This window comes from Lissotriton helveticus, chromosome 6, assembly GCF_964261635.1.
Source record: "Lissotriton helveticus chromosome 6, aLisHel1.1, whole genome shotgun sequence".
Lineage (NCBI taxonomy): Eukaryota > Metazoa > Chordata > Amphibia > Caudata > Salamandridae > Lissotriton > Lissotriton helveticus.
This window is the reverse complement of record NC_136067.1, coordinates 1,013,658,764-1,013,730,852: the sequence shown is the minus strand read 5'-3', so window position 1 is coordinate 1,013,730,852 and position 72,089 is coordinate 1,013,658,764.

The window sequence follows — 72,089 nt, the reverse complement described above, 5'->3', positions numbered from 1 at the left end:
CAAGATTTTTTCTTTTTGGTGAAACGTTTTAGTTGAAAAGGTTAGGAAGCATCATGTCTCAGAAAGCGCTAAGCGTGAATGGAGAAGTGGAAGTGGAATTTGAAATCCAGGAGTTGTTCACCTATAACAAGGAGCAACTGAAAAAATTCTGCAAACAGCTTGAATGCCCAGCGAAGGGCAGCGCAAACAAGGAAGAGCTACAGAAAGTTCTGAGGGCCTGGTGGGAGGCGAAACATGGTGATCCAGAAGCTACTATTGGAGAGGGAGGCACACAGGAGAATGCTTTTTTGCCCAGTGAGTTGCCAGTGAGGAAGGCAGTGTCTAGGACTGGCAGCAACCACTCCAGTAGGATTATTTCTCCAGAGGAGGTGGAGGAGAATCAGAGAGCTAGGGCCCATGAGATTGAGCTTTTTAAGCTCAAAGCACAAGCAGAGGCGGAGGAGAGAAGAAACGCTCTCGCTTTGGAGGAGAGGAAACTCCAACTGGCTCATGAGTTGAGCCTGAGGGAGCTGGACATTAAATTCAAAAAGGCGGAGTCCATTTCTAATGGTGGCAGCGCACAACCAGTACAGGCGGGTAAAGTATACATACCAAAGGATCTGGTACAGAATTATCAGAGGGGTGAGGATATTTATGCGTAGTTCAGAGCGTATGAACTTGCCTTAACGATGAATGAAGTGCCTGAGAAGAATTGGGGGGCAGGATTGTGGAAGCATTTTGAGGCCTCTGGGAGGGATGTTTTGGCACCCTTAGAAGCCGCAGGTACTTTATCCTACCCCGCCATGAAGGAGGCTTTGTGCCTCAGGTATGGGCTCACTGCAGAACAGTACCGCCAGAAGTTTAGGAACTTCAAGAAGCTTGATTCGAGTACGTGGGTGGAGTGTGTGAGTATGTACACGCGTGCACTGGAAGGTTGGATAAAGGGCAGCAAAGTTACTGATTATGTGGGGTTGTGTCACTTGATTAGTTGGGAGCACTTAAGTAGTTTATGTGTTCCAGAGCTGTGCCAGCATCTTTTGGATAGCAAGTTAACTGACCCCAGTGAGCTTGCTGAGGAGGCGGACCGCTGGACTAGCACCAGGGTCCACAAGGGGGTGGTAAGTACCCCAGCCAAAGGTGGACAGGGTCCCCAGCAGAAGAGTGGGGGGGACATGGGTAATCAAAAGGAGTCTTCTAAAGGGCCCCAAAATGGTTCCCAGGAGAAGGGGTCTCAACCCCCCAAGCCTAAGAAGTCCTGGCCCCCTAAGGGCACGCAGGACAGAAGGGCCCCACTTACTTGCTATTCATGTAGGGAGGTGGGGCACATTGCCCCCAAATGTCCAAAGAACAAATCAGCACCCACTGGTGCTCCAGCTCCAGCTCCGGCGTTAGCCAGTGTAGCTTTGGGAGGGGATTTGATTTCTAGTGGGGAGAAGGGGTTAGCATTGATGACCCTTCTAGGAGACCAAGAGATGGCCCAGGAAACTTTGCTGCCCCAAAACACTAAGAAATAAGGGCAGAAGGTGACCATCAATGGACAGGAAATAGAGGCTCTGAGAGACACAGGGGCCAGCGTGACATCTGTCAGGTGTCGGTGGGTGTCTGAAGAGCAAATTGTTCCCAAGGTACTCCGGCCTGTGGTGGCATCTGACAGTTCAGTGCGCTACTGCAAGTTGGCAAATGTTCCATTTGAGTGGGGAGGGGTCTCCGGTATTTTGGAAATTGTTGTAAGTGATGCCTTGCCTGTAGATTGTCTATTAGGTAATGACCTGGAGAGCTCCCCATGGAAAGAGGTGGAGCACAGGACTCACTTGGAGATGTTGGGGTTGCCTGCGTGGATCTGTGTGTCCACCCGTGCAATGACAGCCAGAGAGGGCAGTCTAGCAGAACTGGAGCCTGGAACAATGGCCCAGGAACCTGCCAAGAGAGGAAGGGGTAGAGGGCGCGGGAAACCAGCCCCCACTGTTCCCACGGTCCAGGAGGAAGCAGACCCTGAGGGGGATGCCCTGGAACCTACAGGGGAGCAGGTGGCCGAACTAGGGGAATTGCCTGAGCTGTCCCAGTGGCAGCAAGAGGGTGGTCCCTCCAGGGAGGAATTCTGCCAGGCTCAGAAGGAGTGCCCTTCTCTCATTGGTGTGCGGCAGCAGGCTGCAGACCAGGCCGCAGGCCTGGGGTCCAAGGAGCATTTGATCTACTGGGAGGATGACTTACTTTATAGTGAGCCTAAGTTCGCTGAGCCCGGTGCAGCCCGTGTGCTGGTAGTACCGGAGCGCTTCAGGAACTTCCTACTGGGTCTGGCTCATGACGTGCCTCTCGCAGGACATCTGGGGCAAGACAAGACCTATCACAGGCTTGTCACCCATTTCTACTGGCCCCAGATGAAGAAGCACGTTTCTGCCTTTTGTAAATCTTGCCAAACTTGTCAGGCCAGTGGCAAGAGCGGAGGGAAGTGCGTGACACCCCTCCAACCCTTTCCTGTGGTGAGCACCCCTTTTGAGCGGGTGGGCATTGACATCGTGGGGCCCCTGGATCCCAAGACAGCCCTAGGCAACAGGTTTATCCTGGTCTTGGTGGACCATGCCACTCGGTACCCGGAAGCCATCCCGCTCAGGATGGTCACAGCCCCAGTGGTGGGCCGTGCCCTGATGGGAATCTTTTCCCGGGTGGGATTTCCCAGGGAGGTGGTCTCAGACAGGGGGACAAACTTCATTTCTAGGTATATTAAGTCCCTGTGGAGTGAGTGTGGGGTGACATACAAATTCACCACTCCTTATCACCCTCAAGGAAATGGGTTGGTTGAGAGATTCAACCGCACATTGAAGGGCATGATTATGGGCCTGGAAGAGCCCATGAGGCGGAAATGGGACGTCTTGTTACCATGCCTGTTGTTTGCCTACAGGGAGGTGCCTCAGAAATCCTTAGGGTTCAGTCCCTTTGAGTTGCTGTATGGCCACCCTGTCAGAGGGCCTCTTACTCTGGTGAAGGAGGGGTGGGAGGAATCCCGTGGGAAAACCCCTCAGGATGTGTTCAGCTATGTGCTGGCCATTCGCAACCAGACCAAGCGCTTCAGGAAGCTCGCTCAAGAGAACCTGGAGGCTATCCAGGAGGAAATGAAGAGATGGTATGACCAGAACACTTCTCTGGTTGAGTTCCACCCTGGTCAGAAAGTGTGGGTGATGGCGCCAGTGGAACCTTGTGCGCTCCGTGACAAGTGGTCTGGGCCATATGAGGTGGTGGAGCGCAAGAGCGAGGTTACCTATTTGGTTAACCTGAAGACTCCCAGGCAGCCCCTGAGAGTGCTACATGTGAACCGCCTCAAACCCCACTTTGAGAGGTCTGAAGTGACTATGCTCATGGCTACAGATGCTGGAGGGGAGGAGGATAGTGATCCTCTCCCTGACCTCCTGGCAGTCAAAGAGAAAGATGGGTCAGTGGATGGTGTGGTCCTCTCCCCCACCCTGACCCCAGAGCAGCAAAAGGACTGTCGCCAAGTCTTGGGTCAGTTCGCCCCCCTGTTCTCCCTGACCCCCGGTGTCACCAAATGGTGCGTCCACGATGTGGACACGGGAGACAGTCTGCCTGTGAAACAGAAGTTTTACAGAATGGCTGACAAGGTCAGAGCCAGCATCAAGGAAGAAGTTTCCAAGATGTTGGCGCTAGGGGTTATTGAGCCCTCCAGCAGCCCCTGGGCTAGCCCAGTGGTCTTAGTGCCTAAGAAAGCTGCTACCCCCGGTGGCACCCCAGAACTTCGGTTCTGCGTGGACTACCGTGGGCTCAATGCGGTCACCAAGACTTACGCGCACCCCATCCCCAGAGCTGATGAGCTGGTGGATTGGTTGGGAGCTGCCCAGTACCTGAGCACTTTTGATTTGACTTCAGGGTACTGGCAGATAGCCTTAACTGAGGGGGCCAAGGAGAGGTCAGCATTTTCAACGCCAGAGGGGCACTTCCAGTTCCGTGTCATGCCCTTTGGGTTGAAAAATGCCCCTGCCACATTTCAGAGATTGGTCAACCAGGTACTGGCGGGGCTGGAGCAATTCAGCGCAGCCTACCTGGATGACATTGCTGTGTTCAGCTCCACTTGGGAGGAACACCTGCAACACCTCACTGAAGTGTTGAAGGCTCTGCAGAAGGCAGGCCTCACTATCAAGGCCAGTAAATGCCAGATACGGCAGGGATCTGTGGTATACTTGGGACACCAGGTAGGGAGCGGCCAGGTGGCGCCCCTACAGGCGAAGATTGATACCATTCTGGCTTGGGAGCCCCCCAAGACCCAGACGGAGGTGAGAGCCTTTCTAGGTCTCACCGGGTATTACAGATGGTTTGTCAAAGGTTATGGCACCATTGTGGCCCCTTTGACAGAGCTGACATCTAGAAATCAGCCCAGGAAAGTGAATTGGACTGAGGCTTGTCAAACTGCTTTTGACACCCTCAAAACTGCCATGTGCACAGCACCGGTGCTTAAGGCACCTGACTTTTCCAGTGAGTTCATTGTGCAAACGGACGCTTCAGAGCAAGGCGTGGGAGCAGTACTCTCACAGATCAATGATGAGGGCGGAGACCAACCAGTGGCTTTCATTAGCCGGAGGCTAATCCCCAGGGAACAGAAATGGAGTGCCATTGAAAGGGAAGCTTTTGCTGTGGTCTGGGCTCTGAAGAAGCTGAGGCCCTACCTGTTTGGGACTCACTTCCGTGTTCAGACCGACCACAGGCCCCTCAGATGGCTAATGCAGATGAGGGGTGAGAATCCAAAATTGTTGAGGTGGTCCATTTCCCTACAGGGGATGGACTTTACGGTGGAGCACCGCCCTGGTACAGAACACGCCAATGCTGACGGTCTGTCCAGATTCTTCCACCTTAGTGATGAGGACTCCCAAGAGGTTGGGTAGTTCTCCCCACGTGTTAGACCTGACACCTTTGGCGTGGTTCTTCCCCCATCTTTTTGCCTCTGACTCATGTATTTTTGATGCTGTGCTGGATTTCGTTTTGCTGGTTTAGATGTTTCGGACACTCTGCCACTGCTGATCAGTGCCAGAGTGTAAGTGCCCCCTCTGTAAATTGCCATATTGATTAAATATACCTGATTGGCATATTTGCATCACCATGAAGTCCCTAGTAAAGTGCACTATGTGTGCCAGGGCTGGTGATGACAAATGCTACTAGTGGGCCTGCAGCGCAGATTGCGCCACCCACATGAGTAGCCCTAAAGTGGTGACTCAGGCCTACCAGCGCAGGGCCTGTGTGCAGTCAGTGACTGCCATATCCGCCTGGCCAGTGTCCCCACTGGCTGGGCCTAACCCTTCCCTGTCTGTGCACATCAGTCACCCCTATGGAAGGCTCAAGGTACCCCCCTGGGCAGGGTGCAGTGTATGGATAAGGTAGAGCATGTACTAGTGCAGGTCACATGCTCTGGTAGTGGGCAGCAGCCATTTTGTGCGCTCACCGCTGTAAGGCTATCTTGCTCCATAGAATAACACGGGGGAGGCTGGTCCCAATGGATACCAGCCTATCTCCTCATAGGAACAAGATGGGACATGAGTGAAAGATATCCCTGAACTCAGAATTTAATAACACATCTTTAGTGAAGGTTGTTTTTAAATCCTGTGTGGGAGAATAGCACTTTTAGAAAGTGGCTGTTCTCTTGTCTAAACCTTGCTGTGTGCCTGGGTTTGTGGAATGCCTGTCTGGTCTGGGTGTGACAGGGGGGCTGCAGAGCCCCCGGAGGAGAGGGTCTGAGGCAGCCCGGGGATGAAAGGGCACATCTGCTGCCAGGGAGGTGGGAGGAGAAAGCGCCTGATAGTACCGGGCTGTGCTTGTCTGACCACCATGCTGGCTCCACCTCCTGCCGGCCACCTGACACCTCCGACCCTGAAGCTGACAGGAAGAGGAGAACCAGAGACACCTCAGTGCTCAGCAACCCCCAGAACTGGTTTAGACCGGGCACAGGGCCGACTTGCACAAAGACTTCAAAGGACTTCAAAGACTTTGAGGGGTATAAGGGAAGGACCCCTGACTGCAGAAGATTAGATTCTAAAATTCTACAATCAAGAAGGAACCTCTGCCGGAAGAAGGACGGCTGGAGAACTAAAGGAAGATTGCCTTGCTGTGTGCTCTAAGGGCTGACCTGTTCTGCTGTGCAACTGAAAGCTGAGGAGGAGAAAGGGTCTTTGCTGTGTGCTGTGACCCTACCTGCTTGAAACTACAAGACTTTGCTGTGTGCTGTGTCTGCAACTTGAATCTCCAAGGGCCTGAGAAGAGCTGGCCTCCTGTTGGGAACCCAGGGTTAAAGGTTCCTACAGCTTTGCCAAAAGCAGCTGCAAGATCGGGCTGTGGTGACTTGGGACGTGTGGTACTCGACTGCGGAGCGTGAGGAAGGGATCGGTGTGCTCATCGGCACATTTCCAGCAAGGGTCGGAGGCTTGTGGTGCCTCCCCTCATGAAATCCACTCCAAAGTGGTAGGGAGGCCGAGAGGGGGGTCTAATCGTGGCCTGCGCCATCAAAAACCCTTTGCCACCAAATCACCATCGCGGCCCGGGGCCAGGAACACCCCCTGCAACTTGCCTCGGTGTTCAGGAGCTGCAGCGGCGAAGAACGAAGCCGCCGCGCTCCCATTGGCTGAGGGAGCCGAGCCCCCTCACTAACGCCGCGACGGGATTTGCCCGTGGAGCGTAGCGTCATCGGCGAGGCCGCGCTGCCATTGGTTGGCGGCCTCGCGCTCAGAGGGGCTCGTCAGAAGAGCCGCGACGGGATTGGTTGGCCAAGGTGAGGAGAGAAGGAGGAGAGGAGACGACCCGTCCGTGAGAGTCGACCTCGCCGAGGGAATCTGAGGCGTCCCCGCACCCCTGGCCAGCCGTCCCCCACAAGGTGAGGAGCACCACCTCCCCCGCCGCTCGTTGGATTGTCGAGAGCGGGCGGGAGAGGACAGGGGACCGGCCGGGGCAGAGACGTGTCCGATCTGCACGGCCCGGGGCGCCTGAGGCTTAAGAACGAGTGAGTCTGTCCCGGAGGAAAGAAAGAGTCCCGGGGCCTCGCGAAGGAGCGCATTTGCAGCGCTTGAAGCCCACAAGTAAGAGTACACGTGGGCAGTGGTTCAATACTCAGTTTGAGAGCCCATTAAGCATAAATTAGTGACCATATTTTTGCAGGCTGATTTAAGTGACTTGAGACTATCGTTTTTGATACAGAGACTTCCTGATGGTAACTGCAACCATAAGATAAAGATCAACATATTCTTGAAAAAGTGATTATCGTGCAAATGCTTTATTTACCTTGCTGAAACTAGATAAAGATATATATTTTTATAAAAATATACTTACCTGTGTGGTCTCAGTTTGTGGTGGATTGGGGATTATTGTTGTGTTAAGTGCAAATGTTATCCACATTGCCTCTGTTTAGCCTAGACTGCTCGTGCCAAGCTACCTAGAGGGTGAGCAGGGGTTATCTCAGAGGGTTATTCCTTCACCCTGACTAGAAGCAAGGGTCCCTATTTGGTCTAAGGTACTTACCTCTGCCAACTAGAGACCCCCAGTTCTAACAGTACCTATGACCAAGACATTTTCTTACCTGGGGGTCTTATTTGACGACCAGTTAAAATGGGGACCATTACTTCAGAGGAAAAGGGGAGAAATCATACGGGCGAACACTGCTATCTTTAATTTTGCCAAGAAAATGGGCAAGTGCCCGATTGCTGCTTTACTAAAAAACTACCAGGCAAAAAGTGTCGCAATAGGCAGCTAAGGTAGTGAACTTTGGGGGTACGGGGCTGACGGTATAGGGGTGGTTGAGAATAACTTTTTAAAACAGCTTTTGGGGTACCAAAAGGAACCCCAAAGCAAATAGTCCATGAGGAAACCGGTACTCCGTTCATTAATGATAACATAGCACTCCGGCCATTAGTTTTTTGGCTAAAGTGCTGGCTTAATAACGACCTGGTCCTAAATCACCTGCTCTTAAAAGACGTCCTGACCATGGATTACATGCTCAAAATTCCATGGTTAAAATATTTAAAAGATTGTTTTTATGCATTGGGGCGCCCGTACCTTTTTTTGAATCCAGACTCGATTGCTCTAACCGATGTGGAATTTGTGAAGAAAACTTTTACCTCCCTAAAGCAATTGAATCGTGATGAGGTGGAATTGATTAAACCCAGTGTCCGTAAACATATCATGTTGAAAACTACACCCTCACTGAAGCCTTACCTTACATGGCCCATATCGCGATATGAGCGATTTTTGTTGATAAGGTTTCGGCTGGACTATTACCATCTTTTATTAGCTGTCCCGAGGGGCTGTCACAGAGGCCAAGTGTTACCGTCCTGTGGCTGGGACAATGAGTCTCTGCAGGACCTGGTACACTTTTTATTTGTTTGCCCCCTTTACGAGGTACCACGGAGGTTTTTCCTAAAGCCCCTTTTCAAAGTACAGAATTTTACCGAGGTGCACCCAGCCCTCTGTTATCTACAACTGTTGAAGCCTGAAAGCACTTTATTCTTGATTGGTTTTTTAAAATCAGCTTTAAAATCTAGAAACAGTAGGGTGACTTAATTATATATTAAATTACTGCTATTCCCATATTTGTTTCTTAATGGCTGTTTCTTCTCAACACATTTTGAACTGTTTTATATGGAATGTTTTTAAATGTATAGCTTCTCTTCTTCCTTTTTTTGTTTATATTTCATGTTTTAACTATGTATTATATTGACTGTGGTAATATTGCTTTTATGGTTTTCTATCTCAAAAAAACGAATAAAGTATATATTGAATTGAATTGACTAAGAAGATGGTTAGGTTGAGTAGACAGATGTGGAAAGGGCATGCTGTACTTATGCAGAAATCTCTATCTTTAATTATTTTTAGGCTCTTAAAAAATATGTAATGCCTCAAATTATTAAATACCCAAACCTACCCACACATTTTTAACCCACTGGTTTCATAGCTGCATTATCATCTCAATGTTCATGTACTTCAGCCTGCTCCTCAGGAAAGGTTTTGAGATCAACAACTCCTATTCAAATAAAATGGCTTTCAGGAGTGCCCCACTTTTGTATTGAATAGAAAATGTTAGCACCCCAGTTGTTAATTAGAACTGGGTAGTGAATTACTAAGGAGCTAACTGATTGGCTCCTGATGATGTTGGGAGTACATATTTAACTCTGTGGCACAGATTCTCAAAGGTTTAGCATTGGGTTTGTATTATATTTGTAACACTAAACTGATGCTAAACCTTTTTTGGGATTCACAAACCAACACAAAGTGGTATTTGCACTGGTATGGAAAAGTTACGCAAAGCACTGCTTTGCATTACTTTGCATCAAGGAGGCATTACATGGGTGGTACAAGGGCATACCCATGCTACCACCCATGTTTTTTTATACCAAACCTTATTCTCAAAAATCAATAGAAATGGTTTAGCGCCAACAATTAACACTGCTTAAAAGCAGGCGTTAAACAGAGAAATGTTTTCATTTCTCCATGCTTTTCTGACTTTTCATGTTTGCTGCACTGTGCAGCACACAGACAAAGTAGAAAACGTTTTCACGTGTCTAAGCATAGTATTTTGTATCCTGTACAAACCTATGCTAGACTCATGCACACACCCTTGCGCCAAGGCGCTAAGGTGTGTGGCACTTGGCAGCTGAAATCAGAACTGGCACTAGGTAGAGGGGGGGAGAGAGCCATTTCTATGTTAATATGGCGCTCTCCTGCTCTCTCCATGACACGCAACGCAGTGCATCATCTTTGGCTACTACGCTGCGGTGCCTGTCAGCTTTCAGAATCTGGGATCATATGTCAGAATGTTTTACTAATATGAATGATGGAGATCATTAAAAACTCATAGAAAATGTGTCCTGAATTTAGCTTTCCAGAGCCCTAACCATACTTTTTATGACAAAAAGGAAAAGCATCATTATATTTATTTACTGCGGTATACTCTGTAGGAAATTTTTTCAGTTTTACAGCTTTGATCTAATCCAGATGGTGTTCAGGTGTCCCACACATTTGTCATCAATACAGAATGTTGGCGCTCTAGTTGTTCATCAGACCACTGTAGTGAAGCTGCCGTACAACACTGGGGCATCAACTGACAGGCTATTGCTGCTGTTTTACTTGGAATATAAGACTTTTCTTCTTACATGACAGATGAAGGCCGTGCAAGCTTATAGAAAATATGTTCTCATTTTAGATTTTGGAGCAAATTTCATAACCTCTATGAGAAAATGATGAGAGAAAAGTATTTTCTCTCAAACATGGGTAATCAACTGCATTACAGAGTAAGTTCACATTAGGACATCCCACAATTCCTAAAATTAGTATGGTACCACAAACAAGTGATTTATATTGTGACTAAAATCTGTTATCAAAACACACATTGGTATACCTGGGTCTCCAAGAAGGCTTTTTGGTAATCAAAAGGATTCCGCTGGAAGTTTGTGTGAAAGAGATGCTTATGTTTAAAGATGAAACCCCTTGCCCACCATAAGGTGGCACGCTTCATCATAGGGTTCCTCCTCACTACAACTCCTAAAATTAGGAGGAGCTCTTTCGATATTTTTAAATAGCCCCTTTGTGAGTGAGATGTGTGGGTGAGTGAAACAGAGTGTGAAACTATATAAAGAGAAATTAAAACTATTGCCTAATCATACAGTAAGCTTTATTGTTGTCTGTTAGGGACATAGAAAGACTGATGTAGGGAAAAATCTATAAATCTCAAACTATAATGTGATAGTGGTCAACTGTTTCTGTCCTTAAATTACCCTTGTAATAAGGTGTAGGTGCATTCGTCGGGACCTATAAATAATCACTCTGCTGTGCACTGCCAATGTGGAACTTGGCATAAAAGAAGGGAAAGAAGATACATTACAAACAGTGGTCGCCGCAATTTTAAGGGAATCTACCTCTCAATGACTCGCAATAATCGGATTGTAATGCCTACTCTCGAGATTACAGCTGGCAGGGAGTTTAAGATTCAAGCATTCACCCCCCCCCCCCATCAAGCTTAGCCGTATTTCGCCTGGTCCAAAGGTTCCCCTAAGAGGGTTGGTGATGTTTTACAGTGTGCCATATTAACAAACTGTCCTCCACCTAAATCTTGGGAACTAATCACAGTTCCCTAATTTCTTTTTGCTTAATTTATGTGGTACTCTAAGTCTGAAAGGCTGTAGCCTTGACTTATACTGGGTGCTCCCTTGTATCTGGACAAAGCTATGTCTCTAAGTCCTTCCAGTTTGGCCTCTATAGTATTTTACCAATCGAAAGCTGCAATACAGTGCATGAAGTGGTCAAAGGCTTTTGTGTTTTTTTTTTAGTATTGCGTAGATAGCACTAGCTAATCCTATGATTAAAGACTGTGCTGCAAAAATGGCATAGGACTTTGTTGCTTTCCTAGCTCAGTATGGATCGCAATATGCTAATCCTATGATTAAAAACTGCTAAAAAAACAGACTTTTGAGGTGAGATGTTTTAGAGTATTGGAGATGTTGTAGAGCAATGGTTCTTAACCTTTTGACCTAATCATTACTGTAATACGGGGACCCCACTGAATCATTATTAGAATCCGGGGGCCCATCACTGAGTCATTACTGGAAGCTGGAGACCCCGGTCTAAGTAATTTTGCGCAAAACAATACACAAAAATACAGAAATCAGCATTCATAAAAGAAATACACAAATAATTAAAAAATTCATTCACAAATAAATATAAAAACTTATATGGGAAGGTTGCGGCTTTTCTGAATTTAATTGAGGAAATCCATCGTCCACACTATGTTCTGTTTGATGCTCTTGCACTGCTCCGACAAATCAATCTGAGGATACCATTTGAATTTTTAGACTCTATTTTCAAATTCTTTCTCAATTACAGAATGTTTCCAAATGTTCAATTCACATGTAGCTTCTTTATTTACATACACTTTCTTAATCTGTTAATATTATTTAGTTTTCTAAGCAGTCACAAATAACCCTGGGTGTAGAACTACGCTACGCTCGCGGAGCGTGAATAGTTTGCGCAAATACGCGCTACGCGAATTGCACGTAGCACAGTGCAAAAACCCGTAGCGTAGCGGGCATTTTTTGCTTGCTCGCGGTCACCAAACGTCAAGTTGGCGACCCCGAGCGAGCAAAATAACATCCCAGCAAGACTTTTTCCTCGTGGAAAATGAACCTCCCGGCGAGATTCTCAATACGGGGAGGTCAGGTTTCTCATTGCGAGTTGTTGCGTATGCTCGCGACTGCTCGCAATGAGAAACTACCAGTCCGCGTTGAGAAAGCTGCCGCTCAAGTACAAATCTACTCGAGCAGCAGAAAACGACCGCTTGCAGTGTGCAAGATGCCATTTGCAATGATTGTACAGTGTGGACAAGCATCCGGCACTGTGCAATCAGTGCGAACAGCATTTCCCTACCGCACTACACAGTTTGCGTAGCTACGCGTAGCTTGCGTAGCGCGAAGAGCACTTCGCGTAGCTACACGTAGCGCTACTACGCGAACTATGCCCAGGGTTAGTCACGAACCCCATGTGTACACCAGGGTTCCACGGACTACAGGTGAAGAAACTCTGCTTTAAATGATACAGATAGATCTGTGCTATACAAATTTCTATAATAGCCACAAACTCCTTCAAAGACACTTGGACACATTTTAATGATGTGAATCTCAATAAAGTATTAAGATGTGACACCGTTGAAAACAAATCTATCACCAAAAGGATAGCACTATTCTGAGACTTTGGGAGGTATGTTACAGCATCTGCTGCCAAGATCATTTGGTGTAGGCAAAGGCATCATTAATCAACATGTTATTGAGGTATGCTATATTACCTACACACAGATGCTGTAAAGTTCCACCTATTCATCGAACTTCTACCCACAGCCCCGTTACCAAAGCCTAAAGAATCAATGTTGATAGTATGTCACACACTCCAAAGCTCACTAGGAGTTATATTTTTTTATGTTTATAAATCACATCTTCAGATGTAAACAGCCACTATACAATAAGTAAATCATAAATCATAGTAGAACATGAGTAAAAAAAAAGAGAGATGCAATTGTTCTGCACCCACAAACAAAGCTCTGTGACTCTAAAGACACATAGGGATGTTGTCATACGGGGCTGGTCATAAATGATCTGCGCTGCATTCCAGTCCATCATTTTAACTAGCATATGCAGTTACAGAGAGGAATAAAACATATGCCAATCAGGCTCGGCCACACCTTAAAAGGTACTGTTGAGGGAAAGTCACACCGCTTGGTCACACCTAATCAAACAAGGGACACATATCAAATTCATCCGGGTTGGGCCCTATCAGAGAAGTCACCTTGAGGATTATGGCAGAGTTATTTACAGACTCACGTCTGGCATACTACTCCTTCCTAGGGAGATTCTGTTAGGAAGCACATATGCAAATTAGGCGGAGCCAAACCCCAAAGGAACAGGCCTGCAAACTGTTATGCCACATTCCTTCTAAACATAAACATAAACACAATAAGCCCCAGACCTACGTCTTGCCATATTTCGCTTACCATAAGGAAACTCTGCTATTCCTATTTAAGCAGGGCCACGCCTCATCTGTATAAGGTTGGGTCCAATCAGCAGTGGCAAAGTGAGCATAAAAATGATGAATTGAATATAGTCCAGAGTAATTACCAGTATTCCACCCATCACTATTTTTGCGGTTGTTGAACAGCTACACATGGATACATGCAGCTCCAGGTTTGGCTCTGCACTTGATGTGGCAAGCATTCAATCGAGCTCCATCATGTGGTAAGCAGAGACCTCAATGGATACAACAGCAGAGTGTGCCCAAGTAATATAACACTGAAATAATCTTTACTCTTCTTCATCAACATTTCTCATGTAATGTTGCAAATGCATTATCCACAAGTTGGCAAGAAAATACTTCTTGTGGTCAGAGCTTCCCTAATTATGCTTTGCCATCTCTGCACATTCTAACAAATTATGCTCTTTGCTTCACTTTCCACCAATTCATGTTGCCTTCTTCTTACTTGACAGGGGTGACCAATTACTCCAATGTCCTCATCTGTGGACTCTCGCCTTTACTTTACATTGTCACACCATTTTACAATTCTCTATTCAGATTAGTGATAAATGTGATCTTAGCTTGATAATGTTGGAACCTTCTGAATCTGTAAAAGGTAAACTTACTGGTTCTGAGGGCTTGTCCTAGTCTCCTCTTTAAGCTCTAAGGGTTTCTCCATGGAAATCCTCTATCTTACTGTCCTAAGCATGTTACTGTAGAAAGTGTTTGACATCTTTTTGGGCCAGTTGTATTAGAATTTTTAAGCACTGGTTACCTTCTCTACAGCGTCTTCAGGACACGTACCTCAAGAACTAAATAAATTCATTGCTTCTGTCTGGGTGTACATTGTTAAAGTATCTCCAAACTTTCAAGGCTGAAGCAAGGAGAAGGTGATGGATAACCCATTATATGGCTGGCTTAAACCAGATAAACAAACATGCTGGCGAGACTTTCATTGAGTTTTTGGGGTCTAGGTACCAGAGACAAGAACACTGTTGTTTTCAACCCATCAGTACCACACATACAGTACAAAACATGGATGATTATAACAGAAAACAAACCTGTACCTGCGACCAAATGTGTCCATTGCTTTGGCAATCTATAGCCATTTACCTTCACTGATTTGAACCTATCTGAAGGTAGAATATATCAGCTGCAAAATGAAGTCTTTCAATAAATAACATATTTTCGGCAGCAGAGATTCACCAGACAGACCCTCTCCTCTTCCATCAAATTTCCATGTACTACCCATCAGCCTTAACCCAAACAGCTTATTTGGCTCAATGTGACTGTAATCAAAAGTCCACTATCTACTGGAAGTTAGTTGTTGGTGGTTATTTGCGAATGTGGCTTTTCCTATGTCGGTGCCTCCTTTCTCTCAGCCAGAGGTCCTCAAACTGGGTCCCTAGAGGGGCCTCAAGTGATAGGGGGGGCACCCTCTCTGGCCAAAAGAAGCATTATCCTGACAGCAGTGCTTTGTTTCAAGCAGGGGGAACAACGAGCAGCAGTAATCCACTCTGTAATGGGCCATCACTAACATATTTTGTCATTTTTATCTAGCTGGGAGAACGTGTCAAAAGGGAAGGGACTCCAAATATTCTTTGACACCCCCACCCTTATTTCTTAAAATCACCCTGTGGATACTTTTACACATAAACCCTGCCTGTTCAGAATAGTATGTTTGGCAAACATATATTTGGTTGAATTTTTAAAACAGTAAGAGAATTTAACTGCAATGTTTAAAAATGTCTTGTTTTTGAATTAGTGGAGAAATATTTAAACATTGCCAATCTAATGGAATAATTGTGAAAAATTCTGAGGGGGTCCGATTAATTTAATTTTTTCACTGGGGAAGGGGGGCAGCATTAAAAAAGAAGACCACTGCTCTCAGCCATAGTGGAACCCCAGAACTTATGCACAGCTGTCCACTAGCCTCTGATAAATATTGTGGTGTACATCAAAGCACCACCTTTCCATCACTGCTGAATCCCCATATCCAGCCTCTCGCAGTTGCCCTCAATGCCCAGGTTTCTGTATATTTGATTTCATGGAATGCACCTTCTGTACTCTCTTATGTCCCAGGATGTTATAAACAGCATTATGCTCTACCTACACGGCTTCTCCACCCTCCTCAAATACGTCTTGTGGGGCTGAAGTCATGTGATTCTACCACACTGAACCCTCAACATTGCCTTTTAGCTCCCAAACATACTTTCAAATGCCTCTTTTTGTATGGTCACCCCCATTTTGTCAGGACTGATGCTACTGGTTTTTTTACTCTGTGTACCGGGACCTTGGTAACCAGGCCCCAGTGCATGTGTTCAGACCCTTAAAATGTGTCAACATCGGCTATACTCTTGATGGACATATTAACTTACCTGTAAGTCCCTAGTATATGGTACAAAGGTGTACCTAGGACCTGTAAGTTAGATGTCACTAGTGGAAAGCAGCAAGTATTGTGCGACCACTAAAGTGACAATGCAAAGCATGTCTCCAGGCCTGCCCCTGCAACCTGGGTAAGGTTTTTTTTTAAATATGCCAATACGACCTGTCAAAATAAACCTTTAGCCAAGCTTATGTCTTCCTTTTTCATACTTATAAGTCACCCCTAAGATAGACCTTAAATGCCCATACAGTGAGGGGCATGGGATTTAAAGAAGTAGGACATGTGTATTTTATGTTTTACATGTCCTGGAAGTAAAAACCCTCCAAAGTCGTTTTTAACTGTGGAATTCTGGCTCTCCCACAGGGAAGCACTTGGTTACAATAATACACCCTACAATGCCTAACTTCAGTTTGGTGGTAGCTAGAAAACTGATTCAAGGACTCATTTTATTAGTAATTTAAAATCCAACTTAATGCTCAAGTTGGATTTTATATTACTATTTCATTGCCAGAGCCAAATGCACCCTACTGTCAGTGTTCACTATCACTCAGGAGCTAAAAGAGCTCCTTGATTAGGTGTGAAGTGGCTTCCACTGAGAAGATGGGCTGACCTTCCTCTGACCATATGGCCATCTGGGCTGTGCCTCAGAGCGTAATTAACTTCAACGGATGCCTACCCTGTCACAGGCATATGTTGCCCACACCAGTTCTTGACCCCGCTATTGTCTTCCTGGCCAGCCAAGTACCAATTCCAGTGGGGAGTAATACCCCTAGAACGGCTTTGAGTGACCCCACAGGAGGGTTCATCCGCTATCATAGCCATATCTCCGGGTGGGTACAGGTCGTTCTGCCCAGGGAATGAAAGCTTCTGCCCACTTGGTTTTAGGTAGAGTAGCACACAGTTAGATAGTTTAAAGTAAAACACACAGTCAGTCCTGCCAAAGTGGGTATGGTCACCCTTGGGAACTTTTACCCCACTTGTTAGGGTGTGGCCAGCAGTTTCTCTCACCCACAGGCTGCACTGGACATAAATATGGCATCCCAGTACCCTTTTCAGAACACTACTAGACCTGTGAAAAACAGAAGGGCTGCACCTGCTGTTGTGACCTATGACAACACTAAAGTCTGGACCTGTTCCCACTTGTACCCAGGACCAAGAAGTGGACTCCAGGGCTCAGACCTCCTGTTAAGCTACAGGAATACATACGCTGCAAAAAGTCCACTTTCCTGAGAGTGCCCAGTTGACCAATTTCAACTGCACCTGCTTTGGAACCTACTGGTGGCATATAGTGGAGCGAGCCCTGGCCCCCAAAGTGTTAATCCTGAGGTCCTGGTACCCTTGGTTGGTTTTAGAGTGTACTTCTATTGCATAACCCTAAACCCTGGGACTTAGAAATAATTTTTTCAATGGTTTTTGCCTAGAGACCCGACAGAAAATTCAAACAAACCTGCCCAGCCAATATGACGAAGATGCTTTGGTGATTACATTTTCTCTCACTTTGACCTTTTCTGTAGCAGCATATCCGTTTCAGCAAGATGAAATGGAGAAGGTAACCACCCTGGTGGAGCCCTGTCCAGCTACAGCTTGTAGCCTTGCCCCTCTGGTGAAATCTGTGTGCCAAAAAAGTAACTAAGTCCAAAGGGAAAAATATTCCCCTGACGAAGGCGCAAAATTAATCTGGCCAGCAAGGGACCTTCCATAAGCGTGAATTTTGGATCTACCCCGCTTGAATATTTCCTGCCAAAATTCTGTGAACTCCAAGAAGTGACAAAAAAACTCTGCCATGCTCTGTGGAGTTCCACAAGTGGCGGAGTGAAGTAAGTCACGCGGTTCGTGCTAATTTATAGCACTGGGCATTTGTCCCACGCTGTAAAATCAGCTCAAAGGGCACCCCGTGCAGTGCAAGAGGTCGCAGCTACTTTCTGCTGCTCGAGTAGATATTCTACTCGAGCAGCAGCTTGCTCAATGAGAGCTGCAGGTTTCTCAAAGTGAGCCGTAGTACCCTGCCGGACCTGCCCGTGTTGAGAAATCTTGCTGGGAAGTAGTCTAGCATTGGATTTTCCTCTCACGTGGTCGCCAAATTAACGTTGGCACGCCATGAGCCGAAAAATGGATAGGGAAAAACTCAGCATACTCTGCAAACGCAGCGAAGTTTACCACCCAAGTCCAATCCACACCACCTTTGTGCAAATGTCAACAAGCACTGGCAAAGCCAAATGGTCTCACCTTTTAAAAGCAGTGTATCCTTATTGGCTTTGCTGACATATTTTGCTAATGCTGTTCTGCATCAGCAAAAAGAAAAAAACTGTTTATTTGCCAATGCAGAACAGCATCAGCAAACGTAAATTGTGATGTTTGGCATTCATCATGAATGCACATGTATGAGCCATGACTCTACCATAGCCCAGAGTGATGATGTATATGAGTGCATGCATTCCCACTCATGTGGGTGCATGTGGCATGATGGGACCATCATTTTGTTTTAGTTTGCAAGATAGCAGATGTCTGTTGTGTAGCATTGAATAAAAAAATGAATAAAATGTGTGCAAAAGCATATATTAAGAAAGGAGTAGCACGTTAGCAAATTACAGATTCCAGGCACTCCCCAACAAAATATGTAAGAAAGAGCATGACAAGGAGGTGTGGGGGCAATGGGGGAAGCAGATGCAGGAGAAACTAACTAAAGGGTAGGAGCGGTGTCGGGGTCAGAGTAGAAACAGATGAACAGGGTTGTGGGATAAAACGTAATCAAAAAAGCAATGGAGTAGGTTGGAAGGTGAACAACAAGGAGAGCAGGGGGAATTGTGCAGTGAAGCAACACACAAAGGAGAGAGAGCAATAATACATGCATTCCCATGAAGGGTTCAAGGAAAACAATATTAGTTCCCTGCCTGCAAGCAGTGGACAAAAATAAGACACAATAAGAAAGAATAACTCCACAGATGGGACTGACAAAAAAGGGAGGAATGTCATCAAATAACAAGCAGGCAAATGAGATAGACAAGAAAATCATCCATTGAAGACCAACGGGCTGACCCAAAGCCCCCTTTGTGTATATATTTTAATGTATCAGAGACAATAAGGCTTCAGCAACACAAAGCTAATGCTCTTTAGGCAAGTCCTAAAATGGATCACGAGGTAGATCTCTGTTGTGTCCTTCATTCCTTGACACTGGAAAGGACATTGGAAGACTCCAAGTAGAGGTTGTGACCTGAGTGCATGAGTTGGTGTTCAGACAACTTTCCCAATTATAGAATTATTCAACAGGTGGGCCATGCAGAATTTGTTGCAGCTGGTGAGTAAATGTGACATCTCAGCAAATGATGGAAGCCATTTTGTCACAGCAGAATATTCAATATGTACTGAGACCAGTTCAAACAATGATTAAGTCAAGTGCTGTTTTCTCAGCGGAATTCAATTTTTCTGAAGAAAATCATTTAGTTTGATTTTGAATAAATTACATGCAGCGGTCTCATTGTGTTTTAAAATGCATGCCAAAATATTCAGGTTTGCACAGGGAGGGTTGTTACAGAGGACCATGGAATGTAAAAAAAAGTTTGTTTTAGCAATGTTAACATTCACTCTCTGTTTTTAAGCAGTGTTTCCCGTTGCTGTGATATGCACCCTGACTATCGAACCCACAATATTGGTGGGACATAATATAAAGGGCAAAGTATTGAGGGGAAAAAATATCGACTGGTAGGAAATTCTAGATTTTCAATATCTAACTCCACATGCTGTAATTGTATTTTTACAGTGCATACTATCCCTGATGAGGCGTTGATTGCTTTTCGTCGAGTAGCACACTGCTCCGGAGCCCAAAGGATTAGTGGTGTATTAGTATAGGGACATTTAAATTGTTAATTAGAGTGGTGGACATAGGAGTCTGTTAGTTTGATGAAATAGGATTAAGGAGGGATAGATTAGGGAAGAATCTAGACAGTGTTATTTTGGAGTATATATTAGTCAGATGATGTTTGAGATGAGTCAAAGAAGGGCTAGAGGAGGGAAGAGTCTGGAAATGGTTATTAGGGAGACCATAGTGGTAAAATGAGGTTTGGGATACGCCAAAAGAGAGATACAGGAGGGAAGCATCCAGGAAGTGTCATTTTGGAGATCGTAGTAGTAAAAAGAGTTTCAGAGTGAGTCAAGGAGGAATAGAGGAGGCAAGAGTCTAGAAAGGGTTATATGGGAGATCATACTGGTAGAAAATGAGATTTGGGGTGAGCCAGAGAGTGGAAGCAGAGGATATAATGAGAGAGATGTGCAGGTATGGATAGATATTTAGAAATTCAGACTTTTAGATATTGCTGCACGTAAAAGGTAATTTATGAAAACTTGCTGCCAAAAACGTGTGCTTGAACACATGAGAGCTATTCAGAACAAGGACAAGTTGTCACCGATAGCTAGACGCTTTGAAGAATTTCAGAAGAGCAATCGTGATCTCCTACGCTTTTTTGTAATTGACAGAATATTGCCGTGTGCTAGAGGTGGGAATAGAATTCGGAAACTACGGCAGCTGGAATCTCAATATATCTTAGAGCTTGACTCAAAGATTCCAGGCGGCCTTAACTCAGAAGAAGAAATGACATGGTATCTAGGAGAATAGCTAGAAAAAGTGCAAATGGTGTTTTGTTCTTCTTCTTCGTCTCTTTCTTCTCCTTTTTACTTTTTCTTCTCCTTATCCCGTTTTTTTTCTTTTTCTTTCTCTTCTTTTCTTTTTCCGTCTCTTTTTCTTCAATCAATTTTTTCTCTAATCTTCTTCATGTAATCTGTAGGAATATAAAAGGAATAGAAATATCCCCTGATCCTCTGTGTGGGGGCCATATGTAATCTTGTTTTTAATCCACAGTCACAAAAAAAACTTTTTGGGAGGTTAGTAGTCATATTGTCGGTCCATGTAACTAGGGTTGTTGCCTATTATGTTTCTTGCTTCTTTTGCACAGGTGGCGTATGATTGGGGACATGGAGAATAATTTAGAACTTCGAGGGAATGACGGCCTTACCCCACTGGGGAAGTCATATCAGAACAATGGGGCAATAAACCCCTCCTTACCTTCTGTCGTTTTGGTAACTTTGTGATATTATCAAGTATTACTTATAATGGCAATTTTTGTAGCTTGAAAAGTGACCAGGACTTTAATTTACCCACTTGGGATCGTTTATGATGTGTTATTTTTAATTGCTGCCATTGATTGTGTTATTCTCATGAGTTCATTGTTTTATAGATGAGAATTGTTATATTTGCGAACACTTAAAAGCATTTTTCGAGTTAGTTCCAATCGCTACTATTGATATTGTTATTCTTATGAGTCCATTGACTTACAGATGAAATTGTCCTATTCGCAAGAACTCAAATGAATTTCAATATGTGGCTTCACAGAATGTGTTACCAGTAAGGCAACATACTGAGCATGTGTTGATTAATTTACGGATGGGATTTACTCTGTGCAACTTTGATTAGAGATGTTACGTTCCCCTTAATCTATCGAATATTTTCAAAAAGAATGCCAAATGAATTCTGTGCGTATATTTGTATATATAAGAATTGTATACATACATACAATAAGTTATGGTATTGAGGAACCTTGAAGTTATATTATATTGGGCATTTACTTTTTATTTTGCTCGCATTTACATCTGAGTACACTTTAAGATGGCAAACAGTATTTTGTTGTCACATTAGTCCACTGTCTATGCCTATGACTAATCACATGAACATGTTTTGTTTCCATGTCCGTGAAAAATGTTATGAGGTTACCCGTGAGCAAGGCGGCAATGCCGAAACGTGAAGAATGCTTTTTTGTTTAGCTCATACTTAATAGAGCATATGGCTTTGTAGCAGAGCATTTGAGCTGGACGTAATTTCTGCTAAGAGGAGTGTACGCGTGCTTTTTTGCACGGTGAATCGGATTGATAGCCGGGCTGCCTTTGACCCGGAGGTGCACCGTGGCAAAAAGTGTCCGGCTGCTCTTCAAAGGATGAGGCTTGCATATATATTATCATATATATTATATATTTATATTTAACCATAAGTAATATATATATTTGTTAAGCAAACCTAAAGAATATTTGTATTTTTTAAATTACACGTAGTACATATTTTGTACAAAGAAATGCACACATCTAAATATAAAAAAGTTATAGGATGCTTGTTTCCAGTCCAGGGAGGACCTGACCTGGCAGTTCGGGCTGGACTGTTTCCATTGGGCGCCGGGTCAAGACTGATTTGCATATGGCTGTGTTCAAACTGGAAGGGCATGGTGAGCAAAAAAACGATGGATTTAGGCCCAGATTTCTGTACTGGGGTGAATGTATGACACTGTTCTGCAATCTGTCCATCAATTGTTCTTTTTGCATTTGTCACCCCGAGTGGGACGGGTATGCCCAGACGTGGGTCCTGTGCTTTCCATGCCACTAGAGTAAAGCTATTCTGACTGATGAGGGCTGAAAGCCCGAAACTAATCCTAGGATGCTTGTTTCCAGTCCAGGGAGGACCTGGCCTGGCAGTTCGGGCTGGACTGTTCCCATTGGGTGCTGGGTCAAAACTGATTTGCATATGGCTGGGTCCAAACTGGAAAGGCATGGTGAGCAAAAAAAAATTATGCGTTTAGGCCCAGATCGCTGTACTAGGGTGAATGTATGACACTGTTCTGCATTCTGTCCATCAATTGTTCTTTTTGCATTTGACACCCCGAGTTGGACAGGTATGCCCAGTTGTGGGTCCCGTGCTCTCCATGCCACTGGAGTCAAGCTATCCTGGCTGATGAGGGCTGAAAGCCCAAAACCGGTCTTAGGATGCTTGTTTCCAGTCCAGAGAAGACCTGGCCTGGCAGTTCGGCCTGGCCTGTTCCCATTGGGCGCAGGGTCAAGACTGATTTGCATATGGTTGGGTTCAAACTGGAAAGGCGTGGTGAGGAAAAAAACGATGGATTTAGGCCCAGATCTCTGTATTGGGGTGAATGTATGACATTGTTCTGCATTCTGTCCATCAATGGTTCTTTTTGCATATCTAAATACATACATAAAATCTAAGCATACATATTTATATGCACAGGCATATGCTGTATATTTGTGTTTGAGTGTCGAGGTTATGTAGGAAAGAGCCAACTCTTGAATAGTCTTCAGAAGATAAAATAGTTATCCGAGGTGCGTATGTCTGGGGGTAATGAATTGCATAGTTTGCCTACTTGAACATAGAAAGATGTTTTTATCCTACATACTGGGGTTTTGAGGCGAGGTGCCAATCATGACCAGAGCTTTCTTTGTTGGATGTATTTTGTGATTTAATTCCTGATAGAAAGTGGTCCTGTTCCATGTATTGCTTAGTGGGTGATATAAAGCAGCTTGAAGGTGGATCTTCTGGCAACTGGTAACCAATGTTGGGCCCTCAAGGAAGGGGACATTTGGGCTTGTGGTTTTACATGTAGGAGTAGACTGGCAGCAAAGTTCTGAATTCATTGTAGTGTTTTCATAGTTTATAAAGATGATTTGTGGTAAAGGACATTGGGAAAATCAAGTGTAAACAGTAGAAAGAGAGATAATAGTTTGGACTTCCTGCAGAAATCCTAGGTGGGGGTAGATGTGTTGCAGGTTTCTCATAGTAAAGAAGCTTGCTCTTGCTCACTTGTCCGCTTGGGCAATTAGTAAGGCCCCGCAGCCGTGCACAGCATGGGTTTGGCCGCAGGGCCTTGCCTGTGGCCAAGCCCTGCGTCCAACCCCCTGCGGTCAACCAGCTCCCTGCTGGGATAGGGGGTCATACGCCCCCCCTTCCCAAGTCACTATTGTATACACCTATATGGTACACATATTTTCAAGGTATACTTCACTATGTGTACTTACCTTTCTATATTTTGTCCCTCAATATTTTTGTACCAGGATATTGTTGGTGTCGATATTCAGCAGTACAACCACTGGCCTAGACACACTAGGAATACAGTGCGAAAGAGAGACTTACATGTCCCTCAACTCAGAGATGCACCTTTTTTGTAATCTAAGCAAATCCTTGAAGGCTAGGTGTATGCGGCTCTTCCTTTACTCACCACTGTACAATCAAGTACATCAATCCTTAGCATGTACATGGAAATTTCTATACAGCTGTGCCATGCTGTCCTTCTGTCTCAAATGTCACTTATTCTCATACTTACTGCCAATAATTTAGAGGATTTTTCCACCACTGTGCTTTCGTGACTACAGGCACAAATAGAAGGAACTGAAGGTTAAAAAGAGGATCTCCCTTTCCACCAATATTTATGCAACCCTAGTCAATTTTGGGGTATTACATAATTTGTATTGCATGACCATAATCTTGCATAAATCCCAATTACTGGTTTGCATGTTGTGTGTAATGTATGTGTTTCTAATGCTGTTTGCATAATTTATGATCATAGGAAACTCGGTTTGAACTACCAATGTCTACTGTAAACTGCGAAATGGGGGCCTATATTTACAAAGCTCTTGCATTGGGTTTGAGTCAACTTTTTGGCGCAGACCAACTCAAAGTCTATTTTGGTATTTACCACCCAACACAAATGTTGATTTTCATTTCTTCGTGAAATAGTTTCACGTTGGGTGGTGGGCATTCCCGTGCATCCACTCATGGATTTGGACGGAAACCCATATTTACAAAGAGATGTAGACATGGGTTTGTTTTCAAAATGGTGCCCCTGACTGAGTCTGCTGTAATAAAGAGAAATATCTTCATTTCCCCTCATTACTTCTTTGCATGTGTGCATTCTGCAGTACATATACGAAGAGGAAATAGCCTCCAAAGAGAGTTTTTGTGTGGAAGGTACTCCTTCTTGCAGAGAAGCTATCCTGGCCATAAAAATACCTGCTTTGGTACTCGGCAACCCAAAGTGAGACGCAAGAGGGAGAGAGCAGAGCCATTTCTTTAAATACGTTCTCTACTGATGAGGGAAGATATCCCGAAACCCGGGCCATGTCTCGGGTCTAGAGATCTTCACAACAACAAGTACTCACTTGCACCTACTGAGGTGAACCACTCATGAACTACACGTACCAGAATCCTTAAGGGCGATCCGGAGGAGGGGCTAGCGGTGTGCGATCCATTGCGGTTGATTCTACAAATGGGCTCCCCATAGCCTTTAAGCTGACGAGCTTCTGGATGACGCACCTGCGTGCCGGTTAGGCATCAAGGCCTGTGACGGTTGCTTGGCGGCCTTCTTTTCCACCCCAAATACGTTCTCTACTGATGAGGGAAGATATCCCGAAACCCGGGCCATGTCTCGGGTCTAGAGATCTTCACAACAACAAGTACTCACTTGCACCTACTGAGGTGAACCACTCATGAACTATACGTACCAGAATCCTTAGGGGCGATCCGGAGGAGGGGCTAGCGGTGTGCGATCAATTGCGGTTGATTCCATTTCTTTAAATGTATGTTGAAGTTCTGTTCTCTCCCTTTCATTTGACTTGCTGCACTGCTCTGTGCTCCATGAAATGTTTGTAAATCCGGGCCTGGGTGTGTGCCATGGATACATATGCTGCTACAGCAACTTTTACTGTGTCACATTAGAAACTATATGGACCTTTTGTGCTTTTTGTACATTAAAGTGGACATTGCATGCAATTGTTCCATAGTAACACTTCTCATGCCACACCCCATCTCCTTCATCCCAAGTTAAGTTCCTAGCAGATGGTGTTCTCCTGTATTGCTAGACTAAGGACACTACTATCTACATTTCAAAGTCTTTCACTTGCGAAAGGTTGTATTCATTTTAGGGCTGGACAGATTAAGAGTAAAGTAAAAACATTCACACACTGCACAAATCTGAGTGGATAAATCAGCCTATGGCCACATTTAAACATGTCCAAATACTAAAAATAAGCAGGAAATTATGATTTGCATTTTTATTTAGCATTTGCCACTACAGTAAAAAGACCTTCCTATTACCCAAAGCAATGGCATGAAAATATGTACTGGATTTTTGTTTAGCAAATTCCATGCAACAAGGGAGTGTTTTACCATTTTGTCAATTTCAGAAACATGAAAGACTGCACCCCAAACCAACATCACCCCGCCTTCATGAAAGTGAGCGGGTCATGTTCAAGGTGCCCGTGAAAATCCAAGTCCTTATGATGATCCCCCACATATATTAAAAGAATGGCAAGAGTTAACCAACTTACTCCTCAATGGTTGCTCCAGAGTAGTCATTATGCTTTTGTACCTTCCAAAAAAAACTTGTGCCACATGATTTATATGTAGCACTATATGTGGTTTGTTCTGCAGTCATGAATCACTTCTCCGTGGAATCCAGCTTGCAAAGGTATATATAAAAGATGGCTAACACAGGAAGAGTTGTGTTCCTCAAGGAAACTGCTTCTGAATAGGTTGTCACATGGTCCATGACCAACCAGATATCTTTAGAAGTTGTATTAGGCTCCAGGTGATCAAATATACCATCTCTACTAGTCATTTAGAAAGTTGGACAGGGCGAGGGGGGAACCTCTCAATTCCTAAGGCCATTTCAGGCCAGCAGAAATTAGGGAAGCTTCTCACTAGTCTTTTTAACAGTGAGCTGTCCAGTCAAGGGATCCTCATGGGTAAGTTGCAAAAGAAAGTTTTGGTGCATCTTAGAGACTACCAGCCTTCTTCTGGTTTATGATTTTGGACCCAAACCATGAAGTGAGAAATTGCCTGTCTTTGGGCATGTGCCAGAACATTGTAGTGCATGCTTATCACAGTAGGTCACTCTGGCTGAGCTTTGCAAGCTCAGCATCTCAGGACCTTTGGACTCAAACAACTCTTGATATTATGACAGGACACACATCTCGAGTACCTGGTCGAATTCTGGCAGCTCTGGCTCCTCATCTAAAATGTAAGCAGCTCAGATTGAGACACTAGTGAATCTAGCATATCTAAACATGTCCTGGACATCCCTTTGACTCTGTGCAGGAGCCTCTTATGAGGGATCTTCTTTCCCCTCAAGGTTGTTCTGGTGACAATCTGTGTGCTTTTGTGATCATACGGTCACAAATTCATTAACATGGTAAACCTATCCAAACTGTAGCAACCACATAGAGTCCACCTTACCTATACAATGTTACCATTCTGCACCATGCTGGCCACAAGAGATGTATAATCATTGCCTCACAAAAGGAAGGGGAGGGAGGGTCTTAGAGTGTTGTCACTGTTTATCTATGAATCAGGAGATGTTATTTATTTATTTATTTATAGAGTTTTATATAGCGCTGGCTAAACCCGAAGGTATCAGAGAGCTTTACAGGAGGTTTCACATAGTTACAAAATTACATCAGGTCACAGGTTACATAAGTTACTAGTAAAGCATTTCAGGAGTATAGAAAATGAGATAAATGGAGAGTAGAAGGGTACGGGGGTAGGTGGAAGGGTGAAGGGGTAGGAGGAGGAACGAGGGCGAGCCGAAGGAAAGTCTGCCCCAAGTCCGGCTAGGTAGGTGATGGCCTAGGAAATCCACGGCCCATCGCCTCTTTAGCTATCAGGTAGCGCCACTGGGCATGGGCCAAATAGCAAGGACTCAGCTGAGAAACATTTAAAGAGCATAGGAAGGCGAGATAAATGGAGCGTAGAGGGGTAGGTGGAAAGGGTGAAGGGGTAGGAGGGAGATACGACAGAGAGACGAAGCAGAGTCTGCCCAAAGTCCGGCTGGGTAGGTGACGGCCAAGGGTGAAGTCCACAACCCATCTCCTCTTTAGCTAACAGGTAGCTCCACCGGGCATTGGTCAGCTGGCTAGGTCTCCACTGTCTGAGGAAGATCACATAGATTAAGTCATGGTGGGAGAGTCGGGTGGGGGAGGATGGTGGGGGAGCACCCCTAGCCTCGCTGGTGTAAGCTTGATGAGCCAGTCCATGGAGTCCAGTGTGGTTGGAGGGGCTTCTCAATTTGCTGCAGACCGGTGGAGTGAGAAGGGGGTGGGTGGAGTAAGGGCTTCGAGAGTGAGGAATAGTAGGTAGGAGCCTAGTTGTATGGTCCGTTTTGTGGAGGCCATGATGAGGGCATCCTCGCAAGGCTGAAGCAGTGCAGCAGGGGGACACCACTCCTCCACCGCTCTTCCAATGCTGCCCATCACACGCTGACTTTTGTCTGCCTCAAGGTTGTAACCTCCTAACAGACAGTGGAGAGGAGGGCCGGCTCCCGACCCGCATCTCCGTCCCAAAGAGCCGCCATCTTTTTGGGGAGTTATCTCCCGAATGTGCCTAGAGCAGTAAGGGATGAAGCACAAAGAATAGTCCCAAGGTCTGCAGGCTTGATCCAATTCTGTGTTAACCTGCATGCACTTCAGTCTCCCATAGTGAATCCTAATGGTGGAGCAATCTAAGAAGAGGATTCCCAGAAAATGCAGGCTGTAAAGTCCCCTATTTCAAAGGGGGGCATTTATTATGCATTTAAGCAGCGTGTGGTCAGCGCTAACATCCGTTTGCCTCCCGGCGCGTGCGGTCCCTAAAGCGAGTCCAGCAGGATAGTAAGTCGCGGTTCAGGAACTCTGTGTCTATCTTTGTTCCCTAGAATGTCTGATACCTTGCAGTGACGCTAGGAAAGAAGTAAGCAACAATTAAAATCTGACAGAATTTTGTACGTAGCACAAAAGTCAGTCAGGTTTTAATTGGTACTTACTTTTATGTGAGCTACTAATCATTTCAAGTAACTGTCATGTAGTTTTCACAAGACTTTGGTGTTAAGTAAGGCGCAGACAAAGAAAGCACTTAACACAAGATTTATTCACATTAAAGACTTGGCAGTTCCAACCAGGAACACAGAGTTACCGTCGTGAGAGTGAGACATAAGTGAAAGTAAACACACTACACATCTTCCTCCTTTAATAACAAAATATCCAATATATAGCTGTAAGAACAAAAAGGAAAAAAAGCCCTGAGAGGAAACGAGATATTAACCTACACACTCATTATGTGCACAAACAAAATCAGACATTCACAATGGCTTCTTGCGAATTCTTCTGTTTCCCGAATATGCATTATCCATTTTTTCCTGGATATTCACATTCATTAGACCATTCTCTCTCTGTGTTAATACATCTCTTTCCCGCTCCTGTGGTATAATTTCATTTTGTGCATCTTCATCAATTTCAAAACCATGAAGAAGCCTGGAATCTTCCTTGATATAAACATATCTCTCTCTCCTTTGAGAATCACAATTATACTTAGATTCCATACTCTTCCATCATTGAGTTTCACAGCATTCATCAACACATTCTCTTTTTTAAAAGGCCCCATGAATTGACAAACATTTTTTTACTCTCCAAGGCTTCTTAACCTTTACCAACATTCCAACTCTTCATAGATCCTCTTCTTGAATCATATTTAGACTTGCTGGTTTCATGCATCTCCACTATTTTCCGTCTCACCACTTCCATATCAACACTGTTGGAGGTGGATTCCACCAGCCACAACGGGTCTCCCTTAGTTCTGGGTAACCTACCCCTCATAATTTCAAAAGGAGAACGCCCAGTCATATCATTGACGGTACTCCTACACATCCAAACCATCTTGTACACTTGAACTTCCGATACATCATTGTCTGTCCCTGCAATCTGAATGGCACCTTTGAGTACTCTGTTAAATCCTTCTATCATCTCCTTATGTCTACTTTGTTCGCCCGTAGTTGGCAGGGTATGCCCAGACGTGGGTCCCTTGCTCATTTTGCCACTATATTCAAGCTAGCCTGCTGATGAGGGCTGTTAGCCCGAAACTGGTCCCAGGATGCTTGATGCCGGTCGATGGAAGACATGGCTTGGCAGTTCGGGCTGGACTGTTCCCATGAGGCACAGGGTCAGAACTGATTTGCATATAGCTGTGTCTAAACTGGGCTGGCAAATTGAGCTAAAGAACGATGATGGATTCAAACTAGATCTGTGACTGGGGGTGAGTGTCTGAAAAGTTTCAGCGCTCCATCCATTGTCTCCTTGTGTTTGCGTTGTTCGCCCTTAGTTAGCAGGGTATACCCAGACGTGGCTCCCTTGCTCATTTTGCCACTGGATTCAAGCTAGCCTGCCTGATGAGGGCAGTTAGCCCGAAACCAGTCCCAGGATGCTTGTTTCCGTTCCAGGGAAGACATGGCTTGGGAGTTCGAGCTGGACTGTTCTCATGAGGCACAGGGTCAGAACTGATTTGCATATAGCTGTTTCTGAACTGGGGTGGCAAGGTGAGCTAAAGAACGATGATGGATTCAACCCACATGTGTGACTGGGGGTGAGTGTCTGAAAAGTTTCAGCGCTCCGTCCATCGTCTCCTTGTGTTTGCTTTGTTCACCCTTAGTTGGCAGGGTATGCCCAGACATGAGTCCCTTGCTCACTTTGCCACTGGATTCAAGCTAGCCTGGCTGATGAGGGCAGTTAGCCCGAAACCGGTCCGAGGATGCTTGTGAGAAGTTGGCCTGATGTAAGATGTCTCCAATTCTGGGGGCACCTTATATCAGTCCAAACAATCCCTTATGGTGGTGGTTGTAAGTCAACCTTAAAGACAAGCTATCCTAGAGGTAGCATGGACTAAGCAGCCTAAAGGCTTAACTCAAGAGGACATGTGAAGCCAGCTGTTTTACAATATGCAATCCTGTAATATCAAATGAAAGGACACCACACAAGTTATATATTATAAAAATATATGTATTTATTCTCAGAATAATACCCAATACTCTTTATGAGTAAAGAAGCACAAGCATTTAAACAAAAGCACAGTATAACATATACAAGTTGCACAGTTATGGATGAGGCCGGTGGCCACTCAAACCATATATCAAAAAAGTGGTATAAGTATCACTAATCGGTCAGTGATAAGGCCTAGGGCCTTGGGAATTGCTGGGACTACACTGGACTAACAGCAGTTAGGACGGGAGTAGCCCGCGGGATTCGGGTGCAGTGCAGAAAGCACACGCATGCACCAAGGCAAAGTCAATGGTACATAAAAGTTATCGAGTTACAGTTTTAAGAATCTTCCGACTGGACTAGAAGGACAAAACTTTAGACTTAGACACTAGAGGTGTAAACCACTACAGGAGCACTGGCGTTCAAGAGTTACCTCACCCACAGGAAACGGGTGCACAGGTGCAAAGATGTGTCGGGTTTCGTCACGAAGATCGATGGTGCCTGGAGATGAAGATGCTGCAGGCGCCCAGAAGAGAAGTGTCCGGTATGATCCAAGGGTGGATCGAAGATGTAGAGTACCTGAAAGCAGAGGGGACAGAGTCTGGGTCACTAGCCAGTGACCAGGAAGGAACCAGGAAGGAACCAGGCAATGTCGGGCGCAATCAGGTGCTTGTCATGAAGCTTGTCTCCACTGCCACGTGGTCTCTGGGGCACCGAGGATGTCCTGGAGTGAATCACGAGCTGTCCCACAAAGACTCTCGCTGTCGGCAGTGTTGGCTTCAAGATCGGAGTCAACAGGCCTTGGCAAATGCAACCCACGCAGGATTCAAAGATGGCTTCTTACTCAGACCAGCAAGGTCTGAGCGGGTGCTCCTTTTCAGGGGAGCGAGGGACAGTCTGGAGCAACCAGACTAGCAGAGCAAATTCAAAGGTTCGTCGGTACTGGGGCCACTAGCCAACGGGCAAGCGACCGGACCAACGCGTCAAGCAGGAAAATGCAAAAAGGCCCCACGCAGCACTCGTCAAGTGTGGAGGGGTGAGCTTCGGTGCAAAAGCTGCGCAGGGCTGGAGCTTCTCAGACTCTAATGCACAGCTTCAAGGGAGCCTCAGATGCTGCACGGTCAGCGCTTCGTAGTTTTTCCAAGATGGCCGGCCCCACGCTTCAGGTCGCCTCCACGGGTCTCAGCTCTGCAGGGACTGTGGATCGGGCTGTTAGAAAGCAGGCACGCTGGGTCTTGTTGATCTCTCTTGCTCGAGTTCCGGCGGGAACTGCAACAAAGCAAACGTCGAGGTGCTGGATGGTGCCTGTTTGCACAGGGTGGTCACTCCTTGACCACAAGGGAGATTCTTCAGTCTTCCACGTCGAGTGGGATGTCGAAGGGTCCAGAGTTTCGTTTCATAAGTTTCAGTCAGGATAATCTGATGTGCATCTGCACAGCTCCTACCTTTATTCCAAATCAAGGGGCTGGATTACCTGCTAGGTCTCTCCTATGGGTGGGACCCAGGAAGGGGGTGGTTACACCCCTTTCCCTTTGTCCAATTTTGCGCCAGGACTGGGGCTGGATGGCCCCAGAACCGGTTTGACTGGAATCTGCCCAGGGACACCTTGTGCGCCCCAGGCAGTGTCTAGTTTCCTTCAACCCTCCCTGCTACAATCCACTATCTCCTGTCTGGGGTGGTGTGACACCTCCCTGTGACAGGAAACCCTTTGTCCAGGCGTCCTCTGCCATGTTTCGGTCAGCAGCAGGAGGCCAGACTCGTGTCTGTGGCAGCAGCATCCATTTTGTGATGCTGGGGCTCTGGTTAGGATTAACCGCGTTTTCAGTAAAGTAACATGTCTTCTCCCTCTAGAAGGGTGGAATGCTATCCCCATCACCAGGACTGGCGAGGGGGTAGTATTCCAAAGTGTATGACACCAAACATGACATGTTTTGATAAAGCCAAACCAAAGTTAGCATCAACCGCAAGGATTATAATGCACTTAAGAGTATATGGTATGGCAGTATCACTGGAACAGCAGCAAGGAAATGGTTCCGAATACTGCAGACAGGCTCAGCTCATGCTCGAGCACCATCTCACATAAAACCAAGCACTCTGCCTCCAGGATTGTAAAGGCCTGCCATAGGAGTGACTGATAGGTGTATATGTGTCCAGATATAGGTTTAGACATAGGTATACTATATCTAAGCAAGGGGTGAGTACACCACCTTGCCCCAGCTGTGTGAACAGCCAGTTGTGTCGATTTAAGTACCAGCCACGGGTGGCAAAAGATATGCTGCTACCCCTGGTAGGCCTTGGATGCACCTATGCCCTGGGCACCTATAGTGCTCTGTACAGGGGCTGATAAGGTGTCCAGTACCAAATTGGTTAAGTACCTTGGGTACATGGAGTCCATTTATAGAGAGAGCAGATAGCCTGGGGCCCTGATTAGCAGGATCCCAGGCCAACTAAGTCGAAAACCAGCTAAACACAAGGCAAAAAATCTGGGGTAACCATAGTCAGGTATCCACCTTCCTACAATGCTTGTTTCCGGTCCAGGGAAGACATGGCTTAGCAGTTCCAGGGAAGACATGACTTGGCAGTTTGGGCTGGACTGTTCCCATGAAGCACAGGGTCAGTACTGAGTTGCATATATCTGTGTCTGAACTGGGGTGGCAAAGTGAGCTAAAGAACGATGATGGATTCAACCCAGATCTGTGACAGGGGGTGAATGTCTGAAAAGTTTCAACGCTCCGTCCATCATCTCCTTGTGATTGCTTTGTTCGCCCATAGTTGGCAGGGTGTGCCTAGATGTGGGTCCCTTGCTCACTTTGCCACTGGATTCAAGCTAGCCTGGCTGATGAGGGCTGTTAGCCCAAAACTGGTCACGGGATGCTTATTTCTGGTCGAGGGAAGACAAGGCTTGGCAGTTCGGGCTGGACTGTTCCCATGAGGCACAGGGTTCAAACTGATTTGCATGTAGCTGTGTCTGAACTGGGGTGGCAAAGTGAGCTAAAGAATGATGATGGATTCAACCCAGATCTGAGATGGGGGTGAGTGTCTGAAAAGTTTCAGCGCTCCGTCCATCATCTCCTTGTGTTTTTTTTGTTCGCCCTTAGTTGGCAGGGTATTCCCAGACATAGGTCCCTTGCTCACTTTGCCACTGGATTCAAGCTAGCCTGGCTGATGAGGGCTGTTAGCCCGAAACCGGTCCCGGGATGCTTGTTTCTAGTCCAAGGAAGACATGGCTTGGCAGTTCGGGCTGGACTGTTCCCATGAGGCACTGGGTCAGAACTGATTTGCATATAGGTGTGTCTGAACTGGAGTTGCAAAGTGAGCTAAAGAACGATGATGGATTCAACCCAGATCTGTGATGGGGGGTGTGTGTCTGAAAAGTTTCAGTGCTCCGTCCATCGTCTCCTTGTGTTTGCTTTGTCCGCCCTTAATTGGCAGGGTATGCCCAGACGTGGGTCCCTTGCTCACTTTGCCACTAGATTCAAGCTAGCCTGGCTGATGAGGGCAGTTAGCCCGAAACCGGTCCCAGGATGCTTGTTTCCAGACCAGGGAAGACATGGCATAGCTGTTCAGCCTGGACTGTTCCCATGAGGCACAGGGTCAGAAGTGATTTGCATATAGCTGTGTCTTTACTTGGGTTGCAAAGTGAGCTAAAGAACGATGATGGATTCAACCCAGATCTGTGACTGGGGGTGAGTGTCTGAAAAGTTTTAGTGCTCCGTCCATCATCTCCCTGTGTTTGCTTTGTTTGCCCTTAGTTGGCAGGGTATGGCCAGACGTGGGTCCCTTGCTCATATTGCCACTGGATTCAAGCTAGCCTGGCTGATGAGGACAGTTAGCCCGAAACCGGTCCCAGGATGCTTGTTTCTGGTCCAGTGAAGACATGGCTTGGCAGTTCCAGGGAAGACATGGCTTGGCAGTTCGGGCTGCACTGTTCCCTTTAAAGCACAGGGTCCTCCTCACATAAAACATGCCCCAAGTAAGCAACAGATGTAACAGCAAATTACATTTGGAATGTCTCACAGTCATACCTTTTTCAGACAAGATCTCCAACACTTTTTCCAAGGTAAAATCATGTTCTTCTTTGCCCTATCCAAATATTAAATGTCATCCTAGAAACAATGCCCATTTTGAAATTCCCCAAATAGATTATGCATGATAGGCTGGAACACGGAAAGCCGATGAGGGTCCGAATGGCTTCCTTTATATTGATAACAGCCTATGGTGTAATAAACACTGTGAAACTTTTACAATTGTCTTACAACACAGTTTGGTGATAAGCAGCCAATAGGTCAATGGTGGAAAAAAGTGAGAACATGTTTGAAATGTGCTGTTAAAGGAATTGATCATCAAAATATTATTATTAAGGTGACGCAAATCAATGCACAGTCTAATATTAGCATTAGCATGTCTAGCAACGACAATGGGGGAAATACATTGGGCTGATTTGATGTTTTCAATTATATCATACATACTCCACTACTTTGTGAAGTTCTTTTACCACTTCCCCTCTAACTGTGATGGGAATATTCCTTGCCTTGTAAATCCTAGCACATGCCTCAGCACATCCTCTTGTCCTAGCTAATAAGCAGCAACTGTCACGTCGCTTACTTGGCAGTTCCAATCTGGAACACTGAGTACACGCTGTAAGAGCAAGACACACATGAAAGTAAACACACTACAATTGCCTATTTTTAATACTGATTATAATTTACTAATCCACTCCAGTTATTTCATTACAACAGACTTTGCTTTTCAAAGGCAGTCTCAAACATCCTGTTGTTTCAGTTGTTACATCACCTTATTACAAATGGCTCGCTTGATGATTCATAGTTCTAAAATCCCTTGTTTTTCCGGTTGTTCATTCATAACATTCAACATAATTATCCTAAAACTTTCCTTTTACATTTGTAAACATTGGGGAATTCGATGTTTCTCTTAACTAGTTCTGAAAACCTGTTTATGCTGCCATGATTATTACTCCAGGTTCAGTACTGCTTTCTAGTTTTATGTTGTGGGCACGTGCATTTCAGCTTGAGCAGACCTCCTAACTTTTTCTTTTGCATTTTCACAGGATCCAGGGAACACAGTGCACTGGTAGGTGGACCTGGATAAATGCCCGAATTCGAAGTTATGCTTGAATCTTCTCAGAGTCCTGACCATTAAGCACCATGGTCCTCCATCAGGACACTCTGAAAGTCAATCAGCGGACGTGGTCCTGGGTGTTGTTTTTATGGCACTCAAGATGGCCGCTATACTCAAAATCTCATGCGAGTTTTAGTAAGTAATCCTCACTCTTGCTAAACATATGGACAACCAAGGGAAACAGTACCTATTCTCACTTGATGACAATCTCAGTGCAGGGAATAGAAGACCCCCTCAAAGCATATTGGTTAGGAAGGTCTTTGGCACTTTAGGCAATTTGAATTGCGCTGTCCTTTATTCAAGCGCAAAAGGTTCCCATCTTTATGCGCTTACTAGCCAGAAATATGGAAATCCCCCATTGAGGCGTTGTGACAGTCACGGCACACATTATATGCCATCATTTAACCCCTTCGCTGCGGGGGTTTTTCCCCCGCTGTGCTGGGGGGGGAGGGGGCGCGCACAGCGCCCGCATGCTCATGACAAGCTGAGCTCGTCATGAGCTACGACGCTCCGGTGCTCATGACGAGCTCAGCTCGTCACAGGTGCATTACCTCCCGTGGAACGCTCAGCACAGGAGGGGAATTCTCCCCGCACCTGAGCGTTCCACGGCTCATGACGAGCTGAGCTCGTCATGAGCACCGGAGCGCCGTGGCTCATGACGAGCTCAGCTCGTCATGAGCCTCGAAGAGGTTAAGGTCTCTCTGACTATCTGGGCTCCATGCTGGGCAACAGATACTTAAAATTCTCGATGACTGCATGACAATGATAATGAACTCCAGGAATGTCAAGTCATGGTGTTACTGCCAAAATACCAGTTAACCCTGGTGGCATCTACCCAGTCAGCTTTCAGTTGGTCCTACTGTACTGAGAGAGTTGAGATGTAATGCCTCTCCTTCTATTCTGAGTAGTACTATCCAACCCTCATCAAAGTCAAAATTACCTCAAAGACCTAAATATTTTGGTCATGTTTGTTCAGGTACCCTTACTGTGGCCTTTTGTCCCATAATTGTAATACTCGATCCTAGGATTGGTCAGGGTGCTTCTTAGCTACCACCATCATTCCCAGTTTAGTGAACTTTCGAAAATTATCACAAGGGGACCAATGTGGTTACTTTTAGAAGTTTGAATATGTTGCAAGGGAATCTTGGCTCTATGGTTTTTTGTCATCTGAATACCTTAACCCTTCTTATTTACTTTATTTTTCAGTATGTGCTGCAAGTTAGGTTAGGCAAGATTAGTGGTGGACAAAGCCCACAGCCCCTCACGCTTGGTAGACTACTCAACAGAGAAATCACAACTGCAATATGGAAGTGCCGGCTCTCTAGTCTCACACTGATATCAGCATAATTCAAAGTTGGGGATCACACTGTAAATGTGGGAGTGTCAACACACAGCCTTCACATCAAAACTGGCATCACTTGAAGATAAGGATCAAAACAACAATGTTGGAATATGGGCACCTGGGCTCCATACTGACATTGGCATTGCTTGAAGATGGCAAATAAAGTAGAAATGCTGAGGTGTGGGCACACGGGCCTCAGATTGATATTGTCCTCACAAGCATATGCTTCTCACAAGCATACCAATGATGTGGAACTACAGAGGCCTTTATGCTGATATTAGTGCCACTAGCAGAGGGAATTGCAGAGCAGTGGTTCTAGGCTTCTGTTTTAGGCTGGCTTGGTTCTTTGAACTTCCTTAAAGCAACCTTACGAAACACTAGATGTGGGCCGAATATGACAGGTTTTTTACACACGATACAGTATATTCCCTTGTGCTCCAGGGGCCACACACTAATATTCTGCCTCTGGTCCTAGCTTTCCTTTACACAGGTGAACTTAACATCTTTTTTAAAAACAATGGACAAGAAAGAGAGGTCAACTAATCCAGTTCAGTGGCATTTCTTTACTTAAGATCAAAGTTGGTCCTAAACTTTCATGGACAGCAAATCATGCCAAAGCAAGTTTTCCTTTCTGGAGCCCTATTATGGTAAGGGTGCACTTTCCCTGTTTGTGCCCAGCGAACCTTAAAACAGGTGCGCAAGGCACAAACAGGGAAAGTGTGCCCTATCACTTGGAAAGTGCTGTCACCTGGGCAGCAGCGAACTCGTGCTGCCATGGGGGCAGCGCATGCCTGTGAAAAATGGAGCAGCTGCTTTGAAGCCGCTCTGTGTTTTTACAGTGCAAGCGGCAACCCGCCTGCACTTTTAAAGGGGAACAGAGAGTCCCTTGCAGGCGTGTACAGTGAGTGACTGCACCTGCCTGCAAAGGGATGTCCCCACTCCAGAGGGCTGCCATCAGGGAGCGCACTGTCAGTGCCCCTCCTGGGAGCTTCTTTGCCGTCGTGCCTGTGTCTGTAATACGGTGCGGGAGCAGAGGCAAAGGAATTCCCTCATTTGCATGGGCCACACTTCCATGCAAAGGAGGGAACGCCCCTGAAGAAAAGCACCAGCGCTATCGGTATTACAGAAGATGCCGCCGAAGCGTCTGTGGCCCCTTCTGTAATATCAAAGCGCCCGTTGCGCCCTCTGGGCACTTATGTAATACTTATGTAATACGTATGTAATACGGCCCCTGGTGGGAAATGGCTCAATGGCAGCCTGCACCAGGGAGATTATCAGTCTTAGTTGTGCATTGAAATCAGGTACGGCTGATGTGCTCTTGCCCCAACTAAACAGGACTCATGATGTGGCCCCTATTCATGTGCCTTAACCCCTCAAAGTGTGCACGCAATTGATTAAAACCTGATAGTAATATTTAACTTACCTATAAATCCATAGAATATGGTACACAGTATATCCAAGGTTAACAAGTTAAATGTCATTAGTGGACTGCAGCACTTATTGTGCCACCACTACAGTGACAAGGTGAAAACAAGGCTCTAGGTTTGCCACTGCAATCAAGTTGGGAAGCTTTTAAAATGTGAAGTGTCATGGCATCGCTTTTCCTCATGGCTCCATTGTGCAGATTTGGTGGAGAGAAACGTTGATGTTTTTGGCGCACATTTCCTGGGCTGCGCAGCACCTGAATGGAATGCCGCTGCCCGCGTCCCCCACAGGGGGACATCAGCAGGGCAACCCCCTTAGTGCCCATTAGTCTCAGCCCCCCCCCCTCGGCCTTGAAGAGGGGGGAGGCTCCGGCAGCTCAACAGACCCTCCCCTGGCCAGGTGCACCGGTGACGTGCATCCGGGGGAGGGCGTGTCTCGGGGGGCGGGCCTGGAATTTATGCCCCTGCCACCAGGAAAGCGACCTCTTTGCTGGTCGTTCTGCCCTGCATGATCTGTGTGAGTAGCATTGTATCCCCCCTCGTGCGCGCTCCCCCCCTTCTGGGGGTAGCATCTGGGCCGGGCGGCCCGCTTAGCTGTGGGCCGCTGAGGTGGGGCGGCTGGCAGGGCCTATGATGGATTTAATTACAACGGGCCCGGAGCCCGCGGATATCTCCCCTCGTGCCCGCTCCCCCCCTTCTGGGGGTCGCAGCTGGGCCGAGCAGCCCGCTTAGCTGCGGGCCTCTGAGGCTGGGGCGGCTCGCAGGGCCTGTCGTGTAACTAGTGGGGATTTGGCCCCCCACCTCGTGCACAATCCCCCCCTTCTGGGGGTCACAGCTGTGCCGGGCGGCCCGCTTAGCTGCGGGCCGCTGAGGCTGGGGGCATTATGGGTGGAAAGATGCGGAACTTCAATATACCCTTACCATAGTATTGAAAATGGCGGCGCATTTAATTATTGTCTGGTACTATGGTTGGAAGGGCATTTAAAAATGGCCGCCAAATTTAATGCATCGGAAAGAGCCCTTCAGCAGGTCCTCTTGCGGTGAATATCTCGGGTCGCTACTTGTGAACCTCTATTGGCCAAAGTATAGTATGCGTGCTGGCTGGCTCATCAACTAAGCATAAGTGCTGCGCATGCCCACAACTGCGCGACTGCAGGTATGCCGGCGAATCAATCCCACTCCCCCCCCCCACTGGCCCGTTACATCAGCATAGCTGGGAAGTGGGTCCCGGGCAGTCCGGTTGCGCCGCTAGGAGATACGAGGGGGAGTTGTAGGGCAGTCTGTCCCCCATCGCGGTGTGGCTATGCTGGCCACGAGCGCTCCTGGCAGTTGCCGGAGAGCGGCTGGGTTGCTGTGCCGGACGCCGGATGCCGAGCGTGGCGGCCGTGTTGGGCGCCATCCTTTCCTGTCCCCTCCCCCCACTAGTATCACTTTGGGGAAAGCAACGGGCGAAAGCTGATGTTTCAAATGTGGGGAACAGAGTTCGAATCCCGCCTATGATGCGCATCATCGTGTGGTTTCGGGCAAATCACTTAATCTCCGTGCCTAACGAAAGAACGTGTCTGTCCCAGTATCACTAGTATCACCGCAGCAGTGTCAGCTTCGTTCTTTGTTTGCGCGGGAAGGCCTGGTGGGCCGTGATGTCTCGGGGGCGGTATGAGGCGCCCTGGAGGACGGTCACGAGAGCGCCATTCTGCACAGTTCCTCCCCTGACTATAGGACTTGGCATTGGGGGGAATTACCCCTGGGCGTCCTCATCAGGAAGTGGGGGCGCTTCAGGGATGGTGCGCGGGCGGTGTCTCAGTCCGCCGGACATGTCGTGTCCAGCGGTGTCGCTTCGTGAGCTCCAGTGGTGGAGGCCACAGGTGCATTTTCTGTGTCCCGGGTGGCTCATCTCGCATCGGTTGCCAGGCTGCCCATTGTTTAGTCATGTGCTCGAGCGCATCCAATCACATTAGGAGGAGCGGTGCCCAATTCCTCACTTAACCTGTGCCTTCCCCCGTGGGCAGGAAAGTAGAAGCATAAAACTCCAGAACTGCATCAGTCAAGGAAATGTTTGCATAATGTTAAATGGAAACTAGGAAATGGAACTTTCAACCCCCGCAAATGTAATTATTCTTGAAGGTGTCCTTAATGATCGGTTGTCTAGTCACGCATCACCTAGCATTGCCTGGGGCTGCAGAGTTGTGCCATCTGTTCCCATTGGTCAACATTCGTGGATGGACATTGCGGAGCTGCCCCAGGTAGGGTAGTTGTGTCAGAGGAAGCCCGGCTAGCTCAGTCTGTAGAGCAGGAGACTCTTCATGTCAGGGTCGTGGGTTCGAGCCCCACGTTGGGAAAAAACAAGTACTTTTGAGGGTTTGCAGGGTTGCGCGGGGCGGCTGATAGCTGGGCACAGCAAGGCTTTAGATTGATAGAAAATACCACGGCGCAACTCTTTCTACAGGACTATCACAGATATTGATAGCACCGCTAGCGACATTAGGCCACCGTTCCCCGGGATGGCGCATGAAGCTTGTGATGGGGGAGCATGATGCCTTGGAGTGTGTTTGAACCAGGGGAGGGACACGGAGCTGTGTCACATTTGTTCGTTGATCCAGGGAGGGAAGCAATGCTGAAAGACAGGTTGACCGCGCGCTTAGTCACGAAGCAGCTCTGCATTGATTATGTCCCCAGGTGCGTGGCGGGACATACGCTGTATTGGTGAAATACTGGGGTAACACGGGTGTATTACTGAGGGTTCCCTGCCAGGGGGACCATGGCCTCGAACGCAGGGCCTAGCAGGACGGAAGAAGAATGTTGTTAAAATTTTCCCTTTGTATTACAGGTCAGACACAACACCGCGGGTGAAGAACGAAAGGCCGACCATGCCATCAAACGGATAATAGTTTGAGTACAGGTATAAGGCTCGGTACGGTGACACTGGTGGGTGCGGGGCGTGCTGGACAGGTGGAGGGCAATGGTGCGAGGGGTCAGCGGTTGTCAACCAGGGTGGCAACCCGGGACTAGAGTGGCTCACGCATTTATATACCTTTTCATCCGTAGGGACCCGCGAGGACAGAAGCCACCTTTCGGATGGACGGCCTCGGGACCCCGTTTCCGCTGTTCTCTCAAGCAACCTGTGTGGACGAATCTCAGCAGGGCGTGTCACAGCATGGGCTGTGGGAGGAATTCATGTCCATAGCTAAGGCGAAGGGACCGGCGTGGGCGCAAGGATTCCTTGAGGCGCGCAGACAGGAAGACTCGGGCATAGTAGCCGTCACCCCTCGGGACGACGCTGCTGGCCCATTGGCCCAGGAGCCATGGAGGTCCAAGCGGAATCGCAAGCAAACCTGCAAGGACATTCCGGCCGTGGCACCTCCTGCGAAAAAGAAGCAGGCCACTGCCTCGCGGGACCCTGAGCCAGCGAACGTGCCAGTTGGGGTGCAAGATTCGGCCACAGGCCTGACTGACCTGGCTCAAATGGGTAAGGCAATGGACCAAATGTGGGGTCTTATGTCAGTGTTTCAAAAACGTTTGGATGATATATCGGCAACACCATAGGTGCTGCCAGCTGCCCCTCCAGCGTCGGCGCCGGCGTCGGTGCTGCAAGTATGGGCGGGTCAGGCCATGGCCGCACACGCAAGGACAAGCAGGGTAGTCAGGTGGCTGCAGCTGGAGCAGCCTCTGGTCCGGCTGCAGCTGGGACTGTTGTAACAACCATGCCTGCCGCACCAACCGCAGTACCCGCTGTGAGCCAGCCTATTGGGCCCCCCAAAACCAGCTCCATGGTGGTTTCCGGCGGCCACGCACAAGTCACGAGTGCAGGGACAGAAGCACCACAGCCCTGTCCGGTACCACCCCTGCCCCAGGGGAAGGGCTCTACGGGGGCACGGGGGACGCGCCACGACCGTTAGTCACACAGGTGCCTCTGGCTTCTGGCCGTTGCTCAATGGCATGGCAAGTACCATTGGCAGCGAAGGAAGGGATATGGAGGCGCGAATATATAGATATCCTGACACTGTTGATGCATGGGTCAGCAGGCGCAGATACAAGGAATATGGGGGAAAGGAAGATGAGAAAAAGGTTCGATACCAGCGTTGGCCGGAAAAAACAGTAGAGAATTGGACTGCGGCAATGAACATTTTAGCAGCAGTAGTGGTGCAAAAGTTCCCCAAGCAGAGCGAGGCCTTGATGCAATATGCGAGCACCATTCAGGAAGAAGCAAAATTGTCAGGAGGGATGGGTTGGTTTTATTATGACCAGGATTTTCGCAAAAGAATGGCCATTTGCCCGGAGTTGGGGTGGGATCAGAAAGAGATACAGCTCTGGGTGCACCACATGTGCAGGTTTACTCACGAAAAGAAGGAGACGCCATACAGGGCGCAAAGTGAGGTAGGGAGCAGGAGAGGGGAGCAGTTTACCAAATGGCCTTTCAAACAGCCCTTTCGTGGGGGCCAGGGGAGGGGCCAGAGGGCAGGGCCCAAGCGCTTTAATTCAGGAACATGCAGGCTTTTCAATGGGGGGGGGTTGCACCTGGTGTAGAACATGCAAATTCATGCATAACTGCAGCAAGTGTGGGGCCCAGCATTCAGCCATCTCTTGCACGTCCTGCCAAGGTTTGCCCCCCGCCAGCCAGGCAAGCAGAACAGACGCCCCGCGCTAGAGAGGGTAGCAATACGAGCCGGATCACAACGTTGACAGACAATAGGGCCCCCTTTCCAACAGCCAGCGTGAGCAGCCACCGGTGAATATCAAGGGACCCTGCCCCATCATCCTGCAGAACTTCCTTCCACTACTCAGGCTTTATCCCATGGACAAGGACAGGTTATTACTAGCAGAAGGGTTCCTCGATGGTTTCAAGATACCATACAAAGGTCCTTTGGGTTGCAGGGATGCTCTGAACCTAAAATCAGCCAGGGAACTGCCTGGGGTGGTCAGCGAGAAAATCAGAAAGGAGGTGGCCCTGGGGGCGGTGGCGGGCCCATTTCCCAACCCCCCTTGCTCATTTCTTGGTTTCGCCACTGGGAGTGGTGCCAAAGAAGCAGCCAGGTGCTTATCGCCTCATTCACCACCTGTCCTACCCCGAGGATAACTCTGTGAATCATTGGTTGGAGGAAGGGGCGTGCTCTGTATCATACTGTTCGCTGGACATGGCCACTGATATGGTAAGAAGGATGGGGAAGAGGGCGTGGCTGGCCAAGGCGGATATCGAATCAGCCTTTCGCCTCTTGCCAGTTCACCCCTCCAGGCAGCACTTGCTGGGCTTTAAATGGGGAGGTGAGCTCTTCTTTGACCGCTGTATGCCGATGGGGTGCGCAGTCTCGTGTGCCTACTTCGAGGCGTTCAGTTCATTCCTAGAATGGGCGTTTTCTCTTACTCATGGCATAACACAGGTGATGCATTACTTAGATGATTTTTTGTTATTTGGACAGGCAGGAACGCAGGAGTGTGCAGAGGGTCTGCGGGCCTTTGAGACAATGGTGGGGCACCTCGGGGTTCCCCTTGCTCCAGGTAAGACCGAGGGTCCTGCGCAGGTCTTGACCTTTTTGGGCATCGAGCTGGACACTATCAAGGGTGAATCTAGGCTCTCTGCTGACAAGGTTCAGGATCTGCAGCAGGACATTCAGGCGCTGTTGGGCAAGGATAAAGCGACCTTGGGGGCGATCCAGAGCCGCTTGGGCAAGTTGAACTTTGCCGCTCGAGTCATACCAGCAGGCAGGGTATTTTCACACAGGTTAGCAAAGGCCACGGCTAACATAGGCAAGAAGCATCATTTGGTGCGACTCGGTCCCAGGCTGAAGGCCGACCTGGTGATGTGGGCGTACTTCCTGAAAGAGTTTAACGGGACGGTCATTTGGAGGGCGCCTTGGGCGGGTAGCCAGGAAATCTGCCTTGTTTCCGATGCATCAGTTAGGGAGGGCTTTGGTGTTATGTTGGGGGAAGAGTGGTGTGCGATAAAGTGGCCGAATGCTTGGCGGAAAAAGAAGATAACCTCAAACATCACAGCACTCGAGCTCTTCCCCATTATAGTCGCTCTCCATATATGGCCAGAAACATTAGGAAACAGGAAGGTTGTTTTCTGGTCGGATAATATGGCAGTAGTTCAGGCAATAAATGGGCTAACAGCCACATGTCCCCTGGTTTTGAGTTTACTGAGAGAATTGGTCGGGGTGGGTTTGCGCAGCAACATTGAGTTTAGGGTGCGACACATTGAAGGTGTGAAGAATGTGGCAGCTGACGCTCTCTCTCGCTTTCAGTGGCTCCGTTTTCGAGAGGCCTGGCCGCGAGCGAGGGCGGAGATGACACCGTTCCCGGCCTCCTTATGGCGACTGCTACGGTGGGGGAGCGACTGAGGATGATGGGTGAACGGTCACTGGCCCCCGCAATAAGGAAGAAATATGGCTCACAGTTGCAAACATTCAGGACAGTCATAGAGTCGGTGAAAGCAGAGTCAATGTCACTAGTGGAACAGGTGGAGGTCTTTGTGGTTTGGGCCAAGGACGCCGGCAAGAGTCATTCATGGGTGTGCGGTCACCTGGCCGCCCTGAGGCATGACGCCAGGCTCAACGGGGGCTACGACCCAACTGGCTCATTCAAGGTCAGGGCAGCACTGAAGGGGTGGGCTAGAGAGGAGGTTAGGGTCCCGGACGCCAGGGCACCGATATATTTCCCTTTCCTGCAGGCCATGATAGATGTTGTGCCACAGGTCACTAACTCCCCATTTGAGGCCAGGCTTTTCACAACAGCATTCTGCCTGGCATTTTTTGGGGCGCTCAGGGTGAGTGAGCTCGTCGCCAAACCCAAGACTTACACAGCAGGGGCGGCCCTGGCCTTACAGGATGTCAGTGCCACTGACCACCTGGTGCTTCGCATTCGGAGATCCAGGACAGATCAGGCGGGGCGGGGTGCAACAATAGTATTGCAAGCTTTGGGGGAATACTTGAGAATAAGGCCGGCAAACCCGGGGCTATTCCTCATACATGCAGATGGTGCCCCCTTGTCTAGGTTCCAACTGGACCGCATCATGGCCGCCGCCTTGTCTCAGGCCGGTCTCGTAAGTTCAGGCAGAAAATTCTCGAGCCACTCTTTCAGAATTGGCGCAGCCACGGCAGCATTCGAGGCGGGTATGGGGCCCGAAGGCGTCAAGGGTGTGGGGCGCTGGCAATCGAAGTGTTTCCAGCGTTACATTCGTCCCTAAAGGTGCAAAGTCAATGAAGTGCAAATGTGACTGTTATGAATAAAGTATGTAATCAATGTGTGCAGTGATTTTCAAACAAATTAAACAGGTGTGACAAGATGACGTCCTTCCCCCTTTTTTATTTCATCAGGTTATCGGGTGTGGCTGCTGGGACACTCTTATGTGGCCAGGTTGGCGCAGTGGGCAGCACACAGGAATTGGACCCAGGGGTTCGCCCGGACGCAGTTTGTTTGGATGGGCGTCCCTGGGATGAGATGGAGCAGCACGCGAAACAGCCTAGATCAACGCCTTACATTAGGGGGACCCCCGCCCAATTTTCTGATTATCCATTTGGGTGGCAATGACTTGGTTAACGTGGGGAGGAGGGCACTCATACAGACAATGCAAACTGACATCGGGGCTATCAGCAACAGACTGGGGTCATGCGAGATTTGGTGGTCAGAGAGTGTCCCACGTAGGGAGTGGCGGGGGGGGGGGCAGATCCATAGCTGCGGTAGAACATTCACATAAGAGGGTCAACAGGGCCATGCAGAAGTTCATGGAACGGAGAGGCTTGGGGTTCATAAGGCACGCACTGATATAGGCAAGAGTAGAAGGTTATTATGAGAAAGATGGTGTGCACTTGTCCAGGGTTGGGATGGATATGTTTCTCCTGGATGTGCAGGATGCACTGGAAGCTGTAGGATGCGAGTAAGGTACACAAGGGTGGGGGGGGCTCTGTCATCGACGATAGCTTCCTCCAGAGCTGTGGCGGAGTTACAGGGCGATCTGGAGGCAGTCGGGTACAGTAAGGGTATCTCTGCGGCAGACTGGTACAGTAAGGGTACCTATGCCTGGCACAGTAAGGGTGCCTGAGCCAAGGACCTGGAGCCGCAGGGAAGTTCCGGGAAAACCACGACGGCGCCCCGTTAGTCCTTCGGGCATTTTGGGGGCCTGACCAACTGGGGGTGTGCAAGACCACGCTTCACCCTGAAAGGGGCGGGAGTATAACGCATGATCACGTGATCCAGAAGGGGATCTACAAAGGTGCTGCACTGTCCGGGCGTCGACCCACCGTGCCGGCCGGCTCATTAGACGGGCGGGGCTGCGAGGGGCTGCCTGCCCTGGATCGTCCGTAAGATAACCCACAGTAAACGTCATACTTTTGTTGTATGAAAATAAACCTGCAGCAGTTCTTTACCCATAAACAATGTGTCCTGTGTAGTCATTATATGGGCAAGTGTATAAGTATATAAGTGCAAGGGGGAGCGATTGACGGTGTGGACACTATGCCGTTGCCCGCGTCCCCCACAGCGTGACATCAGCAGGGCAGCCCCCTTAGTGCCCATTAGTCTCAGCCCCCCTAGGCCTCGAAGAGGGTGGAGGCTCCGGCAGATCAACAGACCCTCCCCTGGCCAGGTGCACCGGTGACGTGCATCCGGGGGAGGGCGTGTCTCGGGGGGCGGGCCTGGTATTTATGCCCCTGAGAGAGCGCCATTTACAGTGAAATTTGTAGGGGTGCAGCATATGTACAAGTAGTCAGCACCCGTATATATAGAGGACTTTTAATCATGTTTAGATGCAATGTATGACAAAGTACTAATGTAAATTGGTATCAGAGAATGTGCAGAGCCAACGTTACAAGGTGCAAATTCATATTTGCGGCAATAAGAGAGATGCTTTGAAATGAAATCTTTCACTATTAAGAAGAGTGTTTAATTGATTTACTAATGTGCCTTCAGATTGATTAACTGAAATGTGATCATGCTTTATGTACTTAATAATTAGTCGAATATAGAGAAAAATGCATTTGTCGTTAAGGTTGGAGGCCTAGTGAACCTAGAGAATTGTTCATGTAAACGTGAGGCCTAAAACTCTAGCAGAGGCCTAGTTCATGGAAATGGCGCAGGCCTGAATGAAAATATTTGCTTTCCATATAAACGGTAGAAAAGCTTATGAAAGAGGCTTTAGAAAATGTTGCAACATTATTAGACTGTGAGCCTATTTGCGTATATTCTTTTGCAGGTGCATCATCCAGTAGATTGTAGAGTAGAAGGGCCCATTGTGTATGAGAGTTAGAAATGCTAGATCCAGACATGGAGGAGTAGACCAGGAATTTGAAGATACAACTGGAAGCGACAGAGAGTGTGAGACCCAAGGACGTTTAACGGACAAGGATGGAAGAAGGCCAAAGTGGAAAACTTCATGTATTCGACACCTTGGAGAGGGCGTACCTGAAGGCGTGTCATTCACATTTTGGGGTTTCGTATTAGGGACAGCACCCCGAGGGTGGAGGCAGTGCAGATGGGCTGAGGAGTCAGAGAGAGTGGTTGGTCTTGGTAAATAGCTTAGCTATGACTGAGGATTCTCTAGTCTTGGAGAGAAGTGAGTGAACTTCTTTGAAGTCACCACTGCTGACACCTTTGGTTAGGTTGGGCTATTGTTGAGTAGGGATGTCACTTAGAGTAGTGTAGGGACAGATTAACCTTGATTTATGTCCTTTATTCCGATGAGTACCAGAACCCAGGTTATAGTTATTTTGTTCAGTCTGATGGTCCTGGAATTGATCCTGGTGTTGTTCATCAGTCGCCTGAGACTTTTCCGTAGGATTATGTTTGTATTAGTGCCCGTTTACCTTTTGAACCTCTTGCTGAGGTGTTTGTACCTGCAGTTATTTTTGGTTATGTAATAAACCTTTCAAACTTAGTTTGGTCAGTGGTTCTTGGGGGAAGCAATTGGGATTTCTAAATTGTTTATTCTCTTATGACAGATTGCCTAATTCACTCTATGGCAGGTAAAAAGGTCTAGTCGACCTGTGACGGGATTCTGGAGAATGACAAGCAGACTCTAGAGGTAAAATCCCGCCTTTCCAGTTGGTAGCACCCCAGCCACCAGGAAAGCGACCTCTTTGCTGGTCATTCTGCCCTGCCTGCCGCGCTACACCCACCCTATCCAGGCGGCATACAACTCAAATGTTTTAATGTTTCTTTTGTGTTGCAGGCGGAGTTACAGGGTGATCTGGAGGCAGACAGTTACAGTAAGGGTACCTCTGCGGCAGACTGGTACAGTAAGGGTACCTATGCCTGGCACAGTAAGGGTGCCTGAGCCAAGGACCTGGAGCCGCAGGGAGGTTCCGGGGAAACCACGACGGCGCCCCGTTAGTCCTTCGGGCGGTTGGGGGGCCTGACCAACCGGGGGTGTGCCAGACCACGCTCCGCCCTGAAAGGGGCGGGAGTATAACGCATGATCACGTGATCCAGAAGGGGATCTACAAAGGTGCTGCACTGTCCGGGCGTCGACTCACCGTGCCGGCTGGCTCATTAGGCGGGCGGGGCAGCGAGGGGGTGCCTACCCTGGATCGTCCATAAGATAACCCACAGTAAACGCCATACTTTTGTTGTATGAAAATAAACCTGCAGCAGTTCTTTACCCATAAACAATGTGTCCTGTGTAGCCATTATATGGGCAAGTGTATAAGTATATAAGTGCAAGGGGGAGCGGATGACGGTGTGGACACTATGCTGGAACAATAAGATAATGGCCGGATAGAGGCCCTCAAGCCAGCAGATATGTGGGGGAGGAGTCGGACATCTCAGAGATGGCTTTGCACCTGTGGGGGGGTTGCGTTGTTCCTGATGCAGGCGGATCCAGGCTGTGGAGCATGTGTGCAGGACTGCCACATGAAGTTCTGCACCACAGCTAGTGTAAGCCTTGGCGTCTTCGCTACTGCCGTGCATTTGTGTGGATGGCAAGAAGCCAAAAAAGTGGTACTTGGTGGCAGATCCCATTGGCATGTTTTCTTTCTGGATAACTGCTAATTGGTTTTCCCGTGTGTATATCAGGTTAGGGGCTGATCTACTCGCTCCTTGATACTGCTGACACATATTTTCTGCTTACTCTTATGGGTTCTGTGTGCTAGGTAAAGCTGTTGTTCATTTTTAGTAGTTGCCCTGCAGTTTCGTATGCTGTATTGGTAATTAAGCTTAACAGGTTCGGCATTTCAGGAGCTTGTCTTTGCTAACAGTTGTGGTTGTTCTTCCACAGTGTCTGGTGTTTTTTATTACGATGGAGGGCAAGAAGTGTGCACAGAAGAGGTGCTTGATTTTCACTTTCTCTGACTCTGAGGGGAGTCTGCCTGGTATTCAGAGACCTATAAACCCCAGGGAACAGTCAGCTTCCAGTCCTGCTTATTTAACTGAAGCCCAGAACTAGTCCATGATAAAGAGGTGCTCGATAAAGCTTTCGCGGCCAAACCTAAACTAAAGAGAAGAAGTCTAGGGGCCATATTATCAAGAAAGGGCGATATATTATCGCCGCTTTTATCGGCTGGAAACTGCAGCTAAAGCGGCGATAATGGGCTTGATAATATGCCCTTGTGAATTCCCATAGAAGCCCAGGTTAACACCAGAACCTGGGTGTTAGACCTGGCATCATTGGCATGAGTCTCTCCTCCATTTATTCTGTTTGCCTCCTCTGTTTACTATGTTTTTGCTGGTAAATGCTTTGGGCACTGTGCCACTGCTGATCAGTGCCACAGTGCAAGTGCTCCCTATGTGAAATTGCTGTATTGATTGAATTCCATGTTTGGCTTATTTGGTTTACTGTCAGTCCCTAGTAGCGTGCACCAGGAGTGCCAGGGCTTGTAAATACAAATGCTGCTAGTGGGCCTGCAGCACGTGTTGTGCCACCCACAAAGGCGGCCGAGTAAAAGTGTGTCTGAAGGTCTATCATTGCTAGACCACGTGCAGTCTGGTACTGTCACGCAGACTGCGCAAGTACACCTACTTGCCAGTCCCTAAACCTTCCCTTAACTTCATGTTAGTCACCCCTATGGTAGGCCCAAGGGCCGGGTGCATTGTAAGCATAAGGTAGGACAAGCCTGACAAGGTTTGCATGTCCTAATAGTGAATTACAGCCATATTCGTTTTTCACTATTGTAAGGTAACCTGCTCTCCATCAGTTAGAATGGGCTGCCAGGATTATTAATGCTATAATCCTAGCGGGCTCGGGGAACATGGTGCAATGTCGAGTTTGGTATCCCTGAACTCAGGGTTTAATAAGGCATCCGTTTGTGTGGATGGTTTTTGGACTCTGTGTTTGAAAATAGCACTTTTAGAAAGTAGCTATTTTCTTGTCTAACTGTCTACCGGTCTCTGCTGGTTCTGGTGTGCGTGTGACAGGAGCTGGGTGGCTCCAGAGGTCTGAATGAGTCAGTGTGGGGTGAGTGGGACATTTGCATTGAGAGTAGGGGAAAGTAGCTCCTGATAGCCTGCCCTGCCTGATACAATGCTGGCTCCGCCCCCCTGCCGGGCGGCTGATGACTCTGTGCCTGCCTGGGACTTTCCTGGCCCACCTCCTGCCGGGCAACTGATGGCCCTGCCCCTGCCAGTGACAATGCTGGCTCCGCTCCTGCTGGGCGGCTGAAGACTCTGCCCTGCACAGTGAATAGGCCAGGTGCTTCGGCCTGGCAACACCCACAACAAACCCAAGATGGGGGGAAATTCCCCTGCCTGGACAAAGGGATCAAAGCCAAAAAGGGGTATAAGAGAAGGACCCCTGAACCAAGAATTTAGATCACTTCTGACAAGGAAACCTGAACCAAGGACAAGAAGCCTGCTGATCTAAGGACTGCCTACCCCTTCTGCCAGAGGGCTGTTTGTTGGGGGAATCCTGCATTGCTTCTTTATTTTTGCCAAGGAACCAGGAGAGAGGAACTGTGTGTGTACTCTCAGTCTTTGCTAAGAAAATCTCCAAGGGCTGGAAGAGTGCCAGTCTCCTGTTGAAGTCATAGGGCTAAAGGACTTCATCTGCTTAAAGTGCTGTTTGCTGGAACTTGTGACTCCAGCACCTCTGAAAGAATCCAGCAATCTCGACGCCGACGGACGCCGCCGAATCCAGCTCGACATCGTGAGTAACGGCTCCAGTGTCCCGCTTCCTCGACGCCGGCCACCGGGCCCGATCGACGCCAGCAACAACGCCAGTGAGTAGTGAGTACGGCTCCAGCTCCAAGTGACCTCGTGTCGGCACCGCTGCTGATCGCATCGACTTCGAGCCCTCTCGACGCCGTGAGCGCTGCTCACTCTTGCAACATCGACATCGACGCCGCCGTATCCTGCTTCACCTCGTGAGCGCTGCTCCTGCCTGACTTCGGTCGACGCCGCTGCAGATCGCCCCGACTCCGAGGCCCGATCGACGCCGAAGACGCGACGCCGGACATCTCGACGCCGCTGATCATCGAGTGCTTCACTTTTCCAAGGTACTGTGTTGTTGGGGTCTGTGCGACTCCGGGCTCGACGTAGCGCTCCTCGCGGTCGACGCCGAACCTTTGGATTAACTTTGCCTCGACGTCGTGTGACTCCCGTGTGGGTTACATTGTTGCCAAGAACTGTGTTTTAAAGAAGAAGAGTTGCTTTTGATACTAAAGACTTTGTGCTAAGAAGAAACTACGCTTGAACTATTATTTTTCCTTCCAGGAGTATTTATTAAGATTGTGGTATATTTTTGTCGTTAATTGGTCTTGTGCTAAGCCTTATGTAAAAATACTTATTTTTATAATACTACTGTGTCGTGTCCATTTGTAGTGTATTCACTTATATGCTTAACGCACTGCCTCTGAGATAAGCCTGTCTGCTTTGCCAAGCTACCAAGGGGGTGAGCAGGGGTTATCTAAGTGTGTGATCCCCTTGCCCTGACTAGAAAAGGTGTGTCCCTATTTGTCAGAAGTTTATACCTCTGCCAACTCGAGACAGCCGCTTCTAACATTGGTGGGTCAGCGGTGAGGATTTGAACTTTGCATTTATGACCCATGTGCAGTGATTAGTGTACGCTACATAGTGAAAGCAGACCATAGCGCATTCACAATCTGTTTTGGTTGGATATTCTATTTTTGTTCTCCAAATTTCCTGGAACTTGATTTTTGAAACTGCCAGTTTTGACCATGAGTAATGCTGGAGGCACTACACCTGTTGTTGTGGAGGAATTTGATAGGAGTAAGATGAACGACTACCAGTTAAAGAAGCTGAAATCCTTTTGCAAGCAGTTGCAAGTTCCTACCCCAGGCATTTCAAGGAGGCCAGATTATCTCAAAGCATTGCAGGCCTGGTTAGAGGCCAGAGATTCCTCTGATCCGGTGGTGGTACCGACAGGGGAAGGGGAGGAGGAGGTGCCAGTGAATGGGCCCGCATCCTCTCCTGGCAGCAGTGTTTCCTCCAAAGGTCTCTCTCCTGAAGAAAGAGAAGAAAGGGCGAAGGAGCGAGCATACAACATGGAGATGGCAAAACTTAAGATAGATGGGCAGTTGGAAATAGAGAATGCAAGAGGCAGAAGAGAAGCTGATTTGGAGATCAAAAGGTTAGAGTTTGAAAGAGAGAAGTTAGCTTTGGAGCGTGATACCAGGTTGAGGGAGTTGGAGCTCAAAGCTAAAGAGTTAGAATTGAATCCCTCTGGTGGCAGCATCCCATCTGTGCCTGCAGAAAGTAGGTTTTATTTTCCTAAAGATGTGATCAAAGATTTTCAGAAGAATGAGGATATTGGTCAATGGTTTAAAGCATATGAGTTAGCATTGTTGGCCCACCGGGTCCCTGAGAAGGATTGGGGAGCGGGGTTGTGGGGTCGCTTTGTGAATGAGGGAAGAGATACCCTGTTAGACATGCCTGTTGAGGATAGGATGTCTTATGCTCATATGAAGGATGCTTTAATGTTAAGGTATGGCCTAACCCCAGAAAAGTACAGACAGGACTTTAGAGAATGTAAGAAGTTGCCTGGTACTACGTGGGTTGAATATGTGTCATTTTTTTTGCAGAGCCATGGATGGTTGGGTAAAGGGCAGCAAAGTGGAAAGTTATGATGCTCTTTATGATTTGTTTGCTTGGGAGCACTTGTCTAATAACTGTTTTCCAGAGCTGCGCCAGCACCTTATTGATAGCAAGATATCTAACCCTAGAAAACTTGCTGAGGAGGCGGACCGCTGGGTCAGTACCAGGGTCCACAAGGGTCCAGTGGGAGACTCAGCCAAAGGTGGGCAGGGTCCCCAGCAAAAGAGTGGGGGGGACAAGGGTAAACAGAGGGAGTTCCAGAAAGGGCCCCAAAGTAATCCCCAAGGGAACCAAGGGAAGGGTTCCCAGCCTCCCACAGAGAAGAAATCAGAGGCCCCGACAGGTAAACCTGTTCGTAGGGGCCCAATGACCTGCTTCGCTTGTAAGCAGGTGGGACACCGGTTTTATGATCCCCAGTGTCCCTTGAAGAACTCTAGTGCACCACCACGTGCCGCCCCCCGTCAGTTGGCGAGTGTAGCCCTGGGAGGGGAGGAGATGGTTGCCCATGGTGGGGAGGGTCCCGCAGAGATGTCCCTGGTCTCTCTAGGAGACATGGAATTGGTCCCTCCACCCCCTCTGCCTAGTAACACTAAGAAATATAGGCAGTGGGTGACCATTAATGGCCATAGAGTGGAAGCTCTCAGAGACACCGGAGCGAGTGTGACAGCTGTCAAGTGTCACTTGGTGTCCAGAGAGCAGGTTGTTCCCCGCGCATTCTACCCTGTGATAGCTGCTGACAACTCCCAGAGAGTGTGAGGTAGCGCAAGTTTCCTTTGAATGGGGGGGGTTTCAGGTACTCTTCAAGTTGCTGTAAGGCCCGCCATGCCTGTTGATTGTCTCCTGGGCAATGATTTGGAAGACTCCCCTTGGGCTAAGGTGGAGAGGGAGACACATTTGAAAATGTTGGGTGTGCCAGAGTGGGTGTGTGCAACCACTCGATCCATGACAGCAAGTAAGGGTGTTGATGGGGTTCTGGAGCCTGAAAGAATGGCCCAGGACCCAGCTGTGAAGAGAAGAGGCAGGGGGCGCGGGAAACCGTCCCCCGTAGTTCCCGTGGTCCAGGAGGAGGCAGACCTTGAGGGGTATGCCCTGGAACCCACAGGTGAACAAGTTGCTGAACTGGGAGACCTGCCCGAGCTGACCCACTGGCAGCAGGATGGTGGTCCCTCCAGGGAGGAATTCTGTGCAGAACAGAAAGTGTGCCCTTCTCTTGTGGGTATGAGGCAGCAGGCCTCAGCCCAAACCTCAGGTGATCAGTCAGGGTCACATTTTGTTTACTGGGAGAACGACCTCCTGTATAGCGAGCCTAAGGCTGCTGAGCCTGGGTCAGCCCGTGTGCTGGTGGTACCCCAGCGCTTCAGAGCCTTCCTACTGGGTTTGGCTCATGACGTTCCTTTAGCTGGACATCTGGGGCAGGACAAGACCTATGACAGGCTTGTCACCCATTTTTATTGGCCTCAGATGAGAAGGGATACAGATATCCATTGCAAGACCTGTCAAACTTGCCAGGCAAGTGGGAAAAGCGGGCGGAAGCAGAAGGCTCCCCTCCAACCTTTTCCCGTGGTCAGTACCCCCTTTGACCGGGTGGGGATTGACATTGTTGGGCCCCTGGACCCCAAGACAGCCCTAGGCAACAGGTTCATCCTGGTCTTGGTGGACCATGCCACCCGGTACCCGGAAGCCATCCCTCTCAGAACAGTGATGGCCCCCGTGGTGGGACGGGCACTGATGGGTGTTTTTTCCCGAATGGGATTCCCCAGAGAGGTGGTGTCAGACCGGGGCACCAACTTCATTTCCAACTATATGAAGTCTTTGTGGAAGGAGTGTGGGGTAACTTACAAGTTCACCACTCCTTACCACCCTCAAGGTAATGGGTTGGTTGAAAGATTCAACCGTACCCTTAAAGGCATGATTATGGGTCTTGAAGAACCAATGAGGCGTAAATGGGACGTCCTCGTGCCATGCCTGTTGTTTGCTTACCGTGAGGTGCCACAAAAGTCTCTAGGGTTCAGCCCCTTTGAGCTTTTTTATGGTCACCCGGTAAGAGGACCTTTGAGTCTGGTCAAAGAAGGCTGGGAGCAATCTCCCAGGAAACCTCCCCAGGATGTATACAGTTACATGCTGGCCTTTAGGAACCAGACCAGGCGCTTCAGAGATCTTGCTCAGGCAAATCTGGAGGCCAGCCAGGAGGAGATGAAGCGGTGGTACGACCAGAAGGCCACTCTGGTAGAGCTTCAGCCTGGACAGAATGTTTGGGTCATGTCCCCTGTGGAACCTTGTGCGCTCAAGGACAGGTGGACTGGGCCATTTGAGGTTGTGGAGAAAAAGAGCGATGTCACCTACATGGTGGACTTGAAGTCTCCCAGGAACCCCTTGCGGGTCCTGCATGTCAACCGTTTAAAGCCCCACTTAGAAAGGTCCGAAGTGGGCATGCTCCTAGCTACAGATGCTGGAATGGAGGAGGAGAGTGAGCCTCTTCCTGACCTCCTGTCTGCAAAAGAGCAAGATGGGTCAGTGGATGGTGTTGTCCTCTCTGACACACTGACCCCTGAACAGCAGCAGGATTTTCGCCAATTGTTGGGACAATTCCCTGATCTGTTTTCCTTGATTCCTGGTGTCACTCAGTGGTGTGTCCATGATGTGGACACCGGGGACAGCACTCCTGTGAAGCACAAGGCTTACAGAGTGACTGACAAGGTCAGAGCATACATCAAGGAGGAGGTCTCCAAAATGTTTGCCTTAGGGGTGGTTGAGTCCTCTAGCAGTCCTTGGGCCAGCCCAGTGGTCTTGGTCCCAAAGGCTGCAGCGCCTGGTGCTTCACCGGAACTTCGGTTCTGTGTGGAATACCGAGGACTCAATTCAGGCACCAAGACTGACGCGCACCCCATCCCCAGAGCTGATGAGCTCATAGATCGGTTAGGGGCTGCCCGGTACCTTAGTACGTTTGATCTAACGTCTGGGTACTGGCAGATCGCCTTGACTGATGGGGCAAAAGAGAGGTCAGCATTCTCCACACCAGATGGGCACTACCAATTCCGGGTTATGCCCTTTGGGATGAAGAATGCCCCTGCCACCTTCCAGAGGTTGGTCAACCAGGCCTTGGCTGGACTGGAGGATTTCAGTGCCGCCTACCTGGACGACATCGCAGTGTTCAGCGCCAGCTGGGAGGAACACTTGCGCCACCTCCAGGAAGTGTTGTTGGCCCTGCGCAGAGCAGGCCTCACAATCAAAGCCAGTAAGTGCCAGATTGGGCAGGGTTCAGTGGTGTACTTGGGGCACCAAGTAGGGAGCGGCAAGGTGGCCCCCCTGCAACCCAAGATTGATACCATCCTGGCATGGGCACCGCCCAAAACACAGACTCAGGTGAGAGCCTTCTTGGGTCTCACGGGTTACTACAGGAGGTTCGTCAAGGATTATGGTAACATTGTGCACCCCTTGACTTCGCTGACTTCCAGGAAGCAGCCGCGACTTGTGATCTGGACTGACGCCTGTCAGACGGCCTTCGACACCCTGAAAACTGCAATGTGCACAGCACCCATACTCCAGGCACCCGACTTTTCTAAAGAATTTGTTGTCCAGACGGACGCTTCAGAGCATGGCGTGGGGGCTGTTCTAGCTCAGGTGAATGAAGAGGGCCGAGACTTACCTGTAGCCTTCATCAGTAGGAGGTTACTTCCCAGGGAACAGAGGTGGAGTGCGATAGAGAGAGAAGCATTTGCTGTGGTCTGGGCGCTGAAGAAGCTAAGACCCTACCTGTTTGGGACTCACTTCCGGGTTCAGACAGACCACAGGCCCCTCAGATGGTTGATGCAGATGAGGGGTGAGAATCCAAAGCTGTTGAGGTGGTCCATTTCCCTACAGGGGATGGACTTCACGGTGGAACACCGCCCTGGCACAGATCACGCCAATGCTGATGGTCTGTCCAGATTTTTCCGCCCTAGTGATGAGGACTCCCTAGGGTAAGGGTAGTTCTCCCCACATTTCAGCTGGAGGGGACACGTGTTAGACCTGGCATCATTGGCATGAGTCTCTCCTCCATTTTTTCTGTTTGCCTCCTCTGTTTACGATGTTTTTGCTGGTAAATGCTTTGGGCACTGTGCCACTGCTGATCAGTGCCACAGTGCAAGTGCTCCCTATGTGAAATTGCTGTATTGATTGAATTCCATGTTTGGCTTATTTGGTTTACTGTCAGTCCCTAGTAGCGTGCACCAGGAGTGCCAGGGCTTGTAAATACAAATGCTGCTAGTGGGCCTGCAGCACGTGTTGTGCCACCCACAAAAGCGGCCGAGTAAAAGGGTGTCTGAAGGTCTACCATTGCTAGACCACGTGCAGTCTGGTACTGTCACGCAGACTGCGCAAGTACACCTACTTGCCAGTCCCTAAACCTTCCCTTAACTTCATGTTAGTCACCCCTATGGTAGGCCCAAGGGCCGGGTGCATTGTAAGCATAAGGTAGGACAAGCCTGACAAGGTTGGCATGTCCTAATAGTGAATTACAGCCATATTCGTTTTTCACTATTGTAAGGTAACCTGCTCTCCATCAGTTAGAATGGGCTGCCAGGATTATTAATGCTATAATCCTAGTGGGCTCGGGGAACATGGTGCAATGTCGAGTTTGGTATCCCTGAACTCAGGGTTTAATAACGCATCCGTTTGTGTGGATGGTTTTTGGGCTCTGTGTTTGAAAATAGCACTTTTAGAAAGTAGCTATTTTCTTGTCTAACTGTCTACCGGTCTCTGCTGGTTCTGGTGTGCGTGTGACAGGAGCTGGGTGGCTCCAGAGGTCTGAATGAGTCAGTGTGGGGTGAGTGGGACATTTGCATTGAGAGTAGGGGAAGAGTAGCTCCTGATAGCCTGCCCTGCCTGATACAATGCTGGCTCCGCCCCCCTGCCGGGCGGCTGATGACTCTGTGCCTGCCTGGGACTTTCCTGGCCCACCTCCTGCCGGGCAACTGATGGCCCTGCCCCTGCCAGTGACAATGCTGGCTCCGCTCCTGCTGGGCGGCTGAAGACTCTGCCCTGCACAGTGAATAGGCCAGGTGCTTCGGCCTGGCAACACCCACAACAAACCCAAGATGGGGGGAAATTCCCCTGCCTGGACAAAGGGATCAAAGCCAAAAAGGGGTATAAGAGAAGGACCCCTGAACCAAGAATTTAGATCACTTCTGACAAGGAAACCTGAACCAAGGACAAGAAGCCTGCTGATCTAAGGACTGCCTACCCCTTCTGCCAGAGGGCTGTTTGTTGGGGGAATCCTGCATTGCTTCTTTATTTTTGCCAAGGAACCAGGAGAGAGGAACTGTGTGTGTACTCTCAGTCTTTGCTAAGAAAATCTCCAAGGGCTGGAAGAGTGCCAGTCTCCTGTTGAAGTCACAGGGCTAAAGGACTTCATCTGCTTAAAGTGCTGTTTGCTGGAACTTGTGACTCCAGCACCTCTGAAAGAATCCAGCAATCTCGACGCCGACGGACGCCGCCGAATCCAGCTCGACATCGTGAGTAACGGCTCCAGTGTCCCGCTTCCTCGACGCCGGCCACCGGGCCCGATCGACGCCAGCAACAACGCCAGTGAGTAGTGAGTACGGCTCCAGCTCCAAGTGACCTCGTGTCGGCACCGCTGCTGATCGCATCGACTTCGAGCCCTCTCGACGCCGTGAGCGCTGCTCACTCTTGCAACATCGACATCGACGCCGCCGTATCCTGCTTCACCTCGTGAGCGCTGCTCCTGCCTGACTTCGGTCGACGCCGCTGCAGATCGCCCCGACTCCGAGGCCCGATCGACGCCGAAGACGCGACGCCGGACATCTCGACGCCGCTGATCATCGAGTGCTTCACTTTTCCAAGGTACTGTGTTGTTGGGGTCTGTGCGACTCCGGGCTCGATGTAGCGCTCCTCGCGGTCGACGCCGAACCTTTGGATTAACTTTGCCTCGACGTCGTGTGACTCCCGTGTGGGTTACATTGTTGCCAAGAACTGTGTTTTAAAGAAGAAGAGTTGCTTTTGATACTAAAGACTTTGTGCTAAGAAGAAACTACGCTTGAACTATTATTTTTCCTTCCAAGAGTATTTATTAAGATTGTGGTATATTTTTGTCGTTATTTGGTCTTGTGCTAAGCCTTATATAAAAATACTTATTTTTATAATACTACTGTGTCGTGTCCATTTGTAGTGTATTCACTTTACTACTGTATGTGGTCATAAATGCTTAACGCACTGCCTCTGAGATAAGCCTGTCTGCTTTGCCAAGCTACCAAGGGGGTGAGCAGGGGTTATCTAAGTGTGTGATCCCCTTGCCCTGACTAGAAAAGGTGTGTCCCTATTTGTCAGAAGTGTATACCTCTGCCAACTAGAGACAGCCGCTTCTAACACTGGGCTTCTATGGGAATTCACAAGGGCATATTACAAAGCCCATTATCACCGCTTTAGCGGCAGTTTCCTGCCGATAAAATTGGCGATAATATATCGCCCTTTCTTGATAATATGCCCCTAGGTCCTTCCAGTCTAAGGTGGGTGATCAGGACACTTCATCGGATTCAGCATTTGAGGGTCCAACTACAATCTCTTCAGGAAAAGTTTATTTCCAGGGTGGATTTGGTACGGGTTCTGGATCATGTCAGAGGCAATTTGGGCTTTGAGATGTCATCTACTCAGAATGAGGAGGAAGGTCTGTTTATGTCAGTATACCAAACCTTCGCTTTTGGTCTTACCTCTCAAAAAAAGGATAAAGGAACTCATCTTCAGACACTGGAAGGAGGTGGATTAATCCAATGTCCCCAGGTTCCTTCAGAAGATGTATCCTATGATTGAGGGGGAGGAAGTGTTTTTGCCAAATATTAGGGTGTATTCCATTCTAGCACCTTTGCTTGGCAGAACTGCGATTAACCTGGAGGATTGCTTACCTTTGGATGCAATGGATCATATGGTTGACAGCGCTGTTAAGAAGTCTTTCACTCCGAGTTCAGTGTCCATGAAGGTGGCCACTTATGCAGCATACCCGGCGCATTCGCTAGTAAAGAACTTTGAGGTTCTTTCCACTTCTTCCTGGAGAACGTGGATTGCTGGGATATTCTACTTTTAATGGAGCAGGAGGCAAAACTGCTGGCAGATGTATCTTCTGATGTCATCGAAACCTCCGAAACCTCCAGGTAGTAGAGGGCTTATACATTTAATTTTCATTTCCTTATTTTCATGTCAACAATGGTGGCTTCTGAGGCATCCATGCTGGTGTGTTGGAATTTATGAATGTGCGACTGGAAAACAGATTATTTAGAGAAGGCTTCGCTCCTCTAGATTCCCTTTGAGGACAAGTAGCTTTTTGGGGATCAGCTGGATGCTACTATTATGAACTCTTTCATAAAGACAGAAAGCATACTTTTCACTATAAGGGTGTAGCCTCCACAGCCTATGAGTCCTGAAACAGATAGCCTAGGCATTTTTCTAGAAAGGATTCTAGGGGATATTGTTTCAGAAGAGGGAGATTTTAGCCTAAGACTTTAAAACTCAAGAGTCTGGAAAACAGACTGGCGCAGGCAAGAATCATTCCTAACTAGTCTTTCCCTCTGGATGGATGATGCCTAGTTGGAGGAAGGCAACTGGACTTTGGCAATGTTTGGCAGGATTCCATCAGGGATAATTGGGTACTCAGTTTAACTAGGAGAGGCTATGTGATCAGGTTTTTCCAAAAGCCTCCAGATTCAGGCACTATCCAATCTATTCCCAGGGAGCCTGTATAAAGAGGCTTTAGGGTCCAGCGATCTAGCCCTTTTGGAAAAGAGGGCAATTGTGGAGGTTCTTGCATTGGAAAGAGGCAAGGGAGTCTATTCCATTCTGTTTCTGGTGCAGAAGGCAAACATAGAATACAGGCCGGGTCTATATCAAATCGGAGTGAACCGATGGGTGAAGCCCATCCATTTCAATATGCTCTCCTTGCAGCAATGCATTCCTTTAGTGTTATACGGTGGCTTCTTGGTCACTATCAAACTTCAGGATATTTATCTTCACATCCCTATTTACAGATCTCACCAAAGATTTCTGTGGTTCACAGTAGGGCCATTGCACTTCCAGTTTTGTGGGCTTTCCTTCGGTATAAAGTCTGCATGAAGGGTCTTTATGGAGGTCCTGTTGCCACTGGTGGGCATGCTAAGTCAAGAGGGCATTGCCATTCTTACATTCTTATATGACTGTCTGGTGATTTCTTCTTCTCTGGAGACCAGTCACTCATGTCACAAATGTACTTGCAGTTCTGGAACATCACAGGTATTTTGTGAATCAAAAGACATCTCATCTGATGCCTACCCTGGGCCAGACCTTCACTGGCATAAGGTCTCTAACGAGTGTAGGATTGGTATCACTGACAGAGAAGAGGATCAACAAGATTCATTCACATTAGTCAGAAATGTTGGTGCAGGACTGCTGCAGCATGTATGCCAGTGCAGGGTGATCGTGCGGCAATCATTTTTCTGGTGCCTTAGGTCATGTTCTATCTGAACAGGGTGGTGGGACAAATTCTAGCTCATTGGCCCACAATATCTCAGGATTTTACCTTAAGAATTCCTATGACACCTGTCATGAGAAGGATGCTTTCTCTGTGGATGGTGTCTTCAGGACATCAGGAAAGGAATCAGTTTAACATTGCAGACGCCGATCATCTTGACAACTGATGCAAGCACCACAGGATGGGGAGCCTGGATTGGTGCACAGTAGGTTCAGGGCCTTTTGTCAAGGGTGCAGCAGTTTATATCCTCCAACTGGAGGGAGTCGGAGGCTATTCATCAAGCCCTGCTCACTTTTGCTCATCTTTTGGTGGGCAAGAGCATTCTTGTAAGCACAGACAACAACACAACCTAGTTCTACGTCAACAAACCGGTGTGTGTGGTGCACAAGGTCCTTTGCACTGTTGAAGGGTTTCAGACGAGATCTTTCTGTGGGCACAGGACAACCCAGGAGCTGAGAGCGATTTACAATCAGGGGAAACTGACAGATTGAGCAGAGAGATTCCCTCCTCTCAGGACTTTTGCCTGACCAGACAGGCATTTATCAGGATTTGTCAGAAGTGGGTGCCTTCATTGTCAGATGTGTTTGCATCATCACAGAATTCTCTTATTCTCCTATTCTATTTGAGTGTGAGGGAGGAGGAGGCTTGGGCAGTGGATGCCCTTTCTGCCTTTGGCCGAAGAGAGTGGTTTATGCCCTTCCGCCTTTGGCTCACTTTTAAGGTTTTTGATTAGGCTGAGGCATGAGACATCAGAAGTGATCCTGGTTGTTCCAGTATGGCCCTGTACTGCTTGGTACCATCTGATAATGACCATTAAGATCAGAGAGGGGTTTCTTCTTCCAGTAGTGCCGTCTCCCCTAACATTCCTTGTCTGCAGGCCATGCCATTGAGAACCCTCAGGCTGACGGCCTGGAGGTTGAAAGGGCATAGTTAAAGGTAAAGGAAGTCTCTGAGAAGGTTGCTTCCTCCATTCAAGCATCCAGGAGAACGTCCACACTTTCTTCCTATTCCAGATATCAGGGGGATATTTACAAAGAAATGGCTCAGCACAGCTCTGCACCCAATTCACCAGCGCCGCACTGAGTCATTTAAAAAATGAGATGATTATCCGTATTTACCAGAATAAGGATATCCCCTGTGTTTTCCCATGCGATGGCACTAAAAAACTAGCGCCAGGGCCGAACTGGCCATAGCGGGCACCGGGCGTTTCCCGGGTAGGCCGCTAGGGTGGGGCACGGTTTTGGGCCACTGAGGGGTCGTTTTTGTTACCAGGGGTCGGCAATATCGGCCCCCTGTAACAAAATCGGCCAAAACCAGCCCTCGCAAACTGCTCAGCTGCACTTCCCCTCACCCCGGGGGGCGGGGTAGGGGGGGGCTGAGGAGTTTGTCAGGTTTCTGTTCCCAGTTCGGCTCTGCCTAGCGCCAACACAGAGTTACAAGGGTGACTGCATTGCAGGGTTGATTGTTTACGTGCAGAAAGGGACACCTTCCTACACATAAACAATCTTTAAAGGTGGTTTGCTCTTCCCATGCGTGCTGCAGTATGCAGCACACATGGAAAGAGCGAAAACGAGTAGAAATAAAAGTATTTCTCCTTGTTGTGCCAATCTAACGCCGGCTATTCAGTGGCATTAGTTTTTGCCACTCCCTCAGATTTACAGACCCTTGTAAATCTGGGGCTGGGTCAAAAAGCAATGGGTGTTGCGGTGGAATGCCCACAGCAAAACACATTGCACACGTCAAAAAGCAATGGATGTTGTGGTGGAATGTCGACAGCAACACCCCTTGCATGCCCCCTTTTTCACGCAGATAGCATGTGTAAAAGGGTACGATATTTGCAAAGCAGGATTATGCCACGAAAATTGGCCAGCGCTGCTTTGTAAATATGGAACAGGGCATTGCGCCACAAGACCGTCAAAAACAATTATATTCTGGGGCTCAATGCCCTTGTAAATATGCCTCTGAGTCTCTTATTAGAAATGGTGTACACCCAAGTCCTGAGCTCTGCAGTCTGTTGAGCTTGTGAAGGTACCAGCTTTTTTGCTGGATGGTTTAGCACAGGGATTGAAGGCCTCTACTCTTATGATCCAGTGGATAGCCGTTAGGTTTTTTGAGGACGCCTTGGGGTAATCTGCAAGACAAAGATGGGCTTTTCCAGAGGGTTTTTAAGGGGTTTCTTAATCTTAGGTCTCCGTCTAAACCAGTTTACCCATCTTTGGATCTTTCTTTGGTCTTGGACGTTTTGCAGTGGTCTTCTTTAGAACCTCATGATAAGGTCGATTTGAGGCTACTCACCCTGAAGACTTTCTTCCTGGTAGAAAGACATTCAGGAAGAAGGGTGGCGGAATTGAGTTCCTTATCTGTAAAGCATCCCTTCTTTAGGGTATTTGAGGACAGTGTTTTCCTATGTCCTGGTCTGTCTTTCATCCCCAAGGTCAATTCAGTGTTTCACACAGATCAGGGGATTATTCTCCCGGTGTTTCATTCTAATCGAACTTCTCCTGGAGAAGTTGAGTTACATTCTTTGGATGTTAAGTGGGTTATTCTGATTTATTTGGATAGAGCTTCTGATTTCAAGATTACTTATTTTTTGTTTGTTAATTTTAGGCCTGACAGGGTCTAAACCTTCCAATCCAACTGAGCAAATGGATCAAATCTCTGATAGCATTGGCATATAAGGAGGCATGTAATCTATGTCCAGCTGGAGCGGAAGGTTGATCCATCAGAGCCTACTTCCTTCGCGGAAGCATAGGGAGCATCCTTGATTAAAATTTGTCGGACAGCAACAGGGGCTACGCCCTCTGCTTTTGTGTGGCATTACAAAGTGATGCAGGTAATTGACCTGGAGGAGGTTTTGGGGCCAAAGTGCTGTCTTCTATGAAGCAAGGAGGAGGGTTTGATTCCAAAATAAATATACTGTGCGATGGGTGTACAGTCAGTTGTCCTGGTCTATGTCATTGCTTGCTATATCTCTCTATGTAACCAATTATGGGGGAAATATTATGAGGAGGTAATGCTTCAATTACTTACTGGTAATTACATTACTCTGAGAATGTTTTCACCATCATAAATTAACCACTCCCTACTGCCCTGTTATGACCAGGCCAACTTCATTTTTAGGGGGCTTGAGTCAACTAAAATGGGATGTGGAGGAGATGGGAGGGGCTTATATTGTTATAACTGAAGGGTGTGTCTGCAAGGGACTGCAAACTAATTTAGTATTTAACTATGATGAAAACCTATGCAGGGTAATACAACTACCCGTCATTTTTTAAGAATTCTCCTATTTCACAAGACGCACATCCACACACATCGTACTTACTGTTAGTTCCAGGAAGTAATAGGGCAATATGAAGGGTAAGGGACCGAAAATATTTCTGCTTTTAACCAATGCGTTCCTTTTCTATATTTTTGAGAGCTCAGCGGCCCCTCAACAATTACATTTTAAAAAAACCATGAGAAAAAAAACAAGCAATGCCTAGATAAAAAATTGGCAACCAATGCCAGACCTGTTGGGTTTCACACTGTTTTGTCTGTAATGTAGACAGAGATCTGTTTATTTTTTGTAATATATTTCAAAAAAAGTTCATTTGAGTAATTCCATATTTTATAAATGAGGCATCATTATATTATTGTCATTTCCAATGCATTTCGGGCTGGTACATAGCCCTTCATCAGGGAATAACACTGTTGAAAGAAATGAATAACGATATAACATGTTTTCAGGTCATTGTGTAGGTGACAGTAATATACATAGTATCACGATTACCATCAGTCAACTCTTTTTTGTAGCATACAATTAGTCAGGCATATGATCATAGTGTGACAGTAAAAACTATTCGGTGACAGTAAAAACTATTCGGTGGTTCACAGTACAGGCCCATATCCACAAGGCCAGGTAAAAACAATCATGCCAACAATACATACACCCTTGCACCGTGGTGCAAGGGTGCATGTGTTGGCGAAGGGCTGCAATTGTTTGCAGCTAGCTAAAGTGACACTAATCCACTGTATCTTGTAAAGTCAGTGCATTTCTGTCCTTTTGAATTGGGGTAGGACAGGGCAGCAAAATTACTTGTGGCGCTGCCGTGCACCAATTCTTGGTAAATATGCCCATTGGTCACTTCCTCACATCAAGGGCATATTTACAAATAATTTGCATAAGTCAGCATTGCAAATCATTTTGCTGCGCTGTCCTACGCCAATTCAGGAGGACAGAAATGCACCTTATTTACACAATATAATGCATTCCTGTCTTTTAAGCCGGCCCAAAAATTGCAGCAGTGTTCCAACATAGGCACCCTTGCACCATGGTGTCTGTGTTGTTGGCATGAATTGTTTTGTGCAAGAAGGGAGACTTCTTGTACAAAAACAATCATGTGAGACATTTTCCTCACTCTATGTGTGCTGCAGATTGCAGCCCACGTGGAAAGAGAGAAAAACAAGGAGAAGTGTAACATTTCTCCTCCTTACACCTGCTCTGGGGAGCATTTACCACTGCTCCTCTAAAGGACAGCTGAAAATGGATCTCATCTTCCATACGGAAAGATCAGACAATTGGAAAGCCATTTTCAGATCACATGTCCTCATAACCACAACAACTAACATCCCCTACAACTGACGACATAATCCCCAACCGCCCCAGGCGCAGCGTCAACACCTCTGTGACCATATACTCCAACGGCACAGCCTTGACCAAAGACACCAACGACAACCTAGATGCATTTGACTCATTCTTCCCCTCGCTATGCAATGCCCCCTCCCACACACGTCACCCCAGCCTGAACAATGCCCTACCCCCGGACATACTGACCCGCTGGATGCGATCACAAACCAACCCCACACCCAACGCCTTCAATGCCAACCCCACCCCCCTAGACCGCAACCTCCCTTCCGTCCTCCCGCACCGATTGCACGCTCTACATAACCCCTTTCCAAAACAAACCAGAGGTACGTCACAAGTGAGGGTCTCCAACCAACGGAGTACCGGCACCTACCCCCTCCCCCTACACTACCTCCCTCAACAAACAACTAGCACCTCCAACCTGCAATTAACGGCACCTAGCTCCCTCTCTCTACCCACTCATAAGAGGAGGTCGCTGAAACAAGACGAGAAGCCTCTCACCCCAGACCCATGGCTACCCATAGAGACAACACTGGTAACCCGAACACCAAAAGCCACTATATCAAGGACAAGCTCTCGCCTTCCCGAGACGTCCCCGCCAAGAACACCCCCCCTCTAGGGAGACGACGCCACGTCTCGCTCTGCTGGAAAGCCAGCTAAAACCTGTAATACTAGGCCTCAAAGAAATCCTAATGAACCTCTCCTCTTTCCGAGGGTCTAGCCAACTCCCTCACCCGACATCCACTACCACCAGCACTAAACGCCAAAGCCCCTCCAAGGCTCTATGGCCGCTTAGGATTGTAACTGTCATGTGAACAGGTAAAAATAGAAAAAGTGGTTCTCCTATATAAAAAGTGGTGTAGGAATCAAAACCTGAGACATGTTAGATTGTAGGTAGGTCCAAGAAGCCCATAGGGGTAAAAGGGGAGCTTAACAGATCAAAATGAAGAACAACTATGTTCTCCAGGCATACCTTGTAACCTATAACAGTGGTCACAACCTCTCCCATCCTAATAATTATACATGGACCAATTTCACATTAAAAAAGGAGTTTGGGTAACAAGAGAATGGTCCTTGTCTATCATGTATGAACAAAGTATCCGTGCGGTTACCTAAAGTTATGGAGGCATAGTAATAACAAGGGACCCCATAGAAACGCTTAAAAACATAAGAGTTAAGGATGAAGATAATGACAAAATCCTTGGGATTTGTTCCCTAAACATAATATTATCCTCATGAATGTAGTGAATATGTAAATAAAAAATTTATGAAGTGAGAATGATCTCTATGCACAAATTCTGATAGCATATTGTTTATTCCCAGGAGAATTCTTGACAGTGGCAACCATACAGTGCCCAGCCCCTAGGAGAGACTAATCATACAGTCTTGAAAAAGATGGCAGTGTATCAATAAATAGCCATCGAAACGCGTCGACGCAGCATATACACAATCAAGAGAACCAATCTACCCTGGAGTCCAGAAAATAACGGGCCTAAGCGTAGATTTTGACAATATTAGGTTCTCAGATGTGTAACCTTTATGACTAATTTTTGATGTCTTTTGTATGTCTCTCCCTTGATGTGATTTTTTCCTGTTTATAACCCAGTGCAAAATATTTACCATTGCACTTTTTAATCATTTAAGTGTATAATATTGTGTTAATGAAATGTTTTTTAATGCTATATTGTAAAATGTCATATTGTGAATGTGTTCTGTGATTATGAAAAATTTCTTTTAAACTGTCTAACAATTGTGCACCAAAGTAAAAAAAATGTTTTAATAATAAATGTTTTAAACTTTACAGCAAATGTGTGGATAGATTGCAATGTATGTACCTCACTACCCATATAAAAATACATGCGAATGTGTATGAGAATACTAGTGTGTTAGCCAAGGGAAAACCTTTTTTTTCCTGCTGAAAGACAACCCCACTCTTGAACCCGACACTGAGACCCAATAGAATTGGAGCTGCAATGTCCATGTGCGAAGCGTTGGACCTTGCCTCCTCGTATGGCACTTTCATGGCTGTCACCCCAAAGTGTCAGATCCAGGTCATCACTGAATTTAGAAAAGAGCACTACCCACCCAGATCTTCAAGACCACCAGTCTGCCTCACGAATATTCCCAGGGTCCCCCTAACGAAGAAACTCAAAAACAGATGGTCCACCACCAACTGCATGCTCATTAACAGCAGATCAGACATCAAACATGCCACAGAGCTGGCTGAAACCATCCTTACCCATGACATAGACATCACGTTCATCACAGAAACATGGCTAAATGAGTTCTCCTCCCCAATCATGGACATGCTGGTGCCCCCAGGCTCTGTAATCGTCAACAAAGACAGAAAAAAACAACGTGGAGGGTAGTATAGTAATCATGCACAAGAACACTGTTAGAACCAGGGTCTCTAGTTGGCAGGGGTATGCACCCTAGTCCAAGTAGGGACCACCAGTTCCGACAGGGTAGCTTGGTGCAAAGCAGGTAGGCTAAACGCAGGAGGCAATGTGTAAGGTATTTGTGCAACACACTTCAACAGTAACACAGTAAATCACACACCCCGAAGGGACACTACATCGGTTTTATATGTAAACAAAGGAATCTTTATCTAAAACTTCTGCCAGATTCATAAATATGGCAAGGATATTCCATGCACCGTAATAAGGTTTCCAATAAGTAATGTCCCTGTGAAATGATTGTAACGAGGCGGGTAGGAACTGTTGGTTAACAGGGAAACATTAGGGCAAGCAGTTCCTCAAGCGAAAGCAGTGATCGGTTATGAATGCCTGTCACCAGGTAGTGGCACAAAAGCTTTGCACTGAACAGAAAGCAGTGGTCCAATCAGCAGGGCCCGAACTAGGGGTACTACGGTAATGTTCGCCTCTGATGTGAGATGAACGGACCTGGCAGTCCGCTTTTACATAAGGGCAGTCCCGCGTTTACTAATGCAGGTGTTCACAGTCCCGCAGGGTTAAGGGTGGCCTGAGAAGGGCAGTGTGACTGACAAGGGCAGGAGCCACGCAGCCCCAGTAGCGTTACTCATGCAAGGCAGACTGTAGGAGGGTTAAAAATGACCTATCGGAAGTTCCTCCCTTCCCCTTCTCTGGACCTGTGATCAGTCTCCAGTCCGCATAGTCCCTGGCAGTCCCATATCCCGCCCGAGCCTAGGGATCCCACACGGCAGCTTCGCTCCCCACGAGGACCGTTACCTGGGGGAGTTAGTCACTCCAACAGCAGCCGGTCGACGAGAGGCTCCCGGTTGCTGGGCATCCCTTCTGTGCAGTTTCCGCACCACTCCCTCAGGCAGCGGTGGAGCAGGGCCAGGTTGCCACGCGTTCCGCAGGCCGCCAGCGAGGCTTCCCCAAAGACGCTCTCCTGTTGCTGAGCAACCTCGGGTCCTCCACCAATCCCAGCGGGGTTCCCGTGACGTCACAGGGATTCCTCACAGCGCTGCTCGAGGCTCCCGGGCTGGCTGCGGTGATTTTGGGCCACAGTTCCTTCGTTTGCGATGCGGTTGGGGGCCCGGGTCAGCAGCGGTGATCTTTGGGCAACTAGCGCTTCTCAGCCACAGCGCTCTCACTTCACAGCACACTCAGGGCCCGGGCGGCGGCTGTGACTTCCCGGGCACCCAGCACTTGCAGTTCTTTCCCAGCGCTACACAGCACGTTCAGGCCCGGGTGGCGGCAGTGACTCCACGGGCACACAGCGCTTCTTCCTCACAGCACTTGCAGTTCCTTCACAGTAATATGTAGTGCAGTTAGGTCCTGGTCGGCGGTGGTGATTTTCAAGATTACAGCGCTGCAGGGGCATTTTATAAAAGCAGATTGTTGTTGTCCTTTTTGGTTCCTTTTTGCAGCCAGGCAGTTCCACCACGTTGCAGAGGCAGTCCTTGGTTGCAATTCTCGTGGTTCCCCAGTAACTAGGAGGGTGACCAGTCAAAGAGGGAAAATAAGAGTGGAGACACAGTGGAGATGTTATTCCTGGGTCCCCTCTGGCAGGGCAAGATCAGCAGGCAGGCAGGGCAACTCAGCTAACTTGGGGCAGCAGTTCCTGGCAGCAGTCAGCCTCAGCAGTGTAGCAATCCTTCTGGCGTAGCAGTCTTCACTCCAGCAGAGATTCTTCCTGGTCAAATAGTGTAACAGAGATGTGTGGCCAGAGCCCTCCCTATTATACCCTAAGGTCAGGTGACCGGGAGGGGCGGCACTTTCTGGAAGAATCTAGGGGGTTGGAAATCTCTGGAAAAATCCAAGAGGCTCTGGGGTGTTCCCTTTCATTCCTACCTGTCTGTCAACAGGGAAAAAAGGCTACAGCTGCAAAAAGTCCCAGACCCTGCAGACTATCAGCATGCAGATGGAGGGTAGGCCTCACTGCAGTAGCAGGGCCTATGGCTGATACACTAGTGTTGCCATGCTTTTAAGGGAGAGCACCTGCACCTCAGCACTGTTTAGCAGTGGTAAGGGCCCAGAGTCCTAAGTCCAACAAAAATGTGGGGTCCAGTGGGAGGCAAAAAGGGCAAATAAATGTAGGGGAAGACCACCCCAGGGCTGACAGGTCTAACAAACATTATCTCCGTGATGGGAACTGAGGCCTTCAAGTACAACACCGCTAACATCAAGTCGAGTGACAACAGAACACTATTCTGGCATCTCCTCTACCATCCACCAGGCAACACCACCTCATTCGGAGAATACTTATCAGATCTGATAACTCACTGTGCACTCCGGGACTCCAGCAATTTCATTCTAGGTTACCTCAACCTACACTGGAATGAGGAAATCAACCTTCTGATCCAAACCCTGAACGAACTCCTACACAACAACAACCTTACCCAACACTGCTCAGAGGAAACACCTAACAGAGGATCAATCCTGGATGCCATTATTGCCCAACCTGACACAGTCACGATCGATCGCACCCTGCCCGTGGACCACCTGGAGAAAAGGGTAAGCTCTCTCCTCCCTATCTCCTCGGATGATCTCTCCCCAACAGAACTCACCTCTCACTACAACATCACTATGACCTCCATTCTGGACCAAACAGCCCCCTTAAAACTAAAAAGAAGCAGGAACACCCCCTCTAGATCCTGGTTTAACACCAACATAAACGCCAAAAGAAGACAACTCAGAGCTGCAGAAAGACTCTGATGGAACAATCTGTCCACAATCTTCCTTGACCAACTCAAATCAGTTCTCAAGAAGTACACAAACCACATCAAGCGCAAAAAAACTTCATTCTTTTTCAGTGCTCTTGAAAACACAAAAAAACAGGCCCAAAGAACTGTTTACCCTCATCAGGCAACAAACTTTCAAGCCCCCTTCATCCTCAACGCAGGTTTCTAAAGCCCTGTGTGAAAGCTTCGCCAATTTCTTCAGTGAGAAAATCACCAAGATCAAGCTCTCCCTGGACCTCAACCGCAGCCCCCCCTGCAGGAACTCTGCCCTAGGATCAGATGATAACACTCCCAATCACCCCTGGAAATCTTTCAACCCCATCTCCAAAACAGAGATAGTCAAACTGATCTCCACCTCAAAACCCTCATCACACGCATTAGATCCTATACCTGCCCAACTGGCCAAAAAGCTAATACTCTCCCTTTT